General features: G+C 38.3%; 1 pseudogene; it reads right to left on the bottom strand.

Annotated features, from left to right (window-relative positions):
- Nucleotides 1-16433: 16433 nt before the first annotated feature.
- LOC149190934 (ruBisCO large subunit-binding protein subunit beta, chloroplastic-like) lies at nucleotides 16434-40036 on the bottom strand (annotated as a pseudogene).
- Between the last annotated feature and the right edge of the window lie 32053 nt (nucleotides 40037-72089).

Genomic DNA, 72089 nt, shown 5'->3' with positions numbered 1-72089 from the left:
TCCTAATTAGAAATTGTTTACAAGAGTTAAAACAAATTTAAGGGTATCATTTAGAAAGATATAAAATATTTAAAATATTTCCTTCCTTTCTCTTTATATGTTCTATAAAATTTAGTTTCTCGATATTGAGAAAGAAGAAATGTGTAAGAAACTTTTTCCGTAATAATTTAGTTTCTCGATATTGGGAAGTAGAAATGTGTAAGAAACTTTTTCCTTAATAATTTTATGGAATATATTGGAAATTTTATTTCTTTAATGAGATATAAATTGTTTTTTTCTAAATAATTTATTTGATTTAATTTTTTATATAAATAAAAAGTGGAATTATATAAGTTAAGTCATTAGTAAATATTAATAAAATCAATTTATAATAAAAATCAATCTATATTATTATTATTATTAGAATTAAAAAATCATAAAAATTAACTAAATTATATTTATATTTATAAATATAAATATATATATATATAATTAAAAAAATCATAAAAATTAACTAAATTATATTTATATTTATACATATATATATACAAATTAAAAATAATTTGTAACAATATTTTTAATTATGAAGATTTTGAATTTTTAAATAATTTTTTCTACAATTTTTTTTTTTTCCAAGAACGGTTATAGGATTGCATTAGATATTTGGCATAAAGCCACAACACATATTATAGTATTGGAGGTGATTCTGAGCACCTCTCCAACAAAAGGATCAAGGTGCATACGCTTATGATTCGTCTCTTCTTACATTTTACAATGAACTCTATTTTTGTTATTTGCCCGAGCTTGTGAATGCATACAAATTGCTTCAATAAAATGCAGTAAAACATGGAAGATAGGGGATTAAGGCATTGGATCCCACGATGTTTCTTTGTCTCTGAGAATAGCCACCGCAGGTAACTGGGCTGCCTTGTTTGCTTCAATATCTGCGTCTTTGTTGTTTATTCTCAGCACATGGAAAAATTCCAATTTCAAGGACTTTGCCATTGCTTTGACTCTTGTAATCGTCCTTGCAAGACGCAAATATGTTGGAATAGAGTTTGTCACCATTGTTTTGATGATGACCTATGAATCACCAATGACATTAACCTCCCTGAATTCCAATTCTTTGAGTAGCTTGATCCCTTGGAAAAGAACCAACGCTTCAGCTTGCATGCTAGAGGAGTGACCCAGTCCCCAAGCAAATTTGTGGATAGGAGTTCCTTCTATATTTATTATGAGCCCTCCCGCACCAGGGATTCCTGGATTTCCCTTGGATGCCCCATCAAAGAAGAGAGAGGGGATTGTTTTCTTGGAAATCTAGGACTGAAAGTCTTCTTCATTTTTTCTAATTTACCATTCTTTGGGAGGAATGGGGATGATAATCGATTTTTGGAATTGGAGACTGAGTGCAGCATCCAACTCGATGTCTTGTTGGCATAGGCTTGAATCATCCATTCTATCTCTCAGGCATTCATTTCGCTAACATTTGACTGTGATTACAACGAGACTGAAATCCTGCTCTTTATTTTTGAATATCCTTCTATTCCTCTCTAACTAAATCTGCCAACTGATAATTTTGGGAAGAGCAGTCCAAGCTTCTATGATTAATTTGTTTTTCTGGGTTGGACCTGGGTATCTGGACAGCCAACCAGCAAACGGATCTAGGATAATGCAGGGGAGAGTGAAGCTAGATTTCCATGCTCCTAAGAGCTCTTGCCAGATTTGGACTGCATATCTACACTCCAACATGAGGTGAAGGGCGGATTCTGGCTTATCTTTACATAGCATGCATCTAGAAGGGCCAAAAAATCCCCTCTTCTGCAACCTATCATCTGTTAAATTTTTTTTATGGCAGAGCAACCAACAGAAATGATCAATTTTCGGGATGGAGGGGAACTTCCATATCCCATTCCAGGGAGCAGGATCTGGTTGAACGTATGGCCTTTCCAAGCATTTAACATACCCCTGTGCCATCGAGTAGCCTTCGCGCTGCAGACCCCATCCACAGGCATCTTTTCTCTGAACGTGAATGGGAGCCAACCCGTGCAGAAGATTGTAGAGCTCTACGTAGTCGCTTTGGAGAGCAGGAGGGACCGAGAGCTACTTCCAGCCTGCCCAGCAATGTCCGATCCAACATGACATATCCCATAATCATTTAATGTGTGCGTCCATCATCCACGTCCGCAGCGAATGCAAGGAGCGAGTTTCAGCCAATGGGGGCCTGCTCATAATTTGGTCTTCCCATAGATTAATGGATTGACCATTCCCAGGGATCCAATAAGCCTGGGCATTCACCAAAGGAGCTGCTTTGATACTTAGAATGTTGAAGGGAGATCTGAATTGGGATTTGGGCTTATCCAAGTAGTGAAGATTCCGTCCTCTGAAGTATTTTTTCCATAATGCTAAATGCGCCCAGCCTGGATTGGGAGCTATAATTCTCCAAATCAGTTTCACCCCCATGGCTAAATTTTGAGTGCAGAGGTTTTTAAAATTCAGTCCTCCCTCCTGTAGAGGCTTGGAAACAATTTCCCAGTTGACAAGTGGGATTTTCTTTTCATTTTTCTTGCCTCCCTTCTAGAAAAACTTCCTAATAAGTTCCTCCATCTTCTTGAGAATACCCACAGGTGCTAAGAGAACAGAAAATTGGAATAATGGAAGACTGCTGAGAATTGCTTTCATGAGCACTGCTTTTCCTACAATATTGAGCCAGGAGGAGCCCCAGGCCTACATTTTAGTTTTGAATTTCTCTCGCTGAGGGTTCCAATCTTTGCTCAAGGCCCTCTTGAGGAAGATAGGAAGGCCAAGATATTTGAAAGAGGTCCAATTTGAAGAGGCTGCAAAGCCTAGGCATCTAGCAATGGAATTTAGGGAAGATGGAGAAGTATTCCTGCAATAAATATGACATTTCCCATTGTTTAATTTGCTGCCCAATACTTCACAGAATTCATCCAGAACTTCTTTAAATCTGGAAACTGAGAGTGGAGTTTCAGCCCCCAACAACAAGGTGTCATCGGCAAAAAGGGCATGATTGATGTTTTTTTACCCCTCTTGCTATGCTTAGCCCAGCTATCTCTTGGTCTTGTTACTTCTTGTCTAGATAAAACCTGAGGACAGAAGCCTGCAACACAAAGAGGAGGGGTGAGAGGGGGCACCCCTGCCTCAGCCCTCTAGAGGCTTTGAAGAAATCTTCTGCGCTACCATTTACCAGGGGAGCAATCCAGGGCTCCGATATACAAGCACAAATCCAGTTTATAAAGCTTAATCCAAATCCCATCTTGTGCAGAACATCCAAAAAAAAACTATGTCTAACTCGATCAAAAGAATTTGCTAGGTCGAGCTTGACCACCATACCTTTTTCTTTTCGATGCATGCCAGAGTGGATCGCCTCTTGAACCAAAATGAAATTATCCACAATCTGTCTACCATGAATGAATCCTCCTTGGTTCTTCAGGATGATTTTGGGGAGGATGTTCCTCAATCTATTCGTTATTACTTTGGTTATCACTTTGTATCCAATATTGCACAAGGAGATTGGGCAGAATCTGTTGAAGGAGTTTGCTCCTTTTTCCTTGGGGATAAGGGCAAGGAATGCTGAATTTGTGCAGCCTCCAATTTTCTAACAATCTTGGGATTTTAGGATCATTTTGAGGAATTCCTTCTCCACAATCTGCCAACAAGACTGAAGGAATCTGGACGTGAATCTGTCCGATCCCGAGCCTTTTTCGGGGTCCATATCAAAGAGGGCATCCTTTACTTCATTTTTGTTGACTTTAGCTTCTAATAGATGGTTCATCTTAGCAGTGATCAGGTGGGTAACTACATCCAGGAGTTTAGAACTATGTCCAACCTTCATTCCCTCACTATACAAATTCTTAAAATGGTCGGAAGTCGCCTTTTTGATGTTGGCTATATCCTTTAGGATGTAGTTCTCTTCTTTAATTTCAGAGATGGAGTTAGAGCATTTCCTAGCTTGGGCTTGCTTATGAAAGAAGGAGGAGTTTCTATCCCCTGCTTTGAGCCAAAGGCCCCTGGATTTAAGCCTCCAGTATTCTTCCTTGGCTAAGCAAGCCTTGTGAAATTTCTGCTAAAGCTGTGTCTCCTTGTCCAAGTCTTCTTTTGTGATTTCGGTTTCTTCCAGTTGAAGATGATGCAGTTCTAAGGAACTTCGAAATTTTTTTCTTTCAGCTGCAGGGTTGGGCAAAGTCTTGGCCCAGCTTTTCAGCATCACTTTTACTCTTCTGAGTTTTTCTTCCCAAACAAAAAAGGGGGAACCCTTGACTCGCTCCTTCCAACAATCCCTAACCTTTTGCATGAAATTTGCCTCTTTGATCCATAGAGGACTAAATCTGAAAGGAATAGGGCCTAGATCCTTGAGAGCCAGCAGCTCAAGTCTAATGGGCTTGTGATCCGAAACACTGTTGTGGAGGAGGTGCATTCTAGCCTCTAGACCGAGAAGAAGAAAGGAACTTTGAACAAGAAATTTATCTAGTCTTGCAACTATTTGACCAGGACCAACTCTTTTATTTGACCAAGTGTACTTACCGGAAGAAGGCTTGATGTCTAGTAGGTCCTAGTCCTGCATGAGATCCTCCGCCCATTCCCTTGACGAATCCCTTACTATGCAGCCTCCTCTTTTTTTTAATGAAAGAAGGGTGAGATTGAGATCTCCAGCGATGATGATGTTTTCCAGGTTCTCTAGATCTGCCAGATTTTTTACGGAGTCCCAGCAAATCTTCTTCTCCCCGACATTGTTAGGGACGTACACATTGAAAGACATATGATCTCTTTGGTATCAAGATGCTGCATCTTTAAGAAGATCCAGTGGGTGTTCAAAGTCTCAGAGATTATTGAGAACTTGTTGGCATTCTAGAGGGAGCCAAGCCCTCCCGAGGCTCCACAAGCAGAGATAGCTTGCGCTCCTCTTTTATTCCAATTTTTTTTACTTGCTTGGAGGAAAGTTGTATCCTCCATTTTGGTCTCCTGGATGAGGAGGATATCCAGGCCTTCCAATCTTGTTAAGCTTTTCATTGCTTCTTCCTTGGCTCTAGTGCCCATACCCCTACTGTTTCAAGAGACAATCTTCATCATTTACTTTTGTTATGGTGGGCTCCCTTGGAACCCTGAGTTTGATTCCTCGTCGTCTTTGGAGTTTTTTCCAATAGCTTCGCAAGGGTTGGCTGCCTACCCTAAAGCTTGTCTTTGTAGGTTTCCTGCGCTCTTTTTTCCCTGGCAGACTTGCATCCTCTTGTGGATCTTCTGGGAGAGGATTGAGGGTCTCCTATTTCTCCTTCTTCTTCTGACTCCTCAGATTCTTGGACTTCCTCCTCCTCTTTTGAGAGTTTTCCTTTGGATCTCTCTGCGGCACTTCCACCTTTGGTCAAGACGGAGGGGGAAGCTTTGGCGGGAGAAATTTCCTTTGGGATCTCAACCTCTTGGGAGGCCATGGTTTCAGATCTTAGGAGCTCGAATTTGTTCTCTTGGCCTTCCATGGTTGATTGGTGAACAGGGGTCGTCTAAGGGCCTTTATCGTTTGCAGTTGCAGTCTTCTTGTGAGAGGTCTTGGTGCGCTTGACCTGGTTCCAACCTTCTTCTTTCCCTTTCTCTTCCACCCGATTGGACGAACAACCTCTGGCAAAATGGCCGTAGACGTGGCATTTCCGGAATTTGAAGGGCAGTTGCTCGTAGTCGAGTTTTTGCACATGAATCCAGGGACTTACGATGATTTTGATGGCTTCCGTGAACCCCACCTCTAGATCTACCTCCGCACAGATTCTGGCGCAATTGTACTGGTCTTTGTTATTAGCCCGATCTATAAATTTGCCTAGGGTGTTGCCTGTGTGCTTCAGCGAATCCCAATTCCAACAATGCACTGGGAGATTAGGGAGTCTCACCCACACCGGGACCGCTGTGGGAACATCCACTGCCGGATCGAAGTCTGGCATCCATTTATTCAGATACAATCCCTGAGGGCCCATGAAGTAAGGTCCATTTTGGAAAATCAAGTCCTTGTCCTTTTTTGCAGTGAACTCGAATAGAAAGTAGCCTCTCCCGAGAAAGTATGAGGTTACTCTGTTTTTTATCAAGGGTGTCCAGTTCTTGGTGACCCAGATCTCTGTGGATTTAGGGGATGGCCAAAGCCCTGTGAACTGGACAATGAGGGCACGATCTGCTAGAGACAAAGCGACTTGGATCGGCCCATCTGACGAGAGAAAAATCTCGAAAATGTCCTCCATGATATATTAATAGCACATGCCAAAAAATCATAACTCATTTTATATAACACTAATTTATATAAAATATTTTTAATTAATCAATTTAATTAAAAAAAAAAACAATATAAAACTTTCAAAATAAATTTCAACTTTTAATATATAATTATTACTAAAAATATTCTCAACTTTTAATATATAATTATTACTAAAAATATTCTAAAACATTCCAATTAAATTCTTACTCTCCCAATTAATATATGCAGAGTCGCATAAAAGGTATCATGTGGCCCTGTGCAATCATCGGGAACGCTACTACAACGTTACACAGCAATTCTCAATCTTTCGTTACACAACGAGCAGTGACACTGAATTCTGAATCGTTCTAATATTTTCAGTACGTTGAATGCGATCTCGTCCACATGAATACTCTCCATTAAATCGAGTGGTCAAAAGGCTAATCGAAACGAATGTTGACTAGTAGCTGATTGAGCAATCCTTTTTGAGACGCGGGGATATGAGTTTTTATCTTTTTGCGCAGAGTCTTTAAAGCGTAGTCTCACACAAGAATTATTATATTAGTTTTCTTGTGTGGCCAGGAAAACAACAATTTCTTTAAAGCTTAGTCTAATGAGTTGTAAATTTAATGAGTGGTAAATTTTGCCCTATGAAATTTTAAGATTTTGGGTATTTAAAAGTATTTTGATGGTATCCAATCTATTTTTATTATAAAGATAAAATAGAAAGACTATTATTATAAAAAAAGTTGTTAAAAAAAATCCACCATTAAGAAAAACATTGACCTTAATTATACAACTCTTATAGTTGTGAAATTTTAATAAAGTTTCTATCTCTCTAGAAAATCTTAGAGACCATGTTTTTACATTTAAAGAACTAACTTTTCAATTAATTATATATATATTATATGTGTTTTGTTTTTTTATCATTGATATTGGTTTATTTTGAATAATATTGTGATTTTATTTTTGAATAATAATCTTTAAAAGTCATTTATTTATGATAATATTAATGAAAAATATTATTGTAAATATAATTTGGCAATATATATGAAATAGTAACAAAATATTTCAAAAAAGAGATTTGCACTGGGTAATGTCTCCATAATATCATGGAGAAATACACGGTTGGTACTCATTAAAAAGAAATTGACACAATTGTATCTGAAACATGTGCCATTGTGTCCACACAAAATTATGTCACAACGTATGTAGTCATTAGTCATAAAATGGCAAATAATAATTATCATGTAGTGAGCTAATGATTGGCGCATGAATATCATATTATTCTCTCCCAACAAATAAAATGGAAAGGTAGTGAGTGTCACTACAAGGTGGTTGGAAAGGCAGTGAGTCTCACTCCATGGTGGTCACTGTTTGTGATTATGATACCTTGGTGCATTGTTTTTTGGACATCATTATATATCATTATATGTAAATATTATTGAACCTAGTGGGTGACACGACCATGACATGAGTGGATATAATTATGTAAATAATTTTATGATACATAAATGTTTTTTCTTTTGGGAAATGTTTTGGGAAAGAATACATGTTTAAAATGGACTTTTTGCTATCCTAAAAAATATTAAGTGTTCAAGTTCACATGGTGGACATTTTCTAATCTTTTTCCCAAAAATCCGAGGATAAAGTTGCCATAAAGGAAATAATATAATGACAAAAAAAAGATTATATTGTGTGGGTATAAAGTCTTAGTTGGACAAAAATGTTAAGTTGCGTAAGAAGATAGACATAAGCATAGCAGGAGAAAAAGACATGCTTATGAAGGAAAAAATAAAAATAAAAAATTTCTATTTAAAAAAAAAAAAAGGAATGACTAAGCAAAAGGTGGGACAACCTTAAAAGCAAGACACTGCTAAAAATATGCTAGGAAGAAAATATAAAATACCACTACATGAATACAGAAGGGGGGAATTTAAGGATACTCCTTGAGGATAAGGAGGCAAGAAGTGTAAGCTCGGGGGGAGTTTCTTATGAGTAACTTCTTGGTTGGGGGGAATGTGCTATCTCTCATAGTTTTCCCAACAAGTTATACGAGCTAGATAATTTCGTTGTGGTATTTAATATCTATAAATTTATGTGAGATCATTTGTTGATCCTATATAAGGAATTATGGGTAGGTTAGATAATTTCATTATGGTATTTAATATCTAGAAATTTATGTAAGATCTTTTGTTGATGTTATATAGTGAATTATAGTTATATTTGTTCAAATAAAAGAATGTGTAGGATGATTTATATTTATATTTCTATATGTAAAAGAAAAAATAATTAGAGGTTATATATATATATATATATATATATATATATATGTTGAATATTGGTGAAGGAAGGAATGATATCCTAGAACCTATGCAAGATTTTATATGTAATACACATGTGTTGGGATGATATGATAAAGAGTATACTAAGAGTGAGAGTGAACTAAATTGGACTAACTGAAACTGAATTGGGACACTTGGATGGATGGTTTTGACACCTAGCAAGTGGTTGGAATTAGATTCTCCAACACTCCCCCTTAATTACAACCACATAAAAAATCGATTAAGATGTTTGTCGGTCTATGTCTCAACTAGGTTTACAATTTAAAAAAATTGACTTTCAATTAAATTTACTTTTCTTCTTCTCTTCTTCCAGATCCTGTAGCCTCTAAATTGTTTCAACTTTTTCTCTTTTTTTGTATCCTTCAAACCTTAGTTTATTCATTTGCTGGTGCAGGTCTTCCATTGTTCCAGGCTATCTAAGCATGTCCTGGACTTCTTCAAAAATGAACTTGTATGTGGACTGTAAACCACATGTAATCTTTTGTTGTATTATTTTCATCATCAATCTGCTACAATATAATACCATAATACAATTTTATCTCTTTAGGACTCCAATACCTGGAAATTTCATTAATATTTTGATCATCCATGTTATCTTCAAGGTTCATTGCTGAAAACTCTATGCAGACCTTGTTAAGGCATGTTGTTGCATGTCATGCTTCAAGGAAATCTAGCTCTTCTTCATAATCGTTATGTGTAGCTACACACTAGAAATCAATGTTAGATTTCAAAGTATTTATAGAACCACATTGGTTTTGTTCCTTCTACTGTGCAATGAGAGATTTTTCCTATTGCACTTCCTTCTTTGTCTCTACCTTTATTTTGTCTTTGTGGGCTTCCTTCCTTACCTCTGCCTCTATCTCTATCTCTGTCTCTCTCTCTTCCACTTTTGTACTAACCCGTGTTGTTGCAAACAGGGTGTCTTCCTCTTGGTTTTCATATTCAAGTGGGCTTCCCTCACTGAATAACATCATGTCAATATGATTTTTCTATTGCATCATTTGTAACAATTCAAAATTTTGCAAAAAATATTCATCAAATTTTACATTAGAAATATTAATTGTTGGATTCACCAAATTATCATCAACAATATCTATCGCTAGAATCACAAAGTTGTCGTCAGCAAGCCATGTTGTTGGAATCACCAAGTTGTCATCGGCAAGCTCTGTTGCTGGAATCACCAAATTTTCATCCTTGAAGATATGCATAGTGGGATCCACAAGCATCTATGTGCTCATTATTTGCTTCTTTTGCAAATTTATGACAATCATTGTCCACTTACAGTTGAGCATAATGGGATTCAACAAACTTTTCATCTTCAATGTCAATGATCCCCCTTACACCAAAACTCCTCTCAAGGGTATCCCAAACCTCTTTGGTTGTCTTGACATCCGAAATGAGGGGAAGAATGTTGTCATGCAAAGATTATTTTATGCATTTCAACACAAAGTTGTTCTTTTGCCTCTTCACTTCTAATTCTTTCAAAAAAGCTTCATACATCTCTAGTTACTACTTCGGATTTCTTAGCCTCTTGGATTTTCCCATTGTTGAGCATTGGCTCACTATGGATCAACAAACAAATCAAACTTCAAATATAGTGACTGACTTCTCTGCTACACAACTTGAGAAAATTCGAATTATGGTTGTGGATGTGGCTCATGGTGGTAGCATGCAACAATGGTGACTCAAGAATCTAAAATGGATTCACCTTTAGTACAACCATTATCCATCATAAGGGGAACACTTCCACAAATACTTTCACAAGACAAACAATGCTCAAGGTGGACAAAACATGCCGAAAAAAAATTAAATATGAAGAGAACGTGAATCAGCTGCAAGTCTGATTCATCTCTGAAAGTTGCTTGACGACTCCATCACATGCCAAGCTACAAAAGGATCCATCTGTCCTTTTCTTGCAATCAACATCCTTTGTCCACTGACAAAAAATTGAGAATGCCCACTGGCTACTTTCTTGTTGATCACTGGTTGATTTGTTGATGATGCCCACTGGCTAATTTTTTTATGATACCCACTGGCCGATTTGAAGATGCCCACTGTCTGCTTTTGATGATGTTGTCGAGACTTTTAGTATGACAACTGCCGTTAATTCCATTATCATTTCCCCCCTTTGTCAGCTGAAAGGAGAGACAATCATCTTCGTTTGATTTTTGAACTCCCCCCCTTCAGGTGTAGGAGAGTTTCACTGTTGTACTCCCGTTTTCAGGTGCATGAGAGTACCATCTTCATTTGATTGTTGGCTACAATAGGTAAAATTGAATTCTGTTGTAGAACTTATACAATTGTTTTACTGTTGTCGACCATTCCCAAGGATCAATCCATCCATAATTGATCTTTAATCTGGCGGGTTGGTCTTGTTTGCAACATTTCTCTGATGAATGATTCTGCTTGCCACAATGGTGACAAGGATGGAGATCAAAACAGTGATCTTCCATGTGACCTTTTCTTTGACAATGTTTTCATGTGGGTTTGTCTTCAACTTTCTCATGGCTTGTTGATGTTATTTGATCAAGAAATCTTGCACTGATGAACTTGATCAACTTAGAATAATCGGGGATATGCAAGTTGTTTTCATCTTTGTCATATCCTAATCCTCGTCGATTTTTGTTACTTTGGAGTTCTTACCACGACTTGATTATTGGTTTGAAAGAAGCAAGTTCAATTTGATCATGAACAACTTCTACACTTGAATTTGTTTGGATGAGTGATTTGGAATCAACATCTTTATCTTCATCTGTATGTTTGAATGATGTGGAAGCAACACTCTTCTATTGCAGCTCATCTTTTTGTAGTTGCGACTCTAGTTGAAGGAACTCAATTATTTCATGTGCATGTTGTAGATTCATTGAAATATCAACAAGAGTTGCTTTGCTGATTTGCACCATGTCTTTAGCAGTTGAGAGGATCAAATTGTTAAGAAGTTGTACAACTGAATGCTTTTCGCCATGTGAACTTGTTGGAACTCACGCTCTCTTTCTTTTAATACTCGTTGGATTTTTATAACTCTCTTGCTTGAATGCTTGAGCTTGCTTGCTTGAACTCACATTTGCTTGTTGTAGATATGAACAAGCTTGATTGTTGTTTGAATATTTGCTTTTGTTAAAGTTGAACTCACTCAATTTCAGGCTCGCTTGATGTGGTGAACTTTGCACTTGCTTGAACTCACACTCTTGATTGATCAAAAGAAGGGTGTCGAATACTATCGAAAATGCACCCAAAAGAAACACTTACAATGATTTGAACGACTCAGTTAAAAAAAATGGATTTACTTGGTTTAATTGATTCCCTATTAATTCAAATCTTGGGTGTCGGTTTCAATGCACCCTTGCAATTCAACTTAATTTGACTTTGATTACAAGCCAACCTACAAAAAAAATTATTTGCAGGTTACACAATGACTAATTGTGGTTGAATGTTGATGTAGAATTTGCCTTTGAATGCTTGAGTTTGTTCTTAACTTGATTGTCTTAAGTGAATGATGTTGAATTTCTTGTAGAATTGTTGTTGATGTTGAATTTCTTGTAGCATTTTTGTTGATGTTGACAACTTGATATCTTTGATTTTGTGTTGCAGTTTCTTGATTGCTTGTAGTTTGCTTATGTATGCTTGATTACATGAAGAGAATTTATTGTGTGTATGCAACTTGTTGTGTACTCCATGTGTATCTTTTTACAAAATATAGTGTCAAAACTAGACACAACATGCACAATCAATCAGTGCACAAGGTGTACCTAAGATCCCCTTATTCAATTTCGGGTGGATCTAGGACACTTCAACACCACAAAAAAATGTCTTTATTAAGTATTTGAGTACATCATCTTTCACCTTGACAACATCATCATGGAATATTCTCAAAGTTCCAGGACTTCTTGAAAGAAAAATTTCTTCAAAACTCACTCAACCTCCTAAAAGTAAAAATATTCACTTATCTCTCCATATTTACAAAACACTTATAGCTCCAAAATTAAAAAAAAAACACCTTATCACTCCACACAATCACATAATCGCTTAAAAAAAAATACTTTTCTAATACACCTTTTTGGAGGTCCACACAATCACTCTAAAAAAAATTCTAATCCACCTTATTCCTCCAAAAGCATTATTTTATGATCCCTTTTAAAAAATGCTTTTACATTCATCCCATTAAATTATGAACATTAGCAAGACACTCCAAAGTGATGTAACGTTTCCTTTAAAGTGATTAATGAAAACACTTCAAAAATGATTCAACGTTTTTGCATGTAAAAGCATATGCACCATACACCATCAGCTTTATGCATGTTATTCGGTGGAGAGAAAAAGTGAGGTGGTGTGTAAATAACCTTTAAGGAGAATACAGTTAATCAACGATTTTGTTGAGCTTTTAACTCCACGCTCACTGTAAACTCCACGCTAACCGCTACAGGATTCAATGCAACACTTAAAATTGTTTTTTTTATGAAACCATAGAATAAAAGCGACTTACCACGCCAACTCAGATAGAAGGATCTACCTTCCCATCTCCAAGCGTGCCAGATTTATGATCTTGGAAGAAAATGTTAAAAGCGACTTACCAAATAGTATATGCATAAAATGTTTTGACAGAACATGACACGTCTAAAGTTCCTGCCTGTATCAACAAACTAGTGGTTGCATTTCAGAGATTATTTGCCACCAGAGAAAAGAAGCGGAGAGAATAGCCAGAGCTCACAGTCGGCCATCGCGTCCCCGTTGAGACAGGTGGGAACAGGAGAAAATTTGCAGTTACTGCAGGAGGAAAGAAAGAAGGTCTTTCATTTCTTGAGGAAATCCTGTTGTTCCATATCCTCACAACTTCGGTTAATTCGCTGACATAAATAGTCCCAGCAGGAACAGCAGCCTCCTCGATTGGAATATTTCACCACTGAATTCGCTGATGTTTGAGTAGTTTTCTTGAATGCGTTGAAACTGGACTTCTTTAAACAGTTTTAGGCAAAATTCGTGCAAGAATGAAGACCGCAAGAGCCTTTAAGTTCACACGAGATAATTCCACAATCCTGTAGCAAAAACTATTAAATATCTCTCGAGTCCAATTTGTCCCACAGAATTTCTCACAAAGAACATCGTTAAGATCAATTCACCGAGCCTCAAAACAAAGCCATCAAAGTTTAGTAAATTTTAAAATTTCAATCACCTGAAAGCAAGTTATCCCTTACGTATAGCCGCAAAACTTTAAGGCTTGACCTAAAATCTCAAACGTGTGGGATTACCGAATCATTTCGAAGTATTTTAGTTTCTTCAATTTGTCGAAATGACCAAGTTTTCAATCTTTTCTGAACTTTAGAGGCTCTGAGGGCAGTTAAGAGAGGAAGCTACTTTGAGGGCAGTATTCCCAAGTCGTTCAAGGGGCTTTTAGGCCTGAGATTTCTAGGCCTGTCGGGCAATAATCTGACTGGCCAGATTCCGCCTGAAATCGGCCAGCTGCCATTGTTGGAGCGATTGATTCTCGGATACAATAAATTCGATGGCAGCCTTCTTCTAGAGAGAGGGAATCTGACAAAATCTTGAATACTTAGATCTAGCCTATGCTAATCTCGATGGCAGCATACCGAAAGAATTGGGAGGTCTCAAGAATCTCCATATTTTGTTTCTTTACAAGAATAAGTTCACAGGAACTATTCCGCTTGACTTTGACAACATGAGTTCCATGATGTCCGTAGATTTATCTAATAACTTTCTCTGATCACAACCTTTTCAATGGACTATCTCAACACAACCCCCAAACCTGAATTTATTCAATGTACATGATTTTCTTCCCTCAAAGAATCTTCCTATTGTACGCAGAGGATATGGATCTCAACGATTGTAATTGGGTGCTCCCACGGTCCTAGCCATTCTCTCCACACAAAATTCCATGACTACTTACTACAGAAAGCGTCTTTTCCACTCCACAATTCGCACAACTCCAAGCTTTCAAACACTCCAAAATCTGCACATGTTGCTCAACAGCCCATAGCTCTTCAACTCATTCGGTCTACTTTGTTTCGAGCTCAACATTTAGAATTATTTAGAATTAGCCTCCACATAGTGCATGCCAAATAGTTTCTTCTCCATCCGGCTTACAATAGGAATGTAAGCCAATACTCTAACACAACACACAATCACCATGGCTCTGATACCACATGTAGAATATTAAATAAAATTAACACACATAAAAAAATACTAGAAACATAAAAAAACCAAAGATGGCGGAAAAGGCCTTAGCCTTACTGTATTCCTCTCATAATGCACTGCATTCTACAAATAATGATAATGGTACAAATAAATACATAAGGAAGTTTGTCTCAAGATAGTACGTCTATCTTGGACACTATGGTTTAGAAAATATCTCAACCAAACACTAATCTAGGAGCCTAACTAGTTGGAGAGAATCTCGAAACCAACTAAGCCTAAACTGACTCCTAACCATAAGGAAAAAACTCAATCTAGAAAGGTAGGATTGAATCCAACTTTCTTGATTTTAATTCATTTAATTGTTTTTTATTTATAATTGTTTTCATCACATGAGAGTGAGGCTAACAAGAAGAGACAGAGCCCTTGGTATATTATACAAACAATATAGATTGCATATGTCATAAAATCAAACCCAGAAGGTGAATGAAGGCACAAAGGGTAGCATTTATTATAAACCAATATGAAGATTTTGGAGATGTGATGAGTTAAAGATCCTTCTGGTTGACTCAGGGGAATTACCTGTTAGTATGTCTCCAAATCATAACCTCCAAATGGATTGAATATGAATAAGATACAAGTAATGGAACTCTAGGTGTTTATAAAAGAATCAAAGTTCAATGCAAATGATTTAAGTGTAACCATAACATTCATTATTTCTAAGGATAAATGTGATTAATGTTCAAATTATATCGTAAAGGTATGCTTCATGAGGAGGAGGACTTATGGTTAAACTGTAATTATGCTAGTTAAAAAAAAATCAGAATGGTGGCTTTTGTGAATAAAGTTATTCATAAATCAACCTTTTATATTTTCAGCGAGCACTGACACTTAATTCTGAATCGTTCTAATATTTTCAGTATGTAGAATGTGATCTCGTCCACATGAATACTGTCCATTAAATCGTGTGGGCAAAAGGCTTATCGAAACAAATGTTGATTAGTAGTTGATTGAGCAATCTTTCGAAGCAATCTTTTTTGAGACGTGCGGATATGAGTTATTATCCTTTTTTTCCAAAAAGGTCATATTTCTTTAAAGCGTAGTCTAACAAGAATTTGTATATTTGTTTCTTTGTGTGGTTAGGAAAACGACAATTTATTTAAATCTTACTCTAATGAGTTGTAAAGTTTGCCTCAAAACTACTACATAAAGGAGGGTTTTAAGGCAATATTTGAGATAATTTTTGGGTAAATTGTCTTAACTTGAAACAAAAAAACTTGTGTATTGTATTAAATATTGTCTTTAAGCGGGTGTCTCAAATATTATTGTCTTAAAAAATATTGTCTTAAAGATTATTGTCTCAAAAAATTGTATTTATAAAGACAATATATAACACAAGCGTTATTGTCTCTCTGGAGACAATATAAAACAATGAATCTAGAAATATCTCGCCACTAAAATAAATCGATATACAAAACATTTAATTAAAAATAAACTACAAAATCGTTGATTAATTCATGTTAGCACACAGTGGAATTGAACCACCAACCAATTGCTTGTAAGGAATACACTCTTCCATTGAGCTACCACGCTTTAAAGAATTATGTGAAGAGTTATGGGAATCCTTAAAATTACATTTATATCCATTGATTTAAAAAAAATGGTTTGGCATATGATCTATAATCTTTATAAAAAATGTAATCATGCAGACCATATTTTTAACTTACTAAAATAACTTAAGGGAATTCCGTGAATGTCACACCCTGCAACATGACACACACAGCTTGTGGAGTCCATTCAATGTATTGCTAGAATGCCATATTATTAGCACAAGAATGAATATGAGCACTAAAGGACCAATAATATTAATCATCCAAAAAAACCGCTAACAACCATGTTTCCATATTGCTAACATACTATATGCTGCAGTTGAATGAAATTTTCCCAATCGCCCAAGATATTCATTTAAATTGCCCATTTTACATAATAATTGAGCATAGTACATCTAGACATTGATATAAAATGTCCATTTCACATAATAATTCAAAGTAAGAAAAGCATTGGCCTAAAGTGGAAGAGTTGCCAAGGAGACAATGGAAAACCTTCCTAAGTACCCCTAGGGTTCAACTTTGTTAAAAGACTCTGTAACATTTGAAGTCTCATAAAATATCATATTAAAATATACTATTAATTTGACAACATAAAATATCATTACAAATTGCACGGATAAAATTTGTAACAGAGATCTAACTCAAAGTGACAAAAAGTGGATATCAACTTGGAATATTAAAACAATATTTCAGAATCAAGGCATCATAAATCAAGAACAACTCAAGAGAACCAATACTACCAAAATAACATGTAAAGTAGTGATATTAGCAAGTGGATCTTTTGTCAAAGGATGTACACATTATCATTCATTGGCCTCAAAAGGTAACTAGGGCCTCTCAAGCTCACAAAGAGTCTTATATATTGCAAAGGAACAAACATTGTTGAAATATTCATGGAATATCAATAAAACAAACAATAATATGGAAAAATCATCAACCCTTTTAAAAGGAGTGCCATTATTAAGCAATATTACTTCAAAAACCATTGCAATGTTGGCGACTCCTCAAATTATAATCACCCATCTCACTAGTTTCTCTCAAGCTTCCAGTATCTAAATTGAGATAAATGTGAGTAGAGAGAAAGCTACTGTTTAAGTCATTTGATAGTTGGGAGGCCAATCATATCCTAAAAATGAACGATACATAGACTCAAATGACCAATCAAGCAATTCAAGCCACCCATTGATTAAACTATAATTGGATTTGATAATAAAATTAAGAAAAAGAAAATGAAATATCGCATTGGCCCTAACTTCCCAACAAACCACCCAATGATAGTTAGAAAATGGCCTCCAAGTTCTAGAAAATAGATATTAGATAAAGGAGGAGCATAGAGAAAAGATAATAGGGAGTCAAATATACATAATGGGTAGAGAATGATGGTTGCTATCACATGAGGATGCAAACCCAAACAATGATCTTTCTACCAAAACTAGGGTACATTACATAACTTTTCATCTATACTTAACATCTTTAAGCTCTTTTTATCATCCTTCTCTCAATTTATACTTGTGAGACAATCAAACCACTAAATGTCCTGTCTACTTATATGATTAGCCCAAAAGAGATACAACTACCCTGTCCTCCAACTCCAAATAAGGCATCTCACCAAATCACAACCTTCTCTACTCACATCCATGTTCCATATAAACAAGCTGACTATCGTCCAAACACTTTTGAAGATAAACAACAAGAGACCTAGAATAGGTGGGAAGAAAAAAGACTACCAACACATTGCCAACATGCTACACTAGAGAAAATCGATGTTGTAATAGCCCCTACAAGGGAATTCCCCTCCAAACGATTTCATAGCAAGGATACACTTCCAAGTTCCAAGTAGCCAAATCAATCAAACCAAGCACTCTCTCATTCTTGGGAAATCGACCCTCTCTCCACCATACTTTGACCATAAATAGGAATGTAAGATCTATTCCAAAGACCAACATTGTGCTTAACTAGGAAAACTAACATGAAACATAATACATCCTCCTGACCATTATTAATTACTAGAAAATTAGATCCTTATGTTGTTGGACATGATGATTAGCTTGAAACCATTGCAAACACCAATCCCACAGAACAAAGTTGAAAGCCTCACTCCAAATAAGTCCAAGACGCAGAAACTTATTCCTATACCCCTCTAATATAATAACAGCTCCATGCATGACAAGATTCAATTAACATTCATTATTCACCTTTATTTCATATTACAGCATGTTTTTGCAAATATGAATTAGATTCCGTAATTGATTATGCATAATGTTATGCATGCATACCTTTGTTGCATTGAAGCCATCTTCCACTCTTAAATTATTTTTCTTCAACTGTGTCTCTATTTGTGCTCCCACCTATCAACAGTTATGAACACTATCATATACCCTCCATTCTTACTTTAAACAAATATACGTTGAAATGTAGTCACCAACATTCATAAACTAGATTCAGATTTCTATAATGCCAATAATATGGAATTTTTACAAATAGCTACCATTAGTTCAACCATTCGAAACTTTACCTAGATAACAACAACTCCACCAAAAATCTTGGTAATTCTTTCATTCAATTTTTATTTTTTGTAGTCTTGTTCTGCAACCTACAAAGAAAGTGTGAATTCATTGGTGAAAACCTTTGATAAAATAGGTCGATACGAAAGTTAACTATCAAGTAAAACATATTATAATATTAAAGAAACCTTAAGTTATTTAAATTTAATGTTTGTAATTATTGTTCCATGTTCCTTCAAAGATACATATATTCAAAGTATAAACCGTGCATCAAAATTGTTGCTTTCTACACTCCTGTCTTAACAACTCACAAGTCAAATTTGAGATTAATACCTTCATCATGAATGGTATTAATGAGGATATCCCTCCCCACAAGGTGATGACCACTTTACAATATATGGTGGCTATATAGAGAAAACAAGACAATAACTCCAAGCCTCCATTTTGATAAAGCAATCTATTTTTAAGTTATAGAGAAATAACACGCCTCAATCAAGCTTCTAATTTGATACACTCTTTTATTAACAACTTCCCGAGTGCTCCCATCAACAACTATCCTTGTTCAATCCTTGGCAAGTGCCACCTTAGAAGCAGTACCCAAAACCTTACTTCCAACTTTATCCAAGGGCAAATCCAACTTCATCCTTGATAATAGTGTCTACACAAAGAAAGAATAAAAAAAACAATATCAACATAAGATATTCGAAACCTATGACTATAGACACCATGGAGATATTTTATTCTCAATACCTCTCACTCAGTGAGAATTTATCCTATTAACATGAAAATTTGAACTTGTAGAGAAAACCCATTACCAAATAAAGATTGTTTCCACGACAAATGATATAAGATTGCTTATATACACACCGAGCTTTGTACTTAAGCTCTTAGTGCATGCAAGTCCTTAATGTAGCTAAACTTGAAAAATACCTCCAGTCAATATAGCAATGTCATCCAAATATTGGCTTTTCCGCTCTCCAAATCCAGGAGATTTCAAAGTGCCAACCTTCAATGCACCACGAAGCTTGTTCACAACAAGAGTAGCCAAGGCTTCTTGTTCAATGTCCTCAGCAATGATCAAGATAGGATACCCCCCACAGATGGCCTCTTCCAATATTGTGATCAAGTCTCTTGCAGTTGTGATCTTTTTGTCAACCAATAATAGCTTCAAATTATAAGAAAATATAAATATGCAAGTTCATTTCCAAATTCCTGACTAGTGAATTTTAAAAATCAAGCATAAATAAATATAAATTTAGAAACCCTCTTCCCATGCTTAGTAGCAGTCATATTTCTTTTTTATTAGTATTCTAAATCCAATATTGTACAGATTCGAGAAATAAAAAAAGGTTCATAAGGCATAGATTTTAAAATTCCATACAAAACCAACACCAACCCAAATTGAACCAGGAGGATGTGCCATGAATATATGACAGATGAAGGTAATTGGGAAACAATTCCACAACTCAGATGAGAGTTTATTCTAAAAATGTTACACATGATTTCTATCCATTCTCTTTTCATTACAAGGAGCACTAACAAATAACAACACAACAAAAAAAGGCAAGAATATTTCAATTCACATCAATTACCTTGCAATTTTCATACTCCATGGACATCTTCTCACTGTCTGTCACAAAGTATAGAGAAATATATCCATGATCAAATTGCATTCCCTCAACGACATACATATTTTTTTCTGCACTTTTCCCCTCTTCAAGTGTCACAACACCTTTCCTTCCAACTTTACTCATAGCCTCTATTATCATGTTTCCTATTTCATAATTATTCCCAACACTTACTGTAGCAACATATGCTAATTCACTATCTTCAACCTAGAGAATAATGTCGATTACATGGTCTTAAGTTTTAGCATGTACACTCCCTTATAGATAACATTTGTCCTAGATGTTTCACAAGTAACTCCTCAACATTCTACCTTGGAGTCTTCAAGAAACTCTAGCTGACAGTTTTGGATCAACTAATCTAGCATGTTGAACTCACAAATAATCTAGTGAAAGATGAAGTGAGTAACTATACTAGGGGGACTACTTAAGAAGTATTTCCTTATTTCTAGAAAGGTGCCCTATATTGGAATCATTAAATATCTAGTGGTTAAGATGGTACAAATGCCATGAAATCATATAATGATGGATGTAAAGAATCACTGATCGTAAACATCCATCCTACTTATGGTTTGTTGATGTCACATAGCTAGGGTACTCCTTTGGGGGGAAATATTGAGTTTGACTTGTAATATGCCACAATCCCTATGTTCAGAGGGAGAACCTATAGATTATAGTGGTAACCCTAACAATTACACAAATTCTCTCATGTATACAGCTGGTGAGATGGGTGAATATGTAATGAGTCTTAATGTTGAGCTTGTGGAAATTTCTAAGGATTTTATGAACAAGGATGAGAGGCCTGAGCCTGCTAGTCTATGGAATATTAGTTTTGATTTGGCTTCTTCTAAATATGGTTTTGGGGTAGGTTTCTCGTTTCTCCTACGGGTACTCATCATCCTTTTTCCTTCAAATTGGATTTTTAATGTACCAACAATTTTGTTGAGTATGAAGCCATGGTTTTAGGTCTTAAGACTACTAGGAATATAGGAATGAAAATGTTGCAGATTTTGTATGATTCCAAGCTAGTAATCAATCAAGTGGAAAAAAAATTTCAAGCTAAGAATCTAGTATTTAGGTAGTACAGAAAGAAAGTATAGGATTTATTCTATATCTGCATCAAAATAAATATCTATGTCATAAGTCATGGGTACATATTATCAGTGTATGACTGCTCACCCACATCCCCCAGGCTAGCTGCATAAAAAATATGATGGTTGAGTGAAAAAATTGTATGGAATACATCATAGATGTGTCATGGATACATCATGTATACACAATACATCAGGAGAGGAGTATAACTTTCAGGCTGGCCCTCTCCGTCAAGAGGATCATTTGTCAGTGTTAGGTTCCTATACCAATAGGAGTCATAATTTTTGAATGACTGAGATTAAAACCTGTAATATGTACATAACTTTGCTTTCTGCAAATGTTTTCCATATTCAAAAAATTAAAAAATGTGAAGAGGGTATGTCCTAAAATAATAATCAAAGGACGAAAAGAATAAAAAGGTCAAAAACCCCAAGAAAAGAAAAAGACCATGAACGTGAGAAAGCCAGAGTGCCACTACTATTTACTTTCATGCATAATAAATGATTGTGTGCAACTTGTTATTCATGCTACAATCCATGGTAATCAAACTATTTAATCTTGATTATGCCATGCTTTAAATTTCATGTTGATAGTTAGAGAATAAAATCTGACCAAACTGTTTAATCTTTGGCAGATAATTAGATAGGTAGAATAAATAAAAGGATCTCAACTATTTAATCTGAGCCCTTAGATGTAATAAGGTTAGATTTAGTTAGTTTACTATTGTAAAGAGAAAGAAAAATGTTTGATAAGGGTTTGCTAGCTCAAATTCACCCTAATAAAGAGAAGTAAAAATGGTAGGATGAGTAGGTGGGTAAGTAGAAGAAAGGTTGCAGAAAGTGTGATGATTGACTAGGAAAAAGCACATTTCAACATGTATTTCAAATGTGAATGGGAACTCAAGCATGCAGATGGATATTAGAGTCAATTAATTAATTTCCCTCATTCATTTCACCTTTTACTTAACTAATTTCCCACAATAAAGTTCAAAGTACTTAAAAACCCTAAGTCAAAGAGGCTCAGAGCATTTCTCTGACTTTTGGAGGGACCGAACCCTCAGCTCAATGACTTATAGGCAATAAGTACTAAAACCCCATCATAAAAATTCATTTCCCCCTTCAGTTCATTTATTTTCCCTAATAATACTCTTTTCCTAAGGTTAAATTACTTTTACCTAGGAAAGGTGTTCATTCCCCTACATAAATCATTTTCATATCAAAACCCATAAAAACACTATATCCTAAGTCTTTATGTGATTATCGGAAAGAATTAAAACACGAGATATCATATATTTGGGATATTGTGCCCCTTTTCTGCTTATTTGACTAAATTACTAATTTATTTATTAAATCCCTAATAAAAACCCGTTTCCCGTATATATATTAACTCCCGCAATATTAATTAATCCCACCCTAGTTTAATTATATAAACTAAGGTTTTCTACCTCGGACCCACTAACTAATCAATCCTCGATTAAGTTAGTTAAAAAACCCAATTAAATCTTGCTCGATACCTTAACCCCCGCCTTAATCTCACATTAAACCAAAACCGTCATGCTTAAACACCCGTCGGCCCCCCCATTACCTTCCGTGCAACTCCATCGCCCGACCACCACACGATCTCTCCCCTCCCCATCTGATGGCCCGTGTTGATTTCGGAAGGGCCTGAAATCCGAACGTTACCTGCCCGAAAAGGGTTGTTTTCTGCTGGGCCCCCGAGGCGACGTGGCGCTCAATGTATGGAATTGGGCGGACTCCCCCCAATATTGCCAAGCACCCAAAAGCCGCCCACTACATGCCAAAACATTCACTGTTCACCCTATTATGTGACAAATGACCACTGTACACCCGTACCTGCCAAATTTGATTTCACGCATAAAGCCAAAAAAGCCCCAAATTATTGTTTTTATCGTTTTTTAAACTGAAAACTTCCATGCACGCACCTGCGAATGTTGAAAGCTGTCAACCCATGTACAATTGCACCCTAAAGACGCCATAAAGCTCCCAGATTGCCTTCTAGCCTTCTTGAAGCTTTTTTGACTGTTCACAATTGCTAGTCACCCGGTTCAGACCCAGTTTTCTTCAATTCCAAGTATTTAAGCTAGAATCCATTGAAAACCCTGTCAATTTCCGAACCAGTCACTAAGTTTTCTTAATTGAAATTAAAGAGAAACTCTGATAACTTAAAACCCACCTGGAATTGAACCACCATTGCCCTAAAAGACTGAAATTTACCTCCCCCATTCTCAAATCCACAAGAATTGAGAATGGATGCCCCAATTGCCATGGATGTCAGACTAATTTCCACTCCTCACCTCGACCTGGACCACCTTCCCCTTGCTGATAAATATTTCCCTCTGTCCTTGAATCCTCTCTTAAACTATACTGCCGATATAGGGATCAATACCTGAACCATGCTGATAAAATTGGTCTTTGGGAGTCTAATTTACCCAAGTACCAATTCCCTAAAGTTCATATTTTCCTAGAAATTGTCCATTACTGCCATGCAAACTATATCCCCATCCAAAGAGTAGTGATGTTCCCAAACCATACTGTACTTTTCACCATCACTGCTGAATCAATAAATGAAATGTTGTAACTTTAAATAGTGCCCCCATATTTCAATTGGAGACCTATTAGACCGAAAGCTTACCACTGCAAAACTTGCTGAGATGTTCCAAACCTTCATTAGGGAGGAAAAGCATATCCCAAAAGATCCTCCTCCATATGTGGCCACCATATTTTCCTCATTTGGTCAGAAAATTGTAGCAATGATTTCTAGTGTCTTAGGTTACACCACTAGGGAGTATATAGATGAAATCATCCTGGCTTTCATGTCCATCTTTACTCCAGGATAGCCTCCTACTGTCATTTATGATTATGCCAAGAATATAGATAATAGGATGCATGACCAATTTCTAAGTATGAGTAATAAGAGAGTCTTTAAGTATTCCTCTGTCTTGTATCACCTCTTTTTATACTACCAAGCTGATAAGTTCCCATTTACTCTCCAGAAACTTGATACAAAGGGTCACCCTAGGTCAATGATTTTTTGGACTGCATTGGTCCATAAATGTGATTCTCCATATCCATATACAAACCTCATAGAACTATTTGTACATCCCATTGTGACAATGCTACTAGGAAGCCCTCCTCCAAGAATCAATTCATATATAAGGAGGATCCTACAACTCTCAAAACAGCACAAAGTGGGGGATTGGTACTTGTACCAAAACCACACTGAAATTAGGATTTATGGCTATGAGTTGGCCCCATATAAACTACCCAGATACCTCCCAATGAGGTTATTTGCTCTGGAGTACTACAGGCAGATAATCAATTCAGATGAGGTAGATTTTGTCAAAGCCAAAAAGAAGGCCCAACTCATAATAAAAGATAAACTAGGCTCATTTGTGTGTAATAGCCGAGAAGATGGAAATGAAGGAGAGAAAATCCTTCAGAGACTAAATCTAAAATAGAGCTTCATATGGAGATACGATCCCTTGGACTTCATTTGCAACAGAAGACAAAAAAACAGGATGGCTCCTTATATTCATCATAGAATCCCTAAAATAGAAAAATATTCCAACCAATTGGAGTGGGTGGAAAACACTTTAGAGGACAGGGATAGTACTGAAGTTGTTGTGGAAAACACACTGATTGATCTAGAGAAATAGCTTTCTGAAGGTTCTTTCCTGCAGGTACCAGGTGAATCACAAACACAAGGGGAATCAAAGCCACAAAGTGAATCACATGTAGAAGAAGAATCCTATGTACAAGAAGAGTCAAAACAACTAGAGCTTTCAGAGGAGCTAACTTAAACAAGTATACCAAAGCCCATCATGATTACTCCCCCAGTCTTGCAAACTCCTTTAAATGAGGAGAAAAACTCAAAAGAAATAGGGAAGAGGCCACTATTTTAGGCAAAGCCACATCACAGGCCTATGCAGAGACCAGCCTAGTTAAAAGACAAAGGATAAATCTTGTCTCTGAACAGGAATTCACATAAGAAACAGTTGGGGTCACCAGCATAGAAAGAGAAGGAAGCAGGCATGCCACTCCCTCTGGGGGCACACTAGAACCTTCCACATTAGACACTCAGATGTTGGAAAGGCAACAGAGTGTTTATTCGGGATGCCAGCTGATAGAGACTAAGACATTAGAGAAAGACACAAGGACATAAAAGCCAGAAATGAGAGGCTAAAAGCCCAAACTTATGCATAGTACTTAAAGATGGCCCCTACCAATCAAACAAGGATTATGTTAGCTTATGATGTAAAAGAGGGGAAGATGCAAATTACATTCATGAAGCCCACTACTCAGCAACCAAAAACAACAACAAACTTCAAAAAGATAGACTTCAAAGTACTAGCAAAGGACATTTATCATATTGACCAGATTGAGCTGCAAAAGCAGACGGGGGAGATGATTTACTCCACCTTGACAGGGAAAGCCATCACTGCCCACCAATTGTAAAACTCCCTAAATAACATATCAGCTCAGTTCCAATTGGAGAAGGCCTCTTCATAGGCCAAAGATACCAGAATCAAGTCCTTAGAGGACTTAGTCATTGAGTTGGGACACGATCCCAAAGATGTAAAGGCCACTAAAAAATTAATAAAGAAGAAGAATGATGATATAGCTTCTTTGAAGAAACAACTTAAGATCCCCTAGTTGCATCACCCACAAACAGCAGAAGTCCTGGAGGCACAAAAAGGAAATCAAGAGCTCATGGACTTGGACGTAAAGCTAAATGATAGATTTAAAGAGACAGAGAAGGAGTTGGACATTTTGATTCAGTCCAAACAAAGTGACCTGGCAACAACTTCCACAACTGCCATTCCCATAGTAAAAACTGTAGTTCCTTCTACATTGGCAGCATCTTTGGCACCAACAGCTCCACCTGCCACAACACTGCCAATCAAAAACAAGTCTACAACAGTAGGCAGATTTACAGAAAAAACAACCGAGCTAGTAAAAGCAATGGAGGAGATGTCCATCCAGGTAACAGAGCTCAAAAGGCTAAAGGAGAAAGTGGAAATCTGAGAAACTGACTGTAAGCTTGCCCAAATTCAACAAAGAGAAGAAAGATAGAAAGCCCTAAGGATGGGTGAGAAAATTAAAGTCCTAGAGAAAGATTTGACATTGCAGAAACCACTAGGACAGACCAAAGAAATGCTCTGGGCCAATATCATTGACTCTGTCAATGATATTTGGCCATCAATTCAAGTTATATTTGAGCAAACATAACTAGTAAAGGTAGCTACTGGAGCTATCCAAAAAGTAAAGGAAGAATTGGGTGATATGCCGGAGGATGCCAATCGACTCATCCACTTCCTGAACAGCAAGAACAGACATGAGCTAAATGAGCTTGGTATAGAGGATAGGACTGAAGCCATCCTGGAAGTCAAAAAGGTTCTTTCCAAAAGAAACCTCATGGTCAACTTAGAAGAAAAATTCCATAACATGCAGGTGGCCATTGACAGGTTTATGGCCAAATTTCAAATTTTGAGGGACAAAGGCCTTCCCAGTCCTATGGTCATCCATGATAAACTCATGACCCAATTGGACTACATTGACAGACTTAGGAAATTGGCTAAGGAACAAGCCAGTACTTCAGGTATCAAAGCCTTGCCTATAGGGAAAGTACTATATGACACTTTTGAAAACTTGTTCTTTTTAGAGCATGAGGTGAAACATTTGTTTGTCACCAAGCCCAATTTTTCTAAGTACACAAAAGCATACAAAATATATAGAAGAATGTTAAAAGCGAAGTTACCTGGGGATGAATGGTGGGGAAAAAAGACATATTTACTATAAGCTACCACAGTAAATCTGAAGGTAGCCAGATAAAACAGGTAAAAGATAGGTCAGCAAGGTCAAAGAGTAGCAGGTTAAAGAGTATCAGTGAAAGATCAAAATAAAGAAGATGCCAACATAAAACTACTAGCTAGCTTAAAGGTCCACAACTCAACTGCCACAGCCAACACTACCACAATAAAAGGGACAGCATGATGCAGTTTTCCATATGTCTCTATCTTCACGTTTGAAGATATTTTTATTTCCAAAATTAAATCTCAAATTGTTATGAGATATTTTGTAATTATTTTTGTATAAATAATTCAAATTTCGAAGTATTTGGGGTGGATTCAAAGACATTTATGTAGACTTTTCTCTCAAATCAAAGTCCTATTGTATCAAAAAACTGGATTGGCTTGTTGGATCATGGAATAAAGCTCAGATAATTTTCAGGATTCTTGTGTAAAGTGAAAATCAAATAAGTATTCTCTCATGTGTATTATTGTTTTTCCTTAAGTTTCTTAATAATCATATGTGTTCAATGAAATCTGAATGCTAAACTAGGAATGATATTTAAAAAACTTGCTTAAATGCACTTTGTCTTGACTATTTACATTCTTAATGTTTTCTTCTAAACTATCTTAGCTAAGGAATTCTTAGCTGCTCCTTAGCTTTCGTAGTTTTCCTTTTGGTTTATGTAGTAAAGGATCCTTAATTTCCCTTTGTTGATGATCACCCTCTGTTCCTCATTTTGATCCCAGTCCAAGGATTCTTAAGTTCCCTTCACCCTGGTTAGAATCATTCCATCCATCAGCCCTTGAAGATATTCCTTTTGCTTTTCTAGCCTGCCCTGTGAACATTCCGTTTAATGATCTAGTCCAGTTATACTATCCTTTTATTGACTCCATAGCCCAATGGCTTGGAGAAACTATCTCTATCCATCTATTCCTAGAATTCCACCGCCGAACCAAAATCAAAACCTTATGAACACTAAGAAATAGCCTAAAATCCTCACCCAAACAAAGTTAAATTATAAAGAGAGAGCCCTCTCTGGACTTAGGTTGGCTAGAACCTGAGTTTTAAGATTAGTTTGTGGTTACCTCAGATTATTCCCTCTTTTGATAGCTTCTAGGGAAAACTTCTGAGTGATAACATAGTGACGACTCCACTGGGGAACTCAAATTCTCAACCTTAATAAACCTTTGAGAAAAATTCAAATCTTTATTTCAAGCCTCTTGAAGGGTTTATTAGAAGTTATTTACAAAATTTTACAAAAATAAAGTAACTGGAAAAGTTCGAAACTCTGGCTTCAAGGAGAACTCACTATACTAGGGCCAATCCTGATCCAAACCCTACCCCGGTAGTGGATAATCCCGACATGATTTCAAGAAGATCCAAAAGACAAGAAAGTTCAGTAAGTCCAACACCTTTAATCAAATAAGATTCATTCCCTGATGAATGGTTGTTTTTAGAAGACCTCCCCTTTGATGAGTGATTTGACCTTTCCCTATTTAGAACCAGGTCTGAAAGTGCACTTGATGACATAGTTCTAGATCTAGAGTTTATTGTAGATCTTGAAGTCCAAAAGGAAAACCAGTCAATTGATGAGTATATTTTAAATTCCCCTCAGTCATCCCTTACTACTGTTAAGATCCCTGAGCTTTCTAAAATAGTTTCAACTCTCGTTAGTTCACCATTATTCCCCTCCACCTCCGAAGTTCATTCCTCACCTCCATTCATACCCTCACTTCCCTACCAACCTATCGTTACCCATCAAACACCTATTGTTCCTAGTTCTCCATCAACTACTATACCATCCCCTGGTACCCCAAATCCACTTCTTATCCCTGCCCAACTTAGAGCCATGGCAAATAGATATGCCCCTCTTAAGTTACCTTCTCCAGTGGGTGCCATGCTACAAGACTACCAGAAAAAAATTATCCAATTTGATGGAATAGGACCTTATACAACACAACAACATGTAAACAAGATGATAGATTATTTTGAATTGCATGAAATTGATATTGGAGATGTTCAAATGAGACTTTTTGCTCAGACTCTAGCTGGTGATGTTAGGAAATGGTTTAGAGCATTGCCTGCTAATAGCATAGATAGTTTAGAAGTATTTTATCAGCAATTTTTAAATAGATGGGAAAAGAAAAAGAATCCTCTGCAGATTCTTTCAAAATATGAAAGCATCAAAAGAGGACCAAATGAAACAATCCAGGATTACTGTACCAGATTTAACGATATATACAATGCAATACCAGTCAATCTTAGACCCCCACCTGACTTAGCTCTGATAAAGTTTCCTGATGGGTTTGACACTAATATGGAATTCCAACTTAGAGAGAGAAATCCTCCAACTTTAGAAGACATCCAGAGTGTAGCAATTAGTGTAGAAGCTAAATTGCTAGCAAAAAGAGCTAGGGTTAGGAATGAAAGGAGAGGACCAATGAAAGATGAAGCCTCACCCACTGACCTTAAAATAGATGTCCTAACCAAATGAATGTAAAAATTGATGGATAGGATAGAGAAAATTGAAACGAAGCCTCAATGGGACAATCAACAAGCACCTCCAGTGAGAAATCCAAACTTTAGAAAGAATCAAAATCAAAATACTGAAAAAAAATAGACCTGACCAGAATATTAGGCCTCCTTTTCAAGAAAACTATGCTAAAACATCCCATTCAGAAGACCCTGAACAAGACACACAAATTAACTTAATGGGATTAGATGAAGAGGAAACTGTCTTCTTGACTCAAGATGATCAGGAATTACATATGCTTCAGCAATTGCAGACCCAATCCGGAGAATCATTCGATTATAAGCAAGGGTATGATTCTGCTATCTTTGAAGTGCACAAACAATACAACTTGAGGAGTAAAAAGAACACTGATACTCCTGACCAAAACAAGAAATCAGTACCAAATCAACCTAAGAAAATCAAAATAGCTCCAGTTACTAAAACTCTCCAAATCCTCTCTAGACCAAATCAGAACCCTTCTGGTCCCACCATTGTAGATATAACCCATGACCAACCCCCTGATGATCAACCATCCACTTCAATCCCCTCCAAGGAGACAATGGAGAAATCTCCAAACACCATATTAGAAAATCCACATAAATATGCTTCAAATGCAGAAAAAAGAAGAGCAATCTACTCAAACTCTTTCCATGAAAATTCCAAGCCCTCAAACAGAGAAAACCCCTTTGCCTTTCAATTTGGGAGCAGAGGTGGCTAAACTAAAAATCTCAGTTCCCTTAATAGAGCTGATTAAAAATGAAACCTATAAATATCAAATAAGCAAAACCTTAAACTTTGTTGAGAATGAAGACTTTGTCAACTTGTTTGATGATCAGCCCGAGCTTATATTCGCTCCTGATGTTAATGGAAAACCATTACGAGGGATAACACCCTTTTATATTAGCCTTAACATTCTTGATAAAATCTTACACAGTGCAATGTTAGATTCTGCAGCTTCACATAATTTAATGCCTAAATCTGTTATGGAAAAATTAAACTTGGACATTACTAGGCCTTACAAGGACCTATTTTCATTTGACTCAAGTCAAGTAAAGTGTCTAGGGTTAATTAAAGACCTGTGTGTTTCCTTAGTACAATATCCTGCTAAAACCATTCTCATGGATATAGTTGTTGCTGATATACCACCTAAATATGGCATGCTATTGTCTAGATCATGGGGGGCTAAACTCCAAGGATCTTTGCAACTTGACATGTCATATGCCACAATTTCAGTCTTTGGACATCCTAAAAAACTATATAGAGAGACCCTAATGAAATATGTAGTGAGTAGTCAGGATAGGCCTCAAAACTTTCCTATCTATTCCATGCATTCTGACATTGATTCTTTTATTTTGTACAATGCTCAACAAACACAGGTAACTACTTCAAACAACATTATTTCAAAACCAAAAGAAATTGCAATTACAGCTCAAAATGAAATTGTCCAAACTCAAGAGCTTTCAGATAAAAAACATGATGAAGATACCTTAATCAATGAAAATTTTGTCCCACCAACTAGTAAGAATTATGAACATGAAATATTATGGCATCTTGAATTTGATGGGTCAGTGGATAAATTAGGAGCAGGAGTAGGAGTGTGGATATACAATTTAGAGAATGATCACTCAAAGGGCCATGCTTACAACTGAATTTTAAATGCACTAACAACATGGCTGAGTACGAAGCACTTCTTTTAGGTCTTAAATTAGTTAGAAAGTTAGGAGCTATAAGAGTTTCTATTATGGGAGATTCTGAGTTGGTTATAAAACAAATTATTGCTGTATATATGACCAGAGATCCTAGGTCAAGTTTTTATATAGGATTAGTTGTAGAAATATTGAACACTTTTCTAGAAACTAAGCTTGTAGTCATCCCAAGGAAACATAATATGCAAGCTCATAGTTTAGCAATGTTTGCCAACACTTGTAAGTTACCATTTCAACCTAACCATCAGTACACTGCTGAGGTTAGGTAGAGACCTACTATCCTAGGTAACATAAAAATTTGGCAAGTATTCACTAATGACCAACATATAAATAATTTTTTAAATTTAGAAGAAGAATTTGTAAATAGTAATGTAGATACCGACATAACATTAGATCCTGATTTTAAAGATAAAATAGAAATTAATGAAATAGAAGATGAAGAGATAGATAGATTTCATCCCACTAAATTTACAAAATCAGATGTAGAAAACCTAAAACAAGTTGAAATTGATGAGATAATTAACGAAGACTCTAAAATCATTAATCTCAAAGACAACTTTTTGCCCAAAGGATTAACTCCTTTGGAAGACTTCTTTGATTCAAATGATGTCCCTAGAAAACAAAAAATGGAACCCTTAAAATCTGATATTGAGGAGTGTAATATAGGTACTGAGGAAAATCCAAAATTGATAAAACTTTCAAAGTCCTTACCTCCTACTGAAAAGGTGAAATACCTTGAATTACTAAAGGAATTCCAAAATGTCTTTGCTTGGAGTTATGAGGACCTCATGTCTTATGACACCAGCATAATACAACACACCATCCCCATAAAATAAAACCAGAAACCTTTCAAATAGATGCTTAGGAGGATTAATCCCATCCTATTGCCTTTTATTGAAAAGGATATCCAAAGGATGTATGATGCCAAGATAATAGCAACAATTAGATTCTCTGATTGGGTTTCGAATTTGGTGCCCACAAGGAAAAAGACTGGTGAGATCCAACTTTGTGTTGATCTCAAGAATATTAATAAAATTACACTTAAAGACAATTACCCTCTCCCTGAAATGGATCATATATTACAAAGGGTGGTAGGGTCAACCATAATCTCATTATTGGATGGGTTTTCTGGTTACAATCATATTTTAGTTCACCCAAATGACCAGGCTAAAACAACATTCACTACTCAGGGCACATTCATATATGTGAAAATTCCTTTTGGATTAAAGAATGTAGGGGCTACTTTCCAAAGAGCCATGGACATAGCTTTTGATAAGGAAATTCATGACTTCCTAGTAATATATTTAGATAACATCACTGTATTCTCAAAATCCGATAAACAACACTTAGATCATCTAACGCAGGTTTTCATCAAATGCATGAAGTATCGAATTTCTTTGAATCCCAAAAAATATCTATTTGGGTTAGAAGATGGAAAGTTATTAGGCCATATAATTTCTAAAAATGTTATCTGAATAGATCTTGCAAGAATTGAGGCCATCTTACAAATACAACATCCTAGGAGCATCAAAGAATTACAAGCCTTTTTAGGAAAAATCAACTTTCTTAAGAGATTTATTTCTAACTTAGCAGAATTAATTAGATCATTGACTAACATGTTGAAGAAAGGTTCGACCATAAAATGGACCATTGAATCTTAGAGATCCTTTGAAGATATTAAGCTAGCCTTAACAAAAACACCAGCTTTGGTCAGTCCAAAGCTTTATAGGGATTTCATTATATTTTCCTTTGCCTGGGAACATACAATTGCTGCAGTCCTACTGCAGAAGAATGATCAGGGTTATGAACAACCTATTGCCTTTTTTAGCAAAGCCTTGAGAGATGCCCCTTTAAAATACAATATAATGGAAAAGAAAGCCTTTGCTTTGGTCAAAGCTATCAAAGATTTTAGAGTTTACATTTTATATTCTCATGTAATAGCCTATGTCCCCAATGCAGTAGTTAAGGATATCTTAACTCAATATGGTCCAGATGGAAAGAGAGGGAAATGGATTGCTACTATATTAGAATATGACCTAGAAATCAAACCAACAAAGCTAATCAAAGGCCAAGGTTTAGCCAAGCTCATGGCTGAATCGAACTGTCAGGCCTTAGATATAAATTTTATTGCAGAAATGGATAATGGAGAGGAGATGGCGACTCCACCAATCAGCTAGGCCTTTATTGAATCACCATGGTATGCTGACATCATATATGTTTTACAAAATCTACAAGCTCCTCCTGAATTATCCAGGACCAAAAGCAGATTTTTAAAAATGAAATATTTAAAATTTTTCATAATTGACAATGCTTTGTTCTGGAGGAATCATGAAGGTATCCTTCTTAACTGTTTATTGAAAGAAGAATCTGACAAGGTATTACAAGAGTTTCATGCAGGTGACTGTGGAGGACATCTTTATTGGAAAACCACAGTTGACAAGATTCTTAGAGCCAGTTTCTATTGGCCTACTTTGTTTTCTGATGTAAAGAAATTTGTAACCTCCTGTCATAAATGTCAGATTTTTGAAGGAAAGAAAAAGCTTTTACCCTTGCCCTTGAAACCAATCTCTGCTGAAGCACCTTTTCAACAATGGGGTCTTGACTTCATTGGTGAAATTCATCCACCTTCCTCTGCCCAACACAAATGGATCCTCACTGCTACAAATTACTTTACCAAATGGATAGAAGCCATACCATCAAGGCAAGCCACTGATACTGTTATAATAACCTTCCTTGAGTCCAACATCCTATCTAGATTTGGGTGCCCAACCAAGATCATCACTGATAATGCAGCAACTTTCAAATCTAGGAGAATGATTGATTTCTATAATAAGTATCATATAACCCTGGGTCACTCCACAAGGAAATGGACTAGCAGAGTCCTCAAACAATATTTTAGTGAATATCATCAAAATATTGTTGGAGGATAACAAGAAAACATGGAACAGAAAGCTAGTAAATGCCTTATGGGTAGATAGGCTAACCACAAAGAAATCCATTGGTACTAGTCCTTATCAATTAGTTTATGGAATGGAGGCTATTTTCCAATCTTCCTTGGGAACACCAGTGATGAAGCTACTCCAAGAATTGTAGGTTGAACCAATTGAAATCCAAAGAAGAATCAACCAAACAATTCATTTACAGCAGACTAGGGAAGAAGTGTACATCAGATCTCAAGTTGTGCAGGAAAGGATCAAGAAGGCTTTTGATAAAAGGATTAAGGCAGAAGATGTCTACCTAGGGGACAAAGTTTTAAAATGGTATTCAAGAAGAGAGGATAAAGGTAAACATGGGAAATTTTATTTCCTATGGAAAGGCCCATATATCATTTATGCTTTCAGAGGTAATAATGCTTTCTTCCTCAGAGAAATGGATGGCACAGAAGCAGAAGGAGGACCAATAAATGGTTGAATGCTCAAACACTATATTGAGCCTAGTTACTGATTTCACTAATCATGTGTACATACTTTACTTTCAAAAAGTCTAGAGTGGATTGGATGGTGATTTTTTGAAGTTGAAGCCCGAAGTGAAGGCCCTAAGCTTCAAAAGTTTTATTATCATAAATAGCAATAATGTAGAAATTTCAAATGGGAAAAGTTCCAGAGTAACATCACAACAATTCAGAAGGCCATTGGTTTACAAAGTTCTTGATATTTCACCAGGAAATTCCATCCCCAAGTGTATCCATTGTTAGGTTCATATACCAATAAGAGTCATAATTTTTGAATGACTGAGATTAAAACCTGTAATATGTACATACCTTTGCTTTCTGCAATTTTTTTCCATATTAAAAAAAAATTAAAAATGTGAAGAGGGTATGTCCTAAAAGAATAATCAAAGGACAAAAATAATAAAAAGCTCAAAAAATATGAAAAAATATGAACCCCAAGAAAAGAAAAAGACCATGAAAGTGAGCAAGCCAAAGTGCCACTACTATTTACTTTCATGCATAATAAATGATTGTGTGCAGCTTGTTATTCATGCCACAATCCATGGTAATAAAACTATTTAATCTTGATTATGCCATGCTTTAAATTTCATGTGGATAGTTAGAGAATAAAATCTGACCAAATTGTTTAATCTTGGCAGACAATTAGATAGTTAGAGTAAATAATAGGAGCTCAATTGTTTAATTTGAGCCCTTGGATGTAATAAGATTAGATTTAGTTAGTTTACTATTGTAAAGAGAAAGAAAAATGTTTGATAAGGGTTTGCTAGCTCAAATGCACCCTAATAAAGAGAAGTAAAAATAGTAGGATGAGTAGATGGGTAAGTAGAAGAAAGGTTGCAAAAAGTGTGATGATTGACTAGGAAAAAGTGCATTTATCATATTTCAACATGTATTTCAAATGTGAATGGGCACTCAAGCATGCAGATGGATATCAAAGTCAATTAATTAATTTTCCTCATTCATTTCACCTTTTACTTAACTAATTTCCCACAATAAAGTTCAAAGTACTTAAAAACCCTAAGTCAAAGAGGCTCAGAGCATTTATCTAACTTTTGGAGGGACTGGACCCTTGGCTCAATGACTTATAAGCAATAAGTACTAAAACCCCCTCATAAAAATTCATTCCCTCTTAAGTTCCTTCATTTTTCCTAATAATACTCTTTTCCTAAGGTTAAATTACTTTTACCTAGGGAAGGTGTTCATTCCCCCACATAAATCATTTTCATATCAAAAACCCATAAAAACACTATATCCTAAGTCTTTATGTGATTATCGGAAAGAATTAAAACACGAGATATCATATATTTGGGATATTGTGCCCCTTTTCCGCTTATTTGACTAAATTACTAATTTATTTATTAAATCCCTAATAAAAACCCGTTTCCCGTATATATATTAACTCCCGCAATATTAATTAATCCCACCCTAGTTTAATTATATAAACTAAGGTTTTCTACCCTAGACCCACTAACTAATTGATCCTTGATTAAGTTAGTTAAAAAACCCAATTAAATTCCGCCCGATACCTACCGTCGCGCTTAAATGCCCACGGGGCCCCCCCATTATCTTCCATGCAACTCCATCACCCGACCACCACACGATCTCTCCCTTCCCCATATGACGGTCCGTGCTGATTTCGGAAGGGCCCGAAATCCGAACGTTGCCCGCACGAAAAGGGTTATTTTCCGTTGGGCCCCTGAGGCGACGTGGCGCTCAATGTATGGAATCGACCAGCCTCCCCCCAATACCGCCAAGCACCCAAAAGTTGTGCGAAGCAAACCACTCACCGCCAGCCTGCTAAACGCCAAAACATTCACTGTTCACCCTACTACGCGACAAACGACCACTGTACACCCGTACTCGCGAAATTGAATTTCGCACATAAAGACAGAAAACCCCCAAATTATTGCTTTTATCATTTTTTAAAATGAAAACTTCCATGCACGCACTTGCAAACATCGAAAGTTGTCAACCCACATACAATTGCACCTTGAAGACACCATAAAGCTCCCAAATTGCCTTCCAGCCTGCTTGAAGCTTTTTCGACCGTTCGCAATTGCCAGTCACCCGGTTCAGACCCAGTTTTCTTCAATTCCAGGTATTTAAGCCAGAATCCATTGAAAACCCTGTCAATTTTCGACCCAGTCACTAATTTTTCCTAATTGAAAATAAAGAGAAACTCTGATAACTTAAAACCCACCCAAAATTGAACCACCATTGCCCTAAAAGACTGAAATTTACCTCCCCCATTCTCAAATCCACAAGAACTGAGAATGGCTATCCCAATTGCCATGGATGTTAGACCAATTTCCACTCCTCACATGGACTTGAATCACCTTCCCCATGCTGATAAAGATTTCCAAATCAAGGACACCTCTATCCTTGAATCCCCTCTTAAACTATACTACCAATATAGAGATGAATACCTGAACCATGCTGATAAAATTGGTCTTTGGGAGTCCAATTTACCCAAGTACCAATTCCCTGAAGTTCATATTTTCCTAGAAATTGTCCATTACTGCCATGCAAACTATATCCCCAGCCAAAGAGCAGTGATGTCCCCAAACCAAACTGTACTTTTCACCATCACTGCTGAATCAATAAATGAAATGTTGCAACTTCAACCAGTGCAAAATCTAACCCCTATTTCAATTGGAGACCTATTAGACTAATTCCCCAAGCTTACCACTGCAAAACTTGCTGAGATGTTCCAAACCTTCATCAGGGAGGAAAAGCATATCCCAAAATATCCTCCTCCATATGTGGCCACCATATTTTCCCCATTTGATCAAGACATTGTAGCAATGATTTCAAGTGTCTTAGGTTACACCACTAATGAGTGTATAGATGAAATCATCATGGCTTTCATGTCCATCTTCACTCCAGGACAGCCTCCTGTTGTCATTTATGACTATGCCAAGTTTATAGCTAATAGGATGGATGACCAATTTCTAAGGATGAGTAGTGAGAGAGTCTTTAAGTATTCCTCTGTCTTGTATCACCTCTTTTTATACTACCAAGCTGATAAGTTCCCATTTACTCTCCAGAAACTTGATACAAAGGGTCATCGTAGGTCAGTGATTTTATGGACTCCAATGTTCCATAAACGTGATTCTCCATATCCATATACAGACTTCATATACCTATTTGTACATTCCATTGTGACAATGCTACTAGGAAGCCCTCCTCCAAGAATCAATTTAGGTATAAGGAGGATCCTACAACTCTTAAAACAGCACAAAGTGGGGGATTGGTACTTGTACCAAAACCACACTGAAATTAGGATTTATGGCTATGAGCTGGCCCCATATAAACTACCCAGATACCTCCCAATGAGGTTATTTGCTCTAGAGTACTATAGGTAGATAATCAATTCAAATGAGGTACATTTTGTCAAATCCAAAAAGAAGGCCCAACTCAGAATCAAAGATCAACTAGGCCCCTTTGTGTGTAATAGCCGAGAAGCTGGAAAGGAAGCAGAGAAAATCCTTTAGAGACTAAATCTAAAATAGAGCTTCATATGGAGATATGATCCCTTGGACTTCATCTGCAACAGAAGATAGAAAAACAAGATGGCTCCTTATATTCATCATAGAATCCCTGAAATAGAAAAATATGCCAACCAATTGGAGTGGGTGGAAAACACTTTAGAGGACAGGGATAGTACTGAAGTTGTTGTGGAAAACACACTGATTGATCTAGAGAAACAGCTTGATGAAGGTTCTTTCCTGTAGGTACCAAGTGAATCACAAGCACAAGGATAGTCACAGCCACAAAGTGAATGACATGTAGAAGAAGAATCCTAGGTACAAGAAGAGTCAGAACAACCAGACCTATCAGAGGAGCTAACTCAAACAAGTATACCAGAGCCCATCATGAGTACTCCCCCGGTCTTGCAAACTCCTCTAAATGAGGAGAAAAACATCAAAAGAAATATGGAAGAGGCCACTACTTCAGGCAAAGCCACATCACAGGCCTATGCAGAGACTAGCTTGGTTAAAAGACAAAGGATAAATCATGTCTCTGAATAGGAATTCATAGAAGAAACAGTTGGGGTCACCAGCACAGAAAGACAAGGAAGCAAGCATGCCACTCCCTCTGGGGGCACACTAGAACCTTCCACATCATACATTCAGATGTTGGAAAGGCAGTAGAGTGTTGAAGCGTCCTCATTCAGGATGTCGGCTGACAGAGACCAAGACATCAGAGAAAGATACAAGGACATAAAAGCCAGAAATGAGAGACTAAAAGCCTAAACTTATGCACAGTACTTAAAGATGGCGCCTACCAATCAAAAAAGGCTTATGTAAGCCTATGATGTAAAAGAGGGGAAGATTCAAATGACATTCATGAAGCTCACTAAGCAACCAAGAACAGTAGAAAAATTCAAAAAGATAGACTTCAAAGTACTGGCAAAGGACATTCATCCTATTGACCAGAGTGAGCTACACAAGTAGACAGGGGAGATGATTTACTCCACCTTGACAGGGAAAGCCATCGCTACCCACCAATTGAAAAACTCTCTGAATAACATATCAGCTCAGTTCCAATTGGAGAAGGCCTCTTCACAGGCCAAAGATACCAAAATCAAGTCGTTAGAGGACTTAGTCATTAAGTTGGGACATTATCCAAAAGATGTAAAGGCCACTGAAAAATTAATAAAGAAGAAGAATGGTGATATACCTACTCTGAAGAAATAGCTCAAGATCCCCCAGTTGCATCACCCACAAACAGCAGAAGTCATGGAGGCACAAAAAGGACATGAAGAGCTCATGGACTTGGTCCTAAATCTAAATGACCAATTAAAAGAGACAGAGAAGGAGTTGGACATTTTGATTCAGTCCAAACAAAGTGACTTGGCAACAAATTCCACAACTACCATTCCCACAGTAACAACTACAGTTCCTTCTACATTGGCAGCATCTTTGGAACCATCAACTCCACCTGCCACAACACTGCCAATCACAACTGAGTCTACAGAAGTAGGCACATCTACAGAAAAAATAGCAGAGCTAGTAAAAACCATGGATGAGATGTCCTCCAGGAAATAGAGCTCAAAAGGCTAAAGGAGAAAGTGGCAAGCTTAGAAACTGACTGTAAGCTTGCCCAAATTCAACAAAGAGAAGAAACACAGAAAGCCCTAAGGATGGGTGAGAAAATTAAAGTCCTAGAGAAAGATTTGACATTGCAGAAACCACTAGGACAGACCAAGGAAATGCTCTGGACCAATATCACTGACTCTGTCAATGATATTTGGCCGTCAATTCAAGTTATATTTGAGCAAACAAAACTAGTAAAGGTAGCTACTGGAGCTATCCAAAATGTAAAGGAAGAATTGGGTGATATGTCGGAGGATGCCAATCGACTCATCCACTTCCTGAACAACAAGAACAGACATGAGCTAAACAATCTTGGTATAGAGGATAGGACTGAATCCATCCTAGAAGTCAAAAAGGTTCTTTCCGAAAGAAACCTCATGGTCAACTTAAAAGAAAAATGCCATAACATGCAGGTGGCCATTGACAAGTTTATGGCCGAATTTCAAATTTTAAGGGACAAAGGCCTTCCCAGTCCTATGGTCATCCATGATAAACTCATGACCCAATTGGACTACACTGATAGACTTAGGAAATTGGCTAAGGAACAAGCCAGTACTTCAGGAATCAAAGCGTTGCCTACAGGGAAATTACTATATGACACTTTTGAAAACTTGTTCCTTTTAGAGCATGAGGTGAAAAAATTGTTTGTCACCAAGCACAATTTTGATAAGTACATAGAAGCAGATGAAATATACAAAAGAATGCTAAAATCAAAGTTACTTGAGGTTGAATGGTGGGAAAAAATGACATATTTACTATAAGTTACCATAGTAAATTTGAAGGTAGCCAGGTAAAATAGGTAAAAAATAGTTCAACAGGGTCAAAGAGTAGCCGGTTAAAGAGTATCAGTGAGAGATCAAAATAAAGAAGATGCCAGCGTAAAACTATCAGCTAGCTTAAAGGTCCACAACTCAACTGCAACAGCCAGCACTACCACAATAAAAGGGATAGCATGATGCAGTTTTCCATCTATCTTTATCTTCATGCTTGAAGATATTTTTATTTCCTAAATTAAATCTCAAACTGTTATGAGATATTTTTTAATTATTTTTTTGTATAAATACTTCACATTTCGAAGTATTTGGGGTGGATTCAAAGACATTTATATAGGAGTTTCTCTCAAATCAAAGACCTATTGTATAAAAAAACTGGATGGGCTTGCTGGATCATGGAATAAAGCTCAGATATTTTTCAAGAGTCTTGTGTAAAGCGAAAATCAAATAAGTATTCTCTCATGTGTATTATTGTTTTTCCTTAAGTTTCTTAATAATCATATGTGTTCTATGAAATCTAAATGTTACACTAGGAATGATATTTCAAAACTTTCTTAAATTCACTCTGTCTTGATTGTTTACATTCTTAATGTTTTCTTCTAAACTATCTTAGCTAGGGGATTCTTAGCTGCTCCTTAGCTTCTGTAGTTTTCCTTTTGGTCTATGTACCAAAGGATCCTTAATTGCCCTTTGTTGATGATCAACCCGTTCTAAGGATTCTTAAGTGCCCTTCACCCTGGTTAGAATCATTCCATCCTTCAGCCCTTGAAGATTTTCCTTTTGCTTTGCTAGCCTGCCCTGTGAAAATTCCCTTTCATGATATAGTCCAGTTATGATATCCTTTTATTGACTCCATAGCCCAATGGCTTGAAGAAACTAGCTCTACCCATCTATTCCTAGAATTCCACAACCCAAACAAAATCAAAACCTTATGAACATTAAGAACTAGCCTAAAATCCTTGCCCAAACAAAGTTAAATTATAAAGAGAGAGCCCTCTCCGAACTTAGGTTGGCTTGAACGTGAGTCTGAAGATTGGTTTGTGGTTACCTCAGATTATTCCTTCTTTTGATAACTTCTAAGGAAAACTTTTGAGTGATAACAGTCAGTATCAACCGCAAGACCTATCCCGAGCCTACGTCCCTATTAAATATAATTTTGTTCTTAGAATGATTCCTGAGCCTACATTACTTCAAAGGCTCACACCCAATTTTTGTGTTCTTTGATCAAGTACATGTACACATGCAGCACCTCAAAAAGCACAATGAATGATGCTACAAACACTCATATATTATCAAGTGTTTATTTTTATAGCTAGTGTAGATCACGTGGAAACATGCTTGTTAGCCTCAAGGAAAACTATGATGCCTTTTAACTATGGAGATTCATTTCTTATTTTCCATATAATAAATTCTTCATGACTTAAAAACATCTGTTTTTAATTTTATCACTAGTTATTCTTTCCTCAATTTCATATTTCTTGTAAAATATTATATTTGGGAAAAATGGGTATAACTATCTGCAGAAGATAAATTATATTTCATATTCCATCACATTGATTCTACTCATCATATTTTGTTTTCTATATAAATAGTTACACAAGTTTGTAAATTATTCTCAAAAGTAATCCCCATATAAGATTCTGGAGTGTTTTTATCCTATTCGTAAGTCATCTTCACTACAGAGACAAACTTTTCCTATTTCTAAAGGATGCAAATATTTTCATTAAATACTTTGATGTTAGTCATGAAAATGTCTATATGTTATACATTTGTCATCTCAATGATTCATGACAGATCATGCGAAAGTTTGATGTATTACTCTGTGAACATGACACAATGAATTTGTGTGTGATATTCAGTTGGAAGATATTTATGCAAGTCTGTATCTGGTCAAGTGTGATATAACTCTTTCCAGAGTAGAGCATCAACTAGGTGAAAAGCAAATTAAGGTAAGGAGATTCTCCAGTGGCATATTCCTATTCCTAGTTCTGATATGTGTCATTTGGGTTCCTATGTTGGTATATATATACTTTTCATTTTGCATAGCATTAAAGGAATCACATAAATCATATCTCATAATAAAATGAACCAACATATCGTTGTCCCCAATAGTGACCTTGCAAAGGATTATCATGCAATAAGCATCTTGGGAAACACCCACACTATTTGTCAAAGAAAAAAGAGAAAATATAGTCAAAGGTACCAATGCTACATATGTACAATATATGTTACACAGTAAGTTGTCACCGACCCCACATTCCCTAATCCCATACACTGTCGGTCTGTGTTATTGACATCTACTTTGTGTCATGTTGCAAAATATGTGTCAGTGTCTTCCTTATCATATTAGGAAGAATACCTCAGTTCATTACTCCTGGAGCAGACCCTTTTTAACCTTTGTTTTTGGGTCGTCACGGGTCATCAGTTATTCCACCCGTGAAGATGGCCAAGATTGAACTAAGCCTAGTGACGTCGTCACTCTATCCTTGTGTTTCACTCGCGATGAGCTACTTTTGGCGAGTTTGTTTTAACAAATTGTCAATGGGCGGTCCTAGGGTTGGTTGTTGGATCAGATGAGCTCGGCTCTCTCCTTTGGGATGGTTGTTCCACCTTTTGTGCAACCTCCCAAAGGGATAAGCTCTTTCTCCCATCTCTTATGGAGGCTCCTCCTCCTATAAATATCTCCTTCATGGTTGAGATCAGCTAGTTTAGTTGGTTTATAGAGAGTTTCAGTGGAGTTTGGAATTAGCTTCTAATGTAACTTAGCCCGAGATAGTTTTGTGTGGATTTGGCTTGATTATATGGGTATTCTAGCATCATAATTTTACCTTTTGGGTAGGAGATAGAGTTATTCATCCTCTTGGGAGACAATTCATGAGTGAATGCTTGTAGAGACATGCTGACAGGACCCTTCAAGGAGACCTACAACGTCAAGGCATGGTTTTAAGTTTTACTTTAGTTGATATTAATACAAATCAACGGTTTATTTCCTATATCTTATGTCAAAATTGCATATTGATAGATTGAAGTTCCTTGACACTTTAAGTAGATCATTTTTGTTGTATTCTATTATGTTTGTTGTTGTTCTTTGCATGTTGTTTAAGGTATAAAATTGATTAGAACAAGAGTTGGAGCAACACAACGAGAAATTTATCAAACAAGGATTTGAAGGTAGGCCTTCATGACATTAACTATCTAAGGGAATTTTCTTTGATATTGTCTTTGTTGTGACTAGACCCACTCTAGGGCTAGAGGGGTTGCCTCTGTCCACAGAGGGAACTTTCCTGCATCACAAGTTGGCAACCATACTGGGGACTTGTTTCATTTGTCTCTTGATTTGATTTTTCTTTGCTTGTTTATTATCTCTTTTACTTTCTGGGTATAATTATTCATATTGTTGGTTGTTTGAATACTCCTCATAGTCTTCCCTCTATCATAAGTGATAGGTTTGGCCTTTCCTCAGCTGAATTTTTAATTTTTTCCTTTGATTTGGGGTCGTCGCCTTTTATTTTATGACAGTCGCAATGATGGTCGCATCTGCTCTATTTAATTAGTTGCACTTTCTACTGTTTGGCATGATTAAATCGCCTCACAGTTGTGACGGGCTCTAAAATAGGCTCGGTGCTGTTGTCTTGTGTACTTCTACGATGATGTCGTAAAGTTTCTAGTTAGGGGGTGTGACTTTTCATTGTCAGCGCATGTTGTCAGTTTGACGCTCGTGAAAATTCCTGTAGGTTTCAATTTTGAAGTTTTATTTTCTAATTGGCCAGTGTGTCCTATCCTTCTGAGCTTGTCTTCTGCCTATTTGTTGTGTGTCAAATTGTTTTTTGCTAGAATACTTGACTCTTGGTTTCATTCCCTTGAGACTTCTCCTTTTGAACTGTGTGACCTATTCACCTTAGGGTTTCTTGAAGCATTAGCTTTTTCTTGGGTTACTTGTTCGTTTGGACCTTTGAGCTATGTTTGAAATGATCCCTTGCTTTGTTTGAGGATTTTCCTTATTGACTATTCTTTCATCTTCCTGATTGGTATGTGACGTTTGGTTATCAAAAATTTCAAGTCTTGTTTGTTTGGTTTCCTTCCATCACTTTCACATAGATCACATTGCTTCCCGGCTAGTTGGAAATCTTTCAAGTTTTTGCAAAAATAAACATATTCTTTGTTTTAAGTCTTTGATTAGTTTCTAAATGGAATGTGTCTCTTTACTTATTGAATGATTTCATTTGAAAAGGACTTAAAACTAGCATTGTTTTGAGTTTTTCATTCAGTTTCTTGTCATCTACTCGAAAAACAAAATATTGCATTCATTTTGCATTAGGAAATGAGAACAATCTTTTTCATTAGTAAATTCTTAACATTTAGACGTTGAAAAGCAAAGGATGTATTTTTCATTTTCTTAATTAGATTGCTTGCAAGTTAGTGAAAGATAGAAGCATTTCTCTTTCCTCTTGATTGGTTTTCTTGCGAAATAATGAAAAGTACCATTCTTGCATCTGCTTGGTTGTTGCTTTGATTGGTTTGAAAAGAACCTATCACTTTTCTTTTGTTAGTTGTTCATTGAAAAGAAATGGTTTCTTTACTCATTTAGTTGCATTCTAGGAGTTTTTGAAGATACATTCGGTAGGGCCTTGAAACTGAGATTTAATTCAAGATAAACTGCTAAAATTTATCCAATTAACCTAAGGAAGCATTGAAACTTAATGCACTTATCTAGAGGTTTAGGCTAGAGACGTTTTCCAACATCTTTAAACCTAGTGGTTGTTGTTTTCACTAAGGTTGGGTGATTCCTCCTTTTATGATTCGATAAGTGCTAGTATGGACTTGTGCTCCCTGTACCATCGCGTATATGATGGGAGACCCCACTAGGTTGCAATCCTGTTATCCATAGGAAGCCAAGTCTGCCACCTTATGAATCGTAACACACCAAAAACAACATTCGGGAAGATTAGTTGTCGTACTGGAAGTCCTTGGTCATTTCTCTTTCATTTTACTACCAAGGTGTATATGCAGTTTTACGATTTGTTTGGTAAGCCTTTTTCCTAGAGTTTCAGACCAATCTTTTGATCTTTTTAACTCATTAAACTTAAAATATCATTCGAGCACTTGTCATTTTGAGCTCATTTCTAATCAAAAGTGATAGAGTCACCTTTCATCCTTTTCTCGACTCTTAAAACATGAAAGGCAAAGTTTTGTTTCACTGTTCTAAAATTAACTTCATACGAAATATTCCTAGTAAAAGTTATCTTCCTTAGTAAATTCTTTAAAATTCGATTCCAATGGCAACATTCCCAGAGTCTACCAGTCAAGGGTTCCACTCGGAAGGGAATCCTAGTCCTTTTCCTTCTTTTAGAAATGTTGGTACTCCTTATATGGCGACATTGTCCCTCCCTGGCTTAACCATTGGTTTACCTGTCTGGTTATTTTCGACCTCAGTGATCCTGAGTGTCCCAACTCCTGCCCTGCCATCTCCTTCATTCAAACCACGTCACGATGATTCTAAGGTTGACCCCTCGCCTTCTTCCCCTATTTCTTCACCTTCCTCTTCTACTTCGCTTGGTGAAAGTTTCAAATCTAGTAACCAGGAGGCTAAGAAGAAGAAGAAGAAGAAGTCAGCTAAGAAAGAGGCCAACTGTGCGGTTGTTACTCAAAATGCACCTCCTATAGGCAAACCTTATGTTCCTCCACGGAAGGTTAGATTCCCTTTCAAGATGTGTAAGGGTGACCATCTCCTTCGAGACTGTCCTAGCATTCCCAGAGTCTTAGAGGTATGGTCTCAAAATTTGGATCGACCATCCCCATCGACCTCTGGAGATCATGTCGATGCTACACTCTTAGCTAGCGATGGTAAGAAGAAAGGGAAGATTAGATTCCCCTATAGGCTATGTGAAGGAGAGCATCTTCTTCACCTTTGTCCTCTTATGGATAAAGCTTCCAAAGTTTTGGAAAACCTTACAGCTCCTCAACCCCAACTCCCTGTTGGTTATCAGAGGCTTTCTTCTAACCCTCTCCCAGTTGGTAAAGATATTGACTTGGGTTCATCTCTTTCTCATTCTCCTCTTCCTAAGCAAGACTCTTTTGTGTCTGTTCCCAACAAACCATTGGTTAAAAAGAGTGTCGACTTGGTTTCGCCACTAGTTGCTCACTCTGTTCCAGAAGCGAGTGGTGATCATACTTCTCATGTTCTTCTCGTCTCCTCAGATTATCATGAATCAAAGAGTGACCCTCTTGTCCTAGTTGTTCAAGAGAGTCTTTCTTCTATTTCTACAGAGCATGGGGGCAATCATATGATACCCCCACCAAGTAGTTAAGTCATCTCCTTTGATTGGGATCCATTGACTGCTTTCTACCTCCCATCTTATGTGCCTTTCCAGATCATAGTACAAGCCTATAAAATGGTAGTGCCTGACACTATATTAGATGAAGGTGCGTCTGTTAGTATCATGTCTTCTACTACCTGGCAAGCTTTGGGCTCCCCACAACTTGTGTCTGTCACCCAGAATTTGTTGGCTTTCAACGAACGAACTAGTCAACCCTTAGGGATCCTTCCGCAATTCCCTATTACTTTGGGAGGAAAGACCATCTATATAGATGTGATGGTAGTCCAAGGTCCATTAGATTTCAATCTTCTCCTTGGACGCGACTATGTTTATGTCATGGGAGCTCTTGTTTCTTCTCTTTTCCGCGTGGTTTTTTTTCCACGGGAAGGAAGAATTTTGACTATTTATCAATTGTCATTCATTGGTCACTAGGCATCTCCTTTGCAACCATCATCCCCTATCGTCCCTTGTTTGCAAGTAGCACCTTCCCTGCCATAGGTCAATTATGTGGTTACCCGTTCCATCTCTGCATTTGCTGATGATCACATAGATGGTATAGTACATTATGTATTTTGGGCATTGGAACCCGATCTGTCCCAGAGCGTGGTCCTTCCATCCAGTGAAGACCTCTTGGGAGCCATGTTCTCATATGGTCCATGAATAGAAATGTATGAGGATAGTTCCTAGTCTTGTGTCAACCTCGTTAAAAAATGAAACATGGGTCTGGTGCATAGTTCCTTGTCCTGTGTCAAGCTCGTTAAAAAATGAAACAAGGAGTCATGAGGATAGTTCCTGGTCTTGTGTCAACCTCGTTAAAAAATGAAACAAGGGTCGAAAGCATAGTTCCTTGTCTTGTGTTAAGCTCATTTAAAAATGAAACAAGAGATGAGGATAGTTCTTTTATTATGTCAACCTCGTTAAAAAATGAAACAAGGGGTCATGAGGATAATTCTTGGTCTTGTTTCAACCTCGTTAGAAAATGAAACAAGAGACGAGGAGAGTTCTTGGTCTTATGTCAACCTATTAAAAAAATGAAACAAGGAGTTATGAAGATAGTTCTTGGTCTTGTATCAACCTCATTTAAAAATGAAACAAGAGATGAGGATAGTTCTTTTACTATGTCAACCTTGTTAAAACTTAAATCTCCATAAGGACAGTTCTTTTCTTGTGTCAACCTTGTTAAAAAATGACACCAAGGCTATGAGAATAGTTCCTTGTCTTGTGTCAAGCTCGTTAAAAAATGAAACAAGGAATCTGAGCAGAGTTCCTTGTCTTGTGTCAAGCTCATTAAAAAATGAAACAAGGTCCCCTAGAGCAAAGTTCCAATTCGAATCTTTGATTTAGATCTCATAAAATCCCAGTCAAGTATTTCACTTGATCTCATAAACGAACCTTCATTCCATCCACCTGATAGCCACAAGTAGTCTACTTAAGTGAATGTAATGAAGCTTGGGGGGCATGCACCTGGTGGTAAAGGCAAGTTTCCCTGTAGGTTATGTGAAGGGAATCACCCCATTCACCTTTGTCCCTATATATTTACAAAGCCAAAAAGGTGTCAGATAACCATCCTGCTTCACCGCAACAACTTCTATCTGGTTACAAGAGATTCTCCCTTTCATCATGTTGGGGGCATGTAAACAAATCTCAAGCATAGTTTTTCATTTGAAGCTTGTGTAAACATGAAACTAAATCCAAGCAAAGTTCTCCATGGTTCAAGCTTGTGTAAAAATGAACCCATGCCCAATTTACATCTCGTGATTGCTGCTTTAATCAGTTGATTTCTGCTAGATGAGCCTTGGTTATTTCATTCCATCACCACCATCTCTTTGGCCCATCATATGCTTTCACTTGGTTTTTTTCCTTTCCTGAGCGACTGATGAGCCCCAAAAATGGACAATTATTTGGGCTCATTCAACCTCCTAATTTGACTTAATCCACCATTCTCATTAGTTTATTGCATGTTTTTTATTATATTTATGTTAATAGAGTGAATTTGGTTAGTCATTATGCCAACAAGTCTAATGGGTGCTTTGTGTAGCCTTTTTGGTCAACTTGGAGACAAAATTGAAGGTCTTAATGAGCACTTGGCAGCCAAATTCGTGGGAGAACAAGCTAGAGGATTTGTAGGAAGGTGTCCCCTTCATTTATGGGCCCTTACCTCGAATTCTCCACCATCAGCTCAGAGTTCAAGGGCCACCGAATCAATCAGCACAAGGGCAGCCAAGCAAGTCAAGTAGGACTGCTGTTAACTCCAAGTTTTGGGCAGCCGAGTCCCTAAAGTTTAGGAGGACTGTTGGGTCCTCAATTTGTATAAATAAGAAGGCTTAGGGCCTCATTTTGGTTAGCCAGTGTAGCCAGGTTAGCCAGTGGATGTTAGCTAGTTAGCCAGTAGATAGTTAGCTAGTGGTTAGTCATTTTGTAGCCAATAGTTAGCTAGTTTATAGTTCGATTTGGATGCAATAGATTAGCTTTGCTTTCAGCTCATTTTCAAGTTCTTCTTGTGGACAGTTTTGATGTAACTTTTCATTTCTTGATCAATAAAGATGAATCCAGCTTTGCACCAGCTCAAAATCTCTCTTGGGAGGCTGTAGCTCTTGGGGTTGGGCCCATCTCAAGCGCCCAGTACCTCCTTCGTTTATCTTTATGTGTTTGCTGCATTCTTAGAATAAAATCTGCTATTTGTATTTAAATCTTGCTTTGTTATTTGGATTTCTTTTGATGGTTAAAGTAGCTTCTCATGGTTAGAATAGATTGGTAGGATAATAACAAGAAAAAGGCTACCAAACACCTTGGATCTCACCTCCCCCTCAGTGGAATCATGAGCTGGTACCAATGTGACTTTGCTGCCAACAAAAACGCTGTTTCGCTTTGCCATGCAATTCTTAGTGTTGGAATTCTCTTTTGTAGATGCTGATATTAGTAGTGTTTAAATGCTTCAGTTGATGATTTCTTAGTGGCATAAGTTAGTTCATGCATTTCATTTCGAATAAACTGTTGTTCATTTCCTTTTGTTGTTACTTAGGTCAGAATAGAGTAAAGTAACTAGGTCATAGGTTTTATGAGTGTTTGTGTGTTCAGTTTGAAATACCACTTGCAGAGTACCTATTACCCTTCCTTACCTGCACATACCCCATCCAACCTACCTGTTTCATCCTTCACTCAGAACCCTTACCTTACATTCACCTCATTCGCTTACTTTGCCATGATTCTCATCTTCTTGTGCAAAATCATCTCATCCCTCCTTGAACAAATCTCACCATCTACAACTTCTCCTCAACTCCATTCCCCAAGTCCTGGACCTCTTCACACCCCTATTTCACCTCCATACTCATTCCATCATCTTTTTCCCTCCAACCATGCTCCAAAATCCCATTTCTGAACATCCTGTAGAAGAATTACAGAACATTCTGTAGAAATCCTGAACATCCTGTAGAACCCCTGCAGACTTCCTGTAGAAGCTCATAAACACGGTTTCTTGGCAGCCGAACTTTGTGAGACTCTCTGGAAGGGTGTTAGGGACCCCTTAGACCCTCTCTGAACCTTCCCAACCTTTCCCAAGCGCTTCTCCTCCTTGATCCACCTCTGCACAGTGAAAAGTTAGTTAAAAGCACACGCATGATAATTCTAATAACTTAATCAAAAATACAAAAATATGTTTTCTTCAGATAATGATAACTTAGACACATGCATTTTACCTTCCTAGAAGTAATGGCATCTCTTTTAGTAGTTTGCATGCTCTCCTTTGCGTCAGTAGGACTAGCTGGTAGAATTAGGGTTTGCTAGGGTTTGCGTTTCTTTTTTGTCTTTCGGTTTCTTTTCGCAATTAGATTAGCTTCCTTCGAGTTAGCTTTCGTCCATCAATTAAAAAGCTTCTTCTAAGAGCTCATAGAAGTTGGCTTAAGCTCCTAGCGGACTTGTGCCAGCTGTGGCAAGAGCTAGTAGTTGTGCATACAGCGCCGTCGCTTCCAAGTTTGTTACGAACTACAGGGTTGATAAAATTAAAGAAGGGAGTTCCAGGAGTTGTAGCATTATTGCTACAATACTGGGGCTCACCATCTTTTTGGCGCCATTGCCGGGGAAGCGTCAGAGTATTGGTGATTGTCATTTTTCTTCTATTTTCTACTACAACCTTCTGCTAAGTAGTTTATTTCATTTCCATTATGCAATTTCGTTTATGCAAAAGTAGATTAGCATTTCCTGCTTTCATAGATTAGCATTTCAATTCCGCAATTTCATTTCTGCAAGCGTAGATTAGCATTTCAATTCTGAAAGCGTAGACTAGCATTTCATTTGAGCAAAATAGATTAGTCCTTTCCTGCTTTCATTTCAATTCCGCATTTTCATTTTAGCAAGGTAGTTAGTTGTAGTTCAATCTATTTCAGTTTTTCAGGTAGAAGTAGAAAAAGGAAAAAAATCAACCAAAAAGATTTCATTTCATGCCTTGTAGGATTAGAGATAAGTTAGAAAAATGATTGCACAACACCCCCACTGCTTCACACAACCAATCTTCTCTCTTCTTCGATGGCTGTGACTAAGAAGAACCCCTGGGTGGACATCAAGAAATATTTGAAGAACCTCTAGGGGAGAAGAAGAAGAAACCATTCCTCTGGAGCAAATGGCTACAAGTAGAAATGTTGGGAGCAGTACCTTATCCAAAAATGAATTTGCAAATCAGATCGAAGATTTCAAGAGTGATATGAGGCAGTTTCTTGCCATGCAACTGGATACCTTGCAGATCCAAAAGAAGCAAGAAGAAGCCAAGAGGGCTTTGGTCATCTTTTGTCCTAGGTGCACTAGAAAGCATCCTAGGAATGAATGTCCAATGCACTCCCTAGAACTGTGCGGTTGTTACTCAAAATGCACCTCCTATAGGCAAACTTTATGTTCCTCCACGGAAGGTTAGATTCCCTTTCAAGATGGTTAAGGGTGACCATCTCCTTCGAGACTGTCCTACCATTCCCAGAGTCTTAGAGGTATGGTCTCAAAATTTGGATCGACCATCCCCATCGACCTCTGGATATCATGTCGATGCTACACTCTTAGCTAGAGATGGTAAGAAGAAAGGGAAGATTAGATTCCCCTATAGGTGATGTGAAGAAGAGTATCTTCTTCACCTTTGTCCTCTTATGGATAATGCTTCCAAAGTTTTGGAAAACCTTACAGCTCCTCAACCCCAACTCCTTGTTGGTTATCAGAGGCTTTCTTCTAACCCTCTCCCAGTTGGTAAAGATATTGACTTGGGTTCATCTCTTTCTCATTCTCCTCTTCCTAAGCAAGACTCTTTTGTGTCCGTTCCCAACAGACCATTGGTTAAAAAGAGTGTCGACTTGGTTTCGCCACTAGTTGCTCACTCTGTTCCAGAAGCGAGTGGTGATCATACTTCTCATGTTCTTCTTGTCTCCTCAGATTATCATGAATCAAAGAGTGACCCTCTTGTCCTAGTTGTTCAAGAGAGTCTTTCTTCTATTTCTACAGAGCATGGGGGCAATCATATGATACCCCCACCAAGTAGTTAAGTCATCTCCTTTGATTGGGATCCATTGACTGCTTTCTACCTCCCATCTTATGTGCCTTTCCAGATCATAGTACAAGCCTATAAAATGGTAGTGCCTGACACTATATTAGATGAAGGTGCATCTGTTAGTATCATGTCTTCTACTACCTGGCAAGCTTTGGGCTCCCCACAGCTTGTGTCTGTCACCCAGAATTTGTTGGCTTTCAACGAACGAACTAGTCAACCCTTAGGGATCCTTCCGCAATTCCCTATTACTTTGGGAGGAAAGACCATCTATATAGATGTGATGGTAGTCCAAGGTCCATTAGATTTCAATCTTCTCCTTGGACGCGACTATGTTTATGTCATGGGAGCTCTTGTTTCTTCTCTTTTCCGCGTGGTTTTTTTTCCACGGGAAGGAAGAATTTTGACTATTTATCAATTGTCATTCATTGGTCACTAGGCATCTCCTTTGCAACCATCATCCCCTATCGTCCCTTGTTTGCAAGTAGCACCTTCCCTGCCATAGGTCAATTATGTGGTTACCCGTTCCATCTCTGCATCTGCTGATGATCACATAGATGGTATAGTACATTATGTATTTTGGGCATTGGAACCCGATCTGTCCCAGAGCGTGGTCCTTCCATCCAGTGAAGACCTCTTGGGAGCCATGTTCTCATATGGTCCATGAATAGAAATGTATGAGGATAGTTCCTAGTCTTGTGTCAACCTCGTTAAAAAATGAAACATGGGTCTGGTGCATAGTTCCTTGTCTTGTGTCAAGCTCGTTAAAAAATGAAACAAGGAGTCATGAGGATAGTTCCTGGTCTTGTGTCAACCTCGTTAAAAAATGAAACAAGGGTCAAAAGCATAGTTCCTTGTCTTGTGTTAAGCTCATTTAAAAATGAAACAAGAGATGAGGATAGTTCTTTTATTATGTCAACCTCGTTAAAAAATGAAACAAGGGGTCATGAGGATAATTCTTGGTCTTGTTTCAACCTCGTTAGAAAATGAAACAAGAGACGAGGAGAGTTCTTGGTCTTATGTCAACCTATTAAAAAAATGAAACAAGGAGTTATGAAGATAGTTCTTGGTCTTGTATCAACCTCATTTAAAAATGAAACAAGAGATGAGGATAGTTCTTTTACTATGTCAACCTTGTTAAAACTTAAATCTCCATAAGGACAGTTCTTTTCTTGTGTCAACCTTGTTAAAAAATGACACCAAGGCTATGAGAATAGTTCCTTGTCTTGTGTCAAGCTCGTTAAAAAATGAAACAAGGAATCTGAGCAGAGTTCCTTGTCTTGTGTCAAGCTCATTAAAAAATGAAACAAGGTCCCCTAGAGCAAAGTTCCAATTCGAATCTTTGATTTAGATCTCATAAAATCCCAGTCAAGTATTTCACTTGATCTCATAAACGAACCTTCATTCCATCCACCTGATAGCCACAAGTAGTCTACTTAAGTGAATGTAATGAAGCTTGGGGGGCATGCACCTGGTGGTAAAGGTAAGTTTCCCTGTAGGTTATGTGAAGGGAATCACCCCATTCACCTTTGTCCCTATATATTTACAAAGCCAAAAAGGTGTCAGATAACCATCCTGCTTCACCGCAACAACTTCTATCTGGTTACAAGAGATTCTCCCTTTCATCATGTTGGGGGCATGTAAACAAATCTCAAGCATAGTTTTTCATTTGAAGCTTGTGTAAACATGAAACTAAATCCAAGCAAAGTTCTCCATGGTTCAAGCTTGTGTAAAAATGAACCCATGCCCAATTTACATCTCGTGATTGCTGCTTTAATCAGTTGATTTCTGCTAGATGAGCCTTGGTTATTTCATTCCATCACCACCATCTCTTTGGCCCATCATATGCTTTCACTTGGTTTTTTTCCTTTCCTGAGCGACTGATGAGCCCCAAAAATGGACAATTATTTGGGCTCATTCAACCTCCTAATTTGACTTAATCCACCATTCTCATTAGTTTATTGCATGTTTTTTATTATATTTATGTTAATAGAGTGAATTTGGTTAGTCATTATGCCAACAAGTCTAATGGGTGCTTTGTGTAGCCTTTTTGGTCAACTTGGAGACAAAATTGAAGGTCTTAATGAGCACTTGGCAGCCAAATTCGTGGGAGAACAAGCTAGAGGATTTGTAGGAAGGTGTCCCCTTCATTTATGGTCCTTACCTCGAATTCTCCACCATCAGCTCAGAGTTCAAGGGCCACCGAATCAATCAGCACAAGGGCAGCCAAGCAAGTCAAGTAGGACTGCTGTTAACTCCAAGTTTTGGGCAGCCGAGTCCCTAAAGTTTAGGAGGACTGTTGGGTCCTCAATTTGTATAAATAAGAAGGCTTAGGGCCTCATTTTGGTTAGCCAGTGTAGCCAGGTTAGCCAGTGGATGTTAGCTAGTTAGCCAGTAGATAGTTAGCTAGTGGTTAGTCATTTTGTAGCCAATAGTTAGCTAGTTTATAGTTCGATTTGGATGCAATAGATTAGCTTTGCTTTCAGCTCATTTGCAAGTTCTTCTTGTGGACAGTTTTGATGTAACTTTTCATTTCTTGATCAATAAAGATGAATCCAGCTTTGCACCAGCTCAAAATCTCTCTTGGGAGGCTGTAGCTCTTGGGGTTGGGCCCATCTCAAGCGCCCAGTACCTCCTTCGTTTATCTTTATGTGTTTGCTGCATTCTTAGAATAAAATCTGCTATTTGTATTTAAATCTTGCTTTGTTATTTGGATTTCTTTTGATGGTTAAAGTAGCTTCTCATGGTTAGAATAGATTGGTAGGATAATAACAAGAAAAAGGCTACCAAACACCTTGGATCTCACCTCCCCCTCAGTGGAATCATGAGCTGGGACCAATGTGACTTTGCTGCCAACAAAAACGCTGTTTTGCTTTGCCATGCAATTCTTAGTGTTGGAATCCTCTTTTGTAGATGCTGATATTAGTAGTGTTTAAATGCTTCAGTTGATGATTTCTTAGTGGCATAAGTTAGTTCATGCATTTCATTTCGAATAAACTGTTGTTCATTTCCTTTTGTTGTTACTTAGGTCAGAATAGAGTAAAGTAACTAGGTCATAGGTTTTATGAGTGTTTGTGTGTTCAGTTTGAAATACCACTTGCAGAGTACCTATTACCCTTCCTTACCTGCACATACCCCATCCAACCTACCTGTTTCATCCTTCACTCAGAACCCTTACCTTACATTCACCTCATTCGCTTACTTTGCCATGATTCTCATCTTCTTGTGCAACATCATCTCATCCCTCCTTGAACAAATCTCACCATCTACAACTTCTCCTCAACTCCATTCCCCAAGTCCTGGACCTCTTCACACCCCTATTTCACCTCCATACTCATTCCATCATCTTTTTCCCTCCAACCATGCTCCAAAATCCCATTTCTGAACATCCTGTAGAAGAATTACAGAACATTCTGTAGAAATCCTGAACATCCTGTAGAACCCCTGCAGACTTCCTGTAGAAGCTCATAAACACGGTTTCTTGGCAGCCGAACTTTGTGAGACTCTCTGGAAGGGTGTTAGGGACCCCTTAGACCCTCTCTGAACCTTCCCAACCTTTCCCAAGCGCTTCTCCTCCTTGATCCACCTCTGCACAGTGAAAAGTTAGTTAAAAGCACATGCATGATAATTCTAATAACTTAATCAAAAATACAAAAATATGTTTTCTTCAGATAATGATAACTTAGACACATGCATTTTACCTTCCTAGAAGTAATGGCATCTCTTTTAGTAGTTTGCATGCTCTCCTTTGCGTCAGTAGGACTAGCTGGTAGAATTAGGGTTTGCTAGGGTTTGCGTTTCTTTTTTGTCTTTCGGTTTCTTTTCGCAATTAGATTAGCTTCCTTCGAGTTAGCTTTCGTCCATCAATTAAAAAGCTTCTTCTAAGAGCTCATAGAAGTTGGCTTAAGCTCCTAGCGGACTTGTGCCAGCTGTGGCAAGAGCTAGTACTTGTGCATACAACACCGTCGCTTCCAAGTTTGTTACGAACTACAGGGTTGATAAAATTAAAGAAGGGAGTTCCAGGAGTTGTAGCATTATTGCTACAATACTGGGGCTCACCATCTTTTTGGCGCCATTGCCGGGGAAGCGTCAGAGTATTGGTGATTGTCATTTTTCTTCTATTTTCTACTACAACCTTCTGCTAAGTAGTTTATTTCATTTCCATTATGCAATTTCGTTTATGCAAAAGTAGATTAGCATTTCCTGCTTTCATAGATTAGCATTTCAATTCCGCAATTTCATTTCTGCAAGCGTAGATTAGCATTTCAATTCTGAAAGCGTAGACTAGCATTTCATTTGAGCAAAATAGATTAGTCCTTTCCTGCTTTCATTTCAATTCCGCATTTTCATTTTAGCAAGGTAGTTAGTTGTAGTTCAATCTATTTCAGTTTTTCAGGTAGAAGTAGAAAAAGGAAAAAAATCAACCAAAAAGATTTCATTTCATGCCTTGTAGGATTAGAGATAAGTTAGAAAAATGATTGCACAACACCCCCACTGCTTCACACAACCAATCTTCTCTCTTCTTCGATGGCTGTGACTAAGAAGAACCCCTGGGTGGACATCAAGAAATATTTGAAGAACCTCTAGGGGAGAAGAAGAAGAAGCCATTCCTCTGGAGCAAATGGCTACAAGTAGAAATGTTGGGAGCAGTACCTTATCCAAAAATGAATTTGCAAATCAGATCGAAGATTTCAAGAGTGATATGAGGCAGTTTCTTGCCATGCAACTGGATACCTTGCAGATCCAAAAGAAGCAAGAAGAAGCCAAGAGGGCTTTGGTCATCTTTTGTCCTAGGTGCACTAGAAAGCATCCTAGGAATGAATGTCCAATGCACTCCCTAGAAGTGTGTTTCATCTGTGAAGAATACCATCCTACAAATCAGTGCCCTTCCTTGCTTGGACTTAAAGTTGCATATCAAAGAGCCAAAGGAGCCACTGAATCACTCTATTATATGAACCAAAGGAGGCCGCATGGACCTAGATCTTACCAGTAGGAACTGCAAGGGACACCCGGGACCTATTATGACCCCTATCAAGCCACTTTCATGCCTTCTTGGGGTCCCCCTACTCATCCTTCCTGGTTCACACCTCCTCCTTGTTCCTTCACAGATCCATATTATGCCCAACCAGCTGCTCATTCATTTCACTCTTATGCTCAGCCATAGCCTCAATGGAATGCACCTTATCAGGGGTGGAGGCCCCAATACAACACTCCTCTCGCTTCTTTTCCTCCACCACCTGCTCATCCACAACCATCACCTCCTCCTCCACCAAGGCAACCCCAAATGCCTACCTAACCACAATGCCATCCATCTCCATCTCAATTTCACACCTCCACTCAACTACCCGTACCATTTCCAAAGCCATACAATGGAGTAGCTCAACCCAATTGCAAAGCTAAGGCAAAACATGTGCAAATGACTCCTTTTGAGCTCAATGATGTTCACCAAAGCTCAGGAAGAGTGTTGCAAAACAGAGATTATATTGACAACATTGAAGGACCAAAGGAAAAAGAAGATTCCAAAGAGGAGATCAAAGAACCATGGGCTGCACTTGATGAAGAGAGGAGATCAGAATCAGAGATCGAGAGAGTTCCTTCATGGTTACCATCAAATCTTCCATGTATTCAAGAGAAAGATCAGCAAAAGGAGGAAGATGAGAAAGTCATGATAGAAAGTGACATGAAGAATGATCCAGATTAGCAAAAGGAGGAAGATGAGAAAGTCATGATAGAAGGTGACATGAGGAATCATCCAGATCAGCAAAAGGACCAAGGATATCAAAGCTATATTGAGACATGGTTCCAGACAGTCACTAAGTTGCAACAATACTTTCTTCCTCAGCTATGTTTGATCCTTTCAAGGTCAGATCATTTGGTCTCTGAGATCTGGATACCTATCCAAGCATGCATTTCGAGCCTCCACATCATTTTGTCTCTAATCTCGATGTGCACATGGCTCCATTGGAAGTATTCTTATACTTGAAAATGATTTTGTTTTTCAAGTAGGGTAGGGTAGAGAAAAAAAAAAAAGAAAAAAAAATGAAAAAAGAGAAAAAAGAAAAAGAAAAAATGGAAAAAAGAGGAAAATAGAAATCTAAGGTGAAAACCTCCTCGGAGGCGCCTTAGATTGGCTCATCGATTGAAAAACTCCATGAGGCGGTCAATGGGTTGGAAAAAAAGAGAAAAGAGAATAAGATATTTGGGTGAAAACCTCCCTTGGAGGCGCCCAAGGCAAGCAATTAGGGTGAAAACCTCCATGAGGCGCCCTAGTTGTTTTTCAAAAAAAAAGAGAAAAAGAAAAAGAAAAATAAAGCTAATCTCCATTGAATAATTTCATGTTGCAGCAATGACATTGCAGGTTGCAAGAAGGACGTTTCATGACAGGAGGAGCACTCAAATCAAGGTTAAAGGAATTTTTCTTGTGCCTTCTACAGGAAGCTCTGTATTTCTACAGGAAACATCCTGTAGAACCTTTGTACGAACCAAATTCAAGTCTAAAATGGAATCTGATGGTGGGAATCTGTTGATTAGGCCTACAAGCACTTGTGTGTCCATCCCTTGCCTTTCTCCATCATTTTTTCCACCTCATTGTGCTTCTCATTGTGCTTCTACAGGAACTTCCTGTAGAAATTGTGGGAAACTAGACATGGATTTCAAAAAGTGGTTTGGCGAACATGGTAGCTTCCTCGAGGGTTCAGAAGTCCTCATGCAATCTTCCAACTCCTCCTCCATCATCTCCATACCTGCATCACAGCCCAAGCTCAGTTTTTCCTTCCATGCAACCACTTGCAAAAAGCCTTGAAGCAAAAAGACATAGAACAAAATTTGTTTTTGCCATAACTTGAGAACCATGCATCCATTTGACAAACCGTTTTATGGGGAATTGTACAAGGTTGATGGCAACATGACTGAGCAGTTCCAAGCAATTCCGGTGCACGGTTTCCAAGAAATCAGCCTCCATCACCATCAGCCATTTTTGCATTTTCTCCATATCCGTGCATCCGTTTCAAAACCTGTTTCATGGGGATATGCATGTGAGTGATGGTAACCTACCCAAGCAGTTTCAGCCGATTCCGATGCACGGTTTCCGAGAAATCGAGCTCTGAAATCTTCAGCCATTTTCCATTTTTCTCGAAATACGTGCATCCATTGATCACGATTTTGCTATGGGAGATGCATAATGATGATAGGAACATGCTCACCAATTTTCAGATCAATCCGGTTTACCGTTTGAGAGAAATGGCGAAAACAAGTTCTGGTTTTGTGACCATGCAGCAGCAGCAGCTTGAAGCTGCAGATCTGAACGTAGAAACAATTGCATGCAGCTCAGATCCGGCCAGAGGACACCTACACAAGGAAAAGAAATCAAAAATCATCAGCCAAGCCCTCATGCAATCAAAGGATCCAAGCATGCAGCAGCAGAATCAGAGCATGCAGCAGCAAAAAGCTTCACAAGCAGCCGTTTGACTTCAGGTACGTGACTAAACCTTGTTCATCTATTGCATGAATCTAGTCTAAGCATTGCATGAACGAATGGAATGGTGAAATTAAGCCATGAATGTAGCAAGACACCCAGTTCTCTAGCACTCACGAGAAAGTCACGCAGCATGCATGGGTCAGTCATGCACGTGAAATTTAAAAAAACACGGACAATGTGGGTAGTCTAACTCCAGTGCAACTGATGGATGAGATTTCAAGCAGAGAACAAATAGTAACCACTGCAGTTCATGATAGCACAACAGTTTGCATGGGGCCAATGTGTAGTTGGCCAGCTCACCCTTCATCAACGAAAATCTTCATAAACATCCAATCGAACTCTCACAGCTATTGTTTCTAGTTTATCATCGTCCTTGCAGCTGTAACAAGCTCCATAGCAATGTCTGGAATCCGTGTTGTTGCGTGCATGGACTCTTCGTGCAATGTCTGGAATCCGTGTTCATGGTGTGGCACCTCTGGTTTCAATGGCTCTTAAGAAATGTGCTATAGATCCTTCTCCTTATGTGAGAAGGTGTGCTGCAAATGCTATTCCAAAGCTTTATGATTTGGAGCGGGAGGAACCTGATACTGCCCATGCAAGTTTTACCTTTCCAGCTTCTGATCGAAATCTCCTTGCTGGTGTACTCGTGAAAATTGTTATTTGATCATTCCCATTATCCAGAAGAGAATGAAGCCCTGCATTTTCTTTCATGAAAGTGTCAAAATTGAGTAATATTCATGTCATCCCTTACTGGTAGTGACCATGAATGCAATCGAATCCTTGTGTGTCAATTCCATCACACGCAGATGAATTCTGTTCAGTTATTGTTGTCTTCTTGTGTGCAGTAAATATATATATTTATGGAGCAGAGATAAAAGGGTTTAAAATCAGAAACTAATCAGAAAATCTTCGGCTCTTTTGGTAATCACTGGACACTGGGAGCAAGCAGTCAAAGGCTTCCCTTATGAGTTTCTTGAGCAATGCATCCTGCTTTTGTGGGTACCTGTGTGCAGAGCCTGGTTGTTCAGAGAAAATAAGAGAAAGTGTCTTGTCCAACAAAGGAGCCATAGTAATCATAAACTCGACAGGGTCAGGGATTCTGATTCACGGAGCATTAGTGCTCACTACTCATGGAACTCTCCCATCAATAACTGCTGCAGAGGACTCAGACATCCTGGTGACCCAATGAAGCTTGTTTCTGCACCTCAGAGGAAAAGAATTTCTGCTACTGCCTTTTGGAAGATTATGTAGGGAAGGCAAACAATGTTGGTGCCGATCAGAGTGGGCCTGGAAATGATGATGGGTGTTTAAAGGAAAATGCCACTGTAAATACTCAAGAGGAGAAAGATGCAAAGGAGCCCATTAAAGTTGTGCTTTTGAAAGGGACACAAAATTTGCACACACCGAAAAAGTGCATAAAGAGAGCATTCATGCTCATCAAAATGAAATTCACAATGTCAGCCATACTGGATCAGAAATGCAGCTTCCGAAACAACATTTTAATTCCGCCATTCCAAAAGTGGTATGTAAAGAAACTAGCCCTTCACATCCAACTATTATTCAGAAGAAAAGTCAACAGCATATGGAGATAAGTTTCCCTAAAGTGACGCATGAGGAAATCATTCCTACACACTTGACTGAGGTCCAGAAGGAAACGTACCAGCTCTTGGACATAAGGTTTCCTCTTAAACAAGATAAAGGTAAGGAGAAACAAATTTCTCTTTCACAACTCAAGGAACATATGTCAAACATTTATGCAGAACTTGATAATACAGAGGGCATGAAACGGGTTGAAGATTATATATCAGGTATGCCAGATGGCCAGAGTGCAGCTCAATACGAATTTAAAGAAGCTGGTGTTTCTAATGAACATGAGAGAAGAGAGGAAAGATCTTTGATTTTTTCAGCATTGAAGGATCCCTTGTCGGGCATTCATATGCTTAGTGATCTGGATGAAAAGAAACATATGAAACAGAACCCATCAGATATGGAAGAGGTGTGGTGGAGACCTACAACTGATTATGCAAAATCTAGTCAACATGAGGCAAATAGGGGAAAATTGATTAGTTGTGCACAGTTAAAGAAGCCAGTGCCAATTGTTTGTATCAAAGCCAAAGCATAAGGAATGGAAACACCTTTATCATATTCCTGTTGCTTGGAAACATGACCATGTCTTATCTTGTGGATTTAACCAACTTTCTTGTTACAAGACATACGAGTGCCCTCACGTTGCAGGTTTTAGGGAATGCCAAGGGCACCATTTCTTCCATATGATTGCATATACTTGTGCACTCATAACAAGGCTGAGGATTCACTAAGAAAAGTAGCAGATAGTGAGGAAGAAGAGCAGAAGGGCGAGAAGGCAAAGGCTGCCACAGCCAAGCTGAAAGGAAAAGCATCCTCAGCCAAGCAGGCTAAGACAGTGCCGACTGTTTCTACAGGAAGACAGAGAACTGTTAGCAGACTGTTTCTACATGAAGTTAGCAGACTGTTTCTACAGGAAGACAGAGAACTGTTTCTACAGGAAGTTTGAAAAGAGGGAAGCCAAAGGAGAAATCAGCCGAGATGTTATCCAAAGAAGCCACCAGGGCCATCAAAGATGAGGAGAGAGATTGGTTGCTCAGAGGATGAGCAACACTTTCAGTAGGGGGGTGATGATGAGCCCCAAAAATGGACAATTATTTGGGCTCATTCAACCTCCTAATTTGACTTAATCCACCATTCTCATTAGTTTATTGCATGTTTTTGATTATATTTATGTTAATAGAGTGAATTTGGTTAGTCATTATGCCAACAAGTCTAATGGGTGCTTTGTGTAGCCTTTTTGGTCAACTTGGAGACAAAATTGAAGGTCTTAATGAGCACTTGGCAGCCAAATTCGTGGGAGAACAAGCTAGAGGATTTGTAGGAAGGTGTCCCCTTCATTTATGGGCCCTTACCTCGAATTCTCCACCATCAGCTCGGAGTTCAAGGGCCACCGAATCAATCAGCACAAGGGCAGCTAAGCAAGTCAAGTAGGACTGCTGTTAACTCCAAGTTTTGGGCAGCCGAGTCCCTAAAGTTTAGGAGGACTGTTGGGTCCTCAATTTGTATAAATAAGAAGGCTTAGGGCCTCATTTTGGTTAGCCAGTGTAGCCAGGTTAGCCAGTGGATGTTAGCTAGTTAGCTAGTAGATAGTTAGCTAGTGGTTAGTCATTTTGTAGCCAATAGTTAGCTAGTTTATAGTTCGATTTGGATGCAATAGATTAGCTTTGCTTTCAGCTCATTTTCAAGTTCTTCTTGTGGACAGTTTTGATGTAACTTTTCATTTCTTGATCAATAAAGATGAATCCAGCTTTGCACCAGCTCAAAATCTCTCTTGGGAGGCTGTAGCTCTTGGGGTTGGGCCCATCTCAAGCGCCCAGTACCTCCTTCGTTTATCTTTATGTGTTTGTTGCATTCTTAGAATAAAATCTGCTATTTGTATTTAAATCTTGCTTTGTTATTTGGATTTCTTTTGATGGTTAAAGTAGCTTCTCATGGTTAGAATAGATTGGTAGGATAATAACAAGAAAAAGGCTACCAAACACCTTGGATCTCACCTCCCCCTCAGTGGAATCATGAGCTGGGACCAATGTGACTTTGCTGCCAACAAAAACGCTGTTTCGCTTTGCCATGCAATTCTTAGTGTTGGAATTCTCTTTTGTAGATGCTGATATTAGTAGTGTTTAAATGCTTCAGTTGATGATTTCTTAGTGGCATAAGTTAGTTCATGCATTTCATTTCGAATAAACTGTTGTTCATTTCCTTTTGTTGTTACTTAGGTCAGAATAGAGTAAAGTAACTAGGTCATAGGTTTTATAAGTGTTTGTGTGTTCAGTTTGAAATACCACTTGCAGAGTACCTATTACCCTTCCTTACCTGCACATACCCCATCCAACCTACCTGTTTCATCCTTCACTCAGAACCCTTACCTTACATTTACCTCATTCGCTTACTTTGCCATGATTCTCATCTTCTTGTGCAACATCATCTCATCCCTCCTTGAACAAATCTCACCATCTACACCTTCTCCTCAACTCCATTCCCCAAGTCCTGGACCTCTTCACACCCCTATTTCACCTCCATACTCATTCCATCATCTTTTTCCCTCCATCCATGCTCCAAAATCCCATTTCTGAACATCCTGTAGAAGAATTACAGAACATCCTGTAGAAATCCTGAACATCCTGTAGAACCCCTGCAGACTTCCTGTAGAAGCTCATAAACACGGTTTCTTGGCAGCCAAACTTTGTGAGACTCTCTGGAAGGGTGTTAGGGACCCCTTAGACCCTCTCTGAACCTTCCCAACCTTTCCCAAGCGCTTCTCCTCCTTGATCCACCTCTGCACAGTGAAAAGCTAGTTAAAAGCACATGCATGATAATTCTAATAACTTAATCAAAAATACAAAAAGATGTTTTCTTCAGATAATGATAACTTAGACACATGAATTTTACCTTCCTAGAAGTAATGGCATCTCTTTCAGTAGTTTGCATGCTCTCCTTTGCGTCAGTAGGACTAGCTGGTAGAATTAGGGTTTGCTAGGGTTTGCGTTTCTTTTTTGTCTTTCGGTTTCTTTTCGCAATTAGATTAGCTTCCTTCGAGTTAGCTTTCGTCCATCAATTAAAAAGCTTCTTCTAAGAGCTCATAGAAGTTGGCTTAAGCTCCTAGCGGACTTGTGCCAGCTGACCAAGTGACAGCTGCGGCAAGAGCTAGTACTTGTGCATACAGCACCGTCGCTTCCAAGTTTGTTACGAACTACCGGGTTGATAAAATTAAAGAAGGGAGTTCCAGGAGTTGTAGCATTATTGCTACAATACTGGGGCCCACCAGCGACCGCGGCGATGAGTGGTTTTATTAGCCAACCTCTTGACCATTACATGTTTTGAGCAGTTCCATCATTTCCAGAACCAATTGCTACCCTTTATACCACTCGTTCCTATAGGATGAGTCACCTTTAAGCTCTTTTCTGACTCGTAAAAGATGAAAAAATTTCCGAGTATGTTTTCCCTTTTTGACTCGTTAAAGAGAATAAAAATGGGGGGTCCGCTTTCAGCTCTTCTCCGACCCTTTAAAAACAAAAAGATGGCTGAGCCCTTGTCGTTTCGAACTCATTAATGGATGTGAAATGTCGTGCGCCCAATATAAGTTCACCCACTTTTTGGGTTGGGAGGCCCTATTTACAAAAAAGGTACTCCTTGGCTGAAATGGTCAAGCAGTTTTCTTAAGTATTGTTTTCTACCTTTTCGCGCTCGAGATACACAACGTACAAAAAGGGAGCATGTCGAGTTTTCTTTTACGTGCCTTTTTCAAACTCTCTAAACAAGAAAAAGATACTGAGTTATACCTTTGTCGGACTCGTTAAACTATTAAACGACATTGGACTTGTCATCATGACGAGACCAAGCTTCTCCTTCCTAGGGCTCGTTAAAATTTACTAGGTCGGATTTGTCCGAAGGACAAACTTATATTACAAACATATGCGATGCCCTTCAAGCTTGTGTTTCAAAAATAATTTGGGTACTCACTACAAATGGTGGGGCGAAATTTTGAAGTATTCTGTTGGTTGTATTAATTATTACGGTAGCTTGTCGCTCTTGAACATCAACACTCTTTCTGCTTCGTGTCGGGTTGGGATATCCTCACTTTATCATTGGCCTTCGGGGTTTTGGTTTATCCATTTTGCCTCATTCCATCTGATCCTTGCTGCATCATCATGACCTTTGATCCCTTCGTACCAAAATGCTGCCAAACTCCGGATTTGTGTAGCCAATATGTTTAAGAGCTTAATCCTTCTGCAGCTTGTATCCTTACACACCTTCCTCATATTCTCTGTCTCATCCACATTCAACTTGTTCCGTTGTCTCACATCAATGATGTGGGAAACATTATGGCCCTCCTTCGACCAGTTGTTTCCTTTCAACTTCAGCTCATTATCTGGGAAGTTGATCTAGAGACTCCTTTCTGGTACCTTAGAGCTTGCATGCCTCAATGGCAAGTTCTTCACATTTGACGATAGGATTTCGTTATTGGCCTTCAATTGGGTGATTTCACGGGTGTTCGAATTTAGATCATTCTTCACACTTCGTGGATTGTACTAGCAATACCTTGAGAACCATTGACATTACTGGTGGTCTCTCTCGCGCTTGTTAATGGTTTACATCATTGACTGGTAATCAAGCGATTTTCTAGTATGCTCGACTTTAGCGCATCTATTCGCATATTAGAATTTTTACCTTGATCGGGTTGGGATTCAATACACTGGGCTTAAATTACGCAAGTCCAAGTTGCATGGATTAGTTCATGATTGTATACATGACTCTTTTGATTGGATGGTTGCAACCATACCTGAGTCTTTTATATGGTCCTTTTGATTGGATGGTTGTGTCCATACCACAGATCATTTATGTTTATCTTCTGGATGGCTACGCCCATGCCTTATGCACACATATTTCCTTTCACTATGTACTTATGTATCAAAGATATCAGTTGTACTTGCATTTGCAGGTTCTCCATGATGGTGTTTTATTTTAGTTATGGATTCGTAAAGCATTTCACCCCTCCCACTCTCTCAGCCTTCATGCTTTAGGGGGCATCTGTTACACAGTAATTTGTCACCGACCCTGCATTCCTTGATCCTGGACACTGTCGGTCCGTGTTATTGACATCTGCTTTGTGTCATGTTGCAAAATATGTGTCAGTGTCTTCCTTGTCATATCAGGAAGAATACCTCAGTTCATTACTCCTGGAGCAGACCCTTTTTAACCTTTGTTTTTGGGTCATCACGAGTCATCAATTATTCCACCCGTGAGGTTGGTCGAGATTGAACTAAGCCTAGTGACATTGTCACTCTGTCCCTGTGTTTCACTCGCGGCGAGCTACTTTTGTTGAGTTTGTTTTAAAAAATTGTCAATGGGCGGTCCTAGGGTTGGTTGTTGGATCAGATGAGCTCAACTCTCTCCTTTGGGATGGTTGTTCTACCTTTTGTGCAACCTCCCAAAGGGATAAGCTCTTTCTCCCATCTCAGATGGAGGATCCTCCTCCTATAAATATCTCCTTCATGGCTGAGATCAGCTAGTTCAGTTGGTTTGGAGAGAGTTTGAGTGGAGTTTGGAAGTAGCTTCTAATGTAACTTAGCTTGGGATAGTTTTGTGTGGATTTGGCTTGATTGTATGAGTGTTCTAGCATCATAATTTTACCTTTTGGGTAGGAGAGAGATTTATTGATCCTCTTGGGAGACAATTCCTGAGTGAATGCTTGCAGAGACATGGTGACATGACCCTTCAAGGCGACCTACAACATCAAGGCATGGTTGTAAGTTTTACTTCAGTTCATATTAATACAAATCAACGGTTTATTTCCTATATCTTATGTCAAAATTGCATATTGATAGCTTGAAGTTCCTTGACCCTTTAAGTAGATCATTTTTGTTGTATTCTATTATGTTTGTTGCTGTTCTCTACATGTTGTTCCAGGTACAAAAGTGATTAGAACGAGAGCTGGAGCAACACAATGAGAACTTCATCAAATGAGGATTTGAAAGTAGGCCTTCATGACATTAACTATCTAAGGGAATTTTCTTTGATATTGTCATTGCTATGACTAGACCCACTCTAGGGCTAGAGGGGTTGCCTCTGTCTATAGAGGGAACTTGCCTGCATCACAATATATAAAGTCCATATATAAAACCCCACCTCCACAATTGTATCCTTCGCACTAAAATATGGTCAGGTCCCCCCTAAAGATGCATTAAGTTGTCAACAAAGAAGAGGCCATCCAATTCCACAACTATTCTTGCTCAAAGCTAAGGATAGGGGCATACAAAACAGAAAAATGTATCACGTGGTCCTAAATCAAGAACATGACCCAAACACACATGCCTATTGAATCCAAACCACAAGAAATCACATGATTCTTCAAAGATAAAGAAAGAGAAATAAATATGCCTCTACTCCCTTGAAAATGCTCAAAATTCCTAAAATGAGCCATTCCAACAGTTGCTCATTTGCTTCTGAAGCTCCAAACCAAATCCCCCTAGGTTAAACAAACAAGTTTATGTCAATAGGTTTACAAGGGATATCATCCATAAATGTGGGGAAGTGTAATGATCCTTAATAGGAATACAAGTGATAACAAGAAAATAATATGCAGCGAATTACAAAAACGAAATATTCAACAAACACCCATATAAAAGCTGCAAATGGAGAAATTTTGAGCCATTTTATTATATTTATGCAAGTCAAATACGATAGATGATGGAATGGTGCACCTAGGCTTGTCTGAAAGGACAAGCAAGACCAAACCCAGGTAGGAAAATGGTTGAGTTGAAGGCTGCCCAGCTGCTACACCAATCTCCACTGTGTTGCTTAGAAACTATTACTTTGCTAAAGTACGAATGGTTGGAAGGTCCACTAAAACTACCCAGAAATTTATATGCTTTTAACCCCAGACTCCTTGCTCAAATCCCACAAAAACCCAGAAAAGGTTTGGCTCGATTTGGACTTCCCAAAATCGATCCCCAAAGGCACTATTCAATCCCTAATAATTCTACAATGTCTATTGCAAATATACGGCTTAAAACTCCACCTTCGGTGCTCAGAAAGTTATGAAACTTTAGATTGGTCTCCTTGTCAAAAACCCAGAAAAACCCAGAAATGATTTTGGCTAGTTTAGACTTCCGATTTTCAACCCCCTTGGAGCCTCACCTCAACTCTAGCTGTCAATTTCAACTTGCTGGAAACTGCCTATAAATCCACCTAAGAACTTCTCCAAAATGATGAGTTCACCCATTCTATCCAGTCCCTGAATCCCAGATGATCTCTTGGCCCAACTTAGCTGCTCCCAAGTACGACGAAAATCTATTGTGTGGCCTCTGCTTTGTCCCCCAGCCCAACAATTTGAATTGCTGGAATGTTGGCTCAACTAGCTGTAAAACCTAGAAAGAACGCTGGTCTAATGCTTCTACCTCAGCTCCCCAAGTCTCGAAAAAGAAATCAGATATTGGCTTGCCTTAATCTCCCTCTACGTGTTTTCTGGCTGCCCAGAAATATGCACTTCTTGCTCTGCGCTAGTTGGTAGTGCTATGTCACTACCTTGGAACTCCTAAAATCCTTGTAGAACTACCTCTCTAGGGCGGGCACGGATGGTCCCCCGAAGTAGAGGTTGAATCTCCTGCTTGAGATATTCGTGGCTAAATAATCGGTTGACTCAGCTAAATAGCAGAGTGAATAATCAAGTGATTTTGTTTGCAAGATGTATAAAAAAATCCCAAAATGAGAGTTGATCCCTCCGTATAACTCATTGGGCCTCCCTTGCCTCATTTGGGACCCTCCATCCACCTATTCGACTTTCCCTCCAAGTTATTCGAATGGACAATTTGAATTCCCATGTTGGTGGCCCCCATATTCCACTAGCAACCAAATTTAGTCGAATTGCCTCCTAAGTCCCTAAGTCGTAAATGATGGGTCCTCTTCCTTAGCCAAAATTATTCAAAATTGTGTAGCAACACCCTGTTACAAATGTGTTTGACAAGGGACATGACAGTCCTCCCCTCCCAAATGTTGCTTGCCCATAAGCAACCTCAAATTTGGGTGCTCCAATATGTGCTCACCCTCCCAGGTGGCATCTTCATACGACAAGTTCTTCCAATGCTCCAAAAATCCCTTGTCCTCAAGAAATGCCTAAACGATCATCCTCTCTAATTGTTGCTCCCCATTGTCACTATAACATGTGCCAGTGTCCCAAATGTGCCTAACATCAGCACTATCCTGATATGAAAGAAACCTTCAATACCAGAATCCCAGGCCATCCTGTCCAACATGAAGCTCCCCTCACTCCACTCACTATCTTGCCTGGTGGAAGTACCAGAAGTCCCTTTCTCCATAAGTGACTCGCTAAAACCTAATGGAAGATTTGTATGATTCCCCCCTTGCAGTAACCGCTGCATCCCTAAAGGTTATTGAGTTGTAAAGAGTTGTGATGCCCCAGTTCCATGCTAGTCCTAGAGTGGTGCCACCATGCTGATGTTGCGCTACTCTGACTATGGCATACTCCCCATCATGCATAGACAATATCCTGTTCTCTTGGAACTCGATGGTGGAATACTGAAAGAGGCGAGACACATCCTGGCTGGGCATCTCCATGGCACCAAGGTCTACCCATCCAAATCTAACTCTGAACCGATGCAACAATAGAGAATGTCTGCCTTACAATATGATGAAACCCTCTATGAAGCCCCATGTGTCATCCCAAGAGAAAAATATATCACTGTCTGCCACGGATCGACTCATCATGAGTGATCTATCGATCAATTGAATCCCTGCGTCCCATAAGAAGACCTTCTATGGCATAGCCCTGACAACCGATGGAATCACTTTGGCCCTCATCTCTAGTCCCTAGATGCCACCAATAGATAGGCTCCATACATCATGAACTAATCCGAGGCATGCTAAACTATCCAGTGCTTTCCAGTGTGTAGTATTGATGACTACGAGAAACCGCGTGTGACAAATAGCTACCCCCTGAATGCAACCAATAGATGGGTATCTGGTACGCGCAATCGACTCAATGTATGTGGATCCATCCTATCCCTGCCAACCATTGCCACTGGTTCGGCTACCCTCCCCTTGGAGAATGTGTCGATACAATGTCAAGAACTTGGATACATACTGGACAACTATCTCAACTGCACACAGTATCCTCTACTCATGCATGGTCCAGACATGCCCTGTGGAAAGAGTGAAACATGTCTTCCCTGTGACCTTCTCCCCAGGCATAGGATCAGTGATGAATGATATGCCATCCCTATCAGTGATCACCTCATCCCTCGACCTTTGGCTGTCAACTCGCGTAGCGACTCGATGCCCCCACTGAGAAGCCTCCCATCTATCACACCAAGCGTCATCCAAATATCTTGGGTTAGCTCCCTGTCCCTACTACTCGTGCCTAGACTTTCAAAGGACAACAACCAGATCACTCGTTCCTGTAAGCAACGTAGAAGATGTTCAGGAGTGTGAGTCCCCGCGGATACCATCAAGTATCACTCATCTATGTCCCCATCGATCCTGGGTGAACTACACCCAAAGGTATGCCCAGTATCTCCATCCATGGGTGTCCTTGGAGGCAACACTCCAAGACCTCGTTGTGCAACACCGTACGCCTCTACATACCACCAATCATCCCATTACTCCTAGACATGCCACTGTACATTGCGGCCTACCCCTGTACAATGTTGGATACCCTCGGCTGTAGCTATGCCATCCTGTCCCATCCTACTTCCTACCTGTGTCACTACACCTGTCACTCCTCGCATGTATTCATTCTGATGTGAGGCACTCCCACTCCACAACACAGTGCAAAAAACTACAAAACACCACCATGCATCTCCATGCCCACCTGTAGACCACTCCTCAACGCTATATGCTTCCACACATCCCTGGATATGATGGCCTAGAGCTTTGTCTATACATGTTAGGCCACATCCAATTAGTATCATGACCTCAACCATCACATCATTATCCTCGTCGATGAATGGATCTTCCCTCCAAATCCCCCTTGAGGGATTTGAGAAGTGACTCTCCCTATGTGTCAATAGCGATGCCACCAATGGTTCGCTCCTTAGCGTCCTCTCTGTCGGGCCACACAAAAGTGAAGAGCCCTTAGCTCCATGAAAGGCACCATCTGGTGGCCTACTAATGCCACCTCCTCCGACGAACTCCTGCCAAACTATGCTAATCACTCAGTGATCCCATGTACAAATGCCATACCAAGAAAACCAAAAGAGTATGTCCATAAACTGGTCGACCACTAGTGCTGACCGAGGCTACCCTAGCGAATGTGCATGCTCAACTGCTAGGTCAACTGCACCATGCCGGATG

This window comes from Pinus tabuliformis, chromosome 3_1 (assembly GCF_031772625.1).
Source record: "Pinus tabuliformis cultivar Carrire ecotype Pingquan chromosome 3_1, CPIR1, whole genome shotgun sequence".
Classification (NCBI taxonomy): Eukaryota; Viridiplantae; Streptophyta; class Pinopsida; order Pinales; family Pinaceae; genus Pinus; species Pinus tabuliformis.
The sequence above is the reverse complement of the archived record's forward strand: the minus strand, read 5'-3'. Positions and strand labels throughout refer to the sequence as shown.